At 46.2% G+C, this 72,089-nt stretch overlaps 2 long non-coding RNA genes across 4 annotated transcripts; one reads left to right on the top strand and one right to left on the bottom strand.

The window, feature by feature from the left end:
- Positions 1 to 18,641: 18,641 nt before the first annotated feature.
- LOC142575147 (uncharacterized) lies at positions 18,642 to 25,334 on the bottom strand. 3 transcript variants are annotated; one of them, XR_012826596.1, is made up of 3 exons: positions 24,779 to 25,334; positions 22,872 to 22,959; positions 18,642 to 19,161 (listed from the first exon to the last, which is right to left on the bottom strand). It is a non-coding gene; the product is annotated as an uncharacterized LOC142575147 (long non-coding RNA). The 3 variants fall into 3 exon arrangements; XR_012826597.1 differs by having other exon boundaries at positions 18,642 to 19,164; XR_012826595.1 differs by having other exon boundaries at positions 18,642 to 19,164; positions 22,799 to 22,959.
- A 6,517-nt stretch (positions 25,335 to 31,851) lies between these two features.
- On the top strand, positions 31,852 to 33,818 carry LOC142569697 (uncharacterized). The gene is made up of 2 exons (XR_012825651.1): positions 31,852 to 32,303; positions 33,051 to 33,818. It is a non-coding gene; the product is annotated as an uncharacterized LOC142569697 (long non-coding RNA).
- Positions 33,819 to 72,089: the final 38,271 nt, after the last annotated feature.

Here is a 72,089-nt window from a genome sequence, read left to right on the forward strand (position 1 = left end):
ATTTGGATGGGCGCGAAATGCAGAAAGCTTGTTTACAGTGCATTGGGGTCACCCTAAAGAAGATCCCACGGGCGTCAAACTTAATGTGGAGTTCCCGACTGAGGCCTGCGAAAACTTTGGCACGAAAACCACTGGAACTGAATTAAACAAAGTGTCCTTTACATGTGGTGCGGTTTTAGGGCAATATATGGAAGAATTAGGCCCCCGTTACGGTGTTGGTTGGTGGCAAAGATAGGCTGCAGGACCGCCGTGCACTGGATGCCGCTGATAAGTTAGACCTGGGGTCCTTGCTGCTCAATTTATTCTGAGTACGACGGAGTCTCGCTATGTGATCGATGCCTAGAGACTTGACAGGAATTACAGAGGTTTGCAGGTACATCGATTTTGTTTCCTCCTGTTCGAACCTATAGTCCTGTTCAGTGGTATGCATGGCTCTTCCTGCGTTTCAGCGGGCCTGTGTAGCGTTGTGTACTAAACTTTATGCTTCTTATTTTCCTGGAATGCTACTCTGCGCGTGTACCTAGTTGATCTATTGCTTCATTTGTAAGCAACATGGCTCCTTGATATGTGTTGATGCTGTAAGGGGTGCATCTCACAAACTAGCATGATTTATTCTAAAGTAGTTGCTTTAGGCTTTGTGGAATATTGTGGCCGATTCGTCCACTGGGGAATTTGTAGCTCTTACACCATCCAAGTGTGTCCTTGTATGCAGCTATGTGTCACTTTCTCCGCCTTGCACTGATGCGTTAGAGTACATAAGAAGCGCGATGCGTGATGCCCTAATCGTGGATAATATGCTCGTGCCCAGTACGTTTGCTTGAGTTCCCCTTGTAGATAGCATATGTGAAAGACTTAAGGAAACGGCGCAAATTCCGCCAATGAAGCAAATTTAGCAAAGTTAGGTAGCATAAATAATTGGATTTATTGGTAATCTAAATAAAACGCCGCAGTACGACACAGTTGGACAAGTGCGTGGCAGGAATCTCGACGCGACCATTTCAGTAAAAATGGGCTTCACTGCATTCTATGCAGGTTTGCAGTGCTAAGAAAAGTTACATTGAACTACTTGAACGGATATCCTGTAATGTCCCTCTATTTTCTCAATACAAACCATTGTGGTCGGCTGCGGTACGCTTTAATGCCTTTGCATTCTTAGGCTACTTCACCGACTTTCCCGGATCTATCTATCTATCTATCTATCTATCTATCTATCTATCTATCTATCTATCTATCTATCTATCTATCTATCTATCTATCTATCTATCTATCTATCTATCTATCTATCTATCTATCTATCTATCTATCTATCTATCTATCTAACTTACTAACAGTTTTCCCGCCCCCTGGGGTCACTGTGTAGTCCGAGGTCCAGTGCTAAAGAGGAAGCTCCAGCTCAGGTGCTCCCATCTAAATACATGTAAAAGCACAATGCGTTTTTCTCGGCAACCACTGCACCAAATTTGACGAGATTTGTTGCGTTTAAAAGAAAACCTTAAAATGTAGTGACTGCCTGTTTTGAATTTTTGATTTAGGTCCTCCATGTTTTATTAAAAATTGGCAAAAATGAAAAATTTTCAAGAAACGAAACTATCAAGTTTACAACTCTGTACCTCAGAAACGAAAAACGATGATACAATTCTGTGAATTGCACCTAATAGTACATCTGAAGCGGACAAAACTGATGTGCTGTACATTAATCTCAAAAAATTTAGTAATATGGAAATACAACTTTTGCAGAACCTTTGTAAACAACGTAACAAAATCACGTAAGATATAAAATGACATATCGAATTTGTCCGCTTTCAGTGGTCTAATGGATGCCTTTGCAGAACTGCGATATCTGTTTTTGATGCAGAGTTATTGATTTGGCAACTTCGTCCTTGTATATTTTTTGAACTTCCGCATTTTTGAAAATTCTTTTAACAAAATTCAGGAACGTAATCGAAATTCCGCTTGCAACAGTCGCTAGAATTTAACTTTCTCTCTCTATTGCAACAAATGTAATTAATATTCATCCAGGGGTTATCTCAGAAAAACGTTTGTGCGTTTTACATGTATTTGAATAGGCCGCGTGGGAGTTGGGCCCGAGCTAAAGCTTCCTCTTAACGTACGTGCTGAATGAACAACATTCGAAACCAACCGTCGTACCGCTGCCAACAGGCCATTGCTGCGAGAGGCGGCGGGAGCCTAATGAGGAGGAAGTCTCCGTCCGCAAGCAGCACTACGAGCTTGAATAGAATCTGCCAAATAAGCCTATTTCACAATTGTCAAAAAATTTCTGCTTTACCCTGATTTACATTTTTCTTTAACGTTTTCTTTCCGTCCAATGCGTTTAACCACTGGCTTCTTCAATGAATGAATGAATGAATGAATGAATGAATGAATGAATGAATGAATGAATGAATGAACTTTTATTTATACCCAAAGGGCCCGGTCTGAGCCCGGTCCCGGCGCGCAGGCCGAGGGGGAATCAGGGACTGCCCCGCAGACTAAGGACTAGAGACGTTGCTTATTCACGGCCTCAGCCGCCAGGCGGATGGCTTGATCTTGGACGTTGGGGTCTTCGCTCCGCAGCCGAGACCTCCCAGGCTTCTCTACTATCTAAGTTTTGGCTGATCCCTGGGTAACCGGCACATTCCCAGATTATGTGGTCTATAGCGTACGCCTCTCGCCGCAATCTTTGCTTTTGGCTCCACTTCCGTCCCCTGTCTGCGTAAGATAGACCCAAAATGGGCAGATGTAATTACCAGCTTGCAATCGCCTTCTATATACGTGCTTCGTTGTATGAGAGAGACCGATCCGGAGGTGCGAGTTCATCCTTTCAAGTTTGTAATGTTCAGTGATTTCATGATATGTGATTACACTATGTTTCATTACCGCGCGTTCGGGCTGTTCCGCAGCCGCCCGGTGATAACTCGGGCAAGCTCGTGTGCAGCCTCATCCCCTGGGACAGATCCATGTGCGGGTATCCAAATAATGCATATTTTTCTATTATTTGGGTTACCGAGGGTTATGCGTCCAGCTTCCTCCGATATTCTTCCTTTACAAAAATTCCAAATAGCTGTGTTGAAGTTGAAGTTGAATTTATTTTCATCAGTAGTACAAACAGTAGTACAAACAGGTGTATAAGTGCACAGTCGGTGCTCCGGAAGTACAAACTGTCGGAGGAACCTGCTAAACAGGAAACAAATGGGTGTTAGTACGATTGTGGCAACAGTAGCAGGCTACATCACCGAAAGGTTGGGCTTGTCAGCAAAAAACAAAAAAATGCATAAAAAGAATTATGTTGGAAGAATTATTATGTTAGCCTGTGTATCAGTGCAAGCGAGCGATATTGCGACTTCTTCTGCCGTACTTGCATCTCTAGTGCGTGATGAGGCCGTGATTTTGGGTATTCTGTCACCGTCTACGACAGCCGAGACTGCAGCCCCATGTCTACTGCACGCTGCGTCGCCATTGGCTATCTCATCAGCTCTTTTATCTTTCATCCTTCTTATTATGCTTTTAGCTCAGTTCTCCCTACGTTCTTTGTTGTCTGTGGGGTGCATATTTCTCGGTAATGGCGCAATCAATAAATGTTTCCTTGTGTCGGAAAGAATGTCTGTTTTTTCATGCTGGCTCTGTCACTCCGGAGGCAATTCCATCCAAGGATGGTCCTTCCAGTCTGTGACTGGCTGAGTCGTTCTAGCTGCGCAATTCGGACTGCCTGTGTTAATTCTTCATATGTGTTGTTCATGCCCATCCTGTGTAGCACCTCAGTTGATGTGGTTATGGCAAGGCCTAGTGCCCGTTCAGTACATGTTTTTATTACTGTGTCGAGTCTGTCATGCTCCGCTTTCTTGATGTTGAGAAAGCCGGTTGCGTAACAGATGCGGTTTATCATATAGGCTTGTGTAATCTTTAGGAGGCTCCTCTCCTTCAGGCCGTGGATTTTGAGCGACACCCTTCTAAGGATTCCCGTTACCTGTGCAGCATAGCTTTCTAGCTTCGTGATTGTGTTCGTGTTCTGTCCGTTCGAGTGCATAAACATGCCTGATATCCTAACTTTCTCGACCCCAGGGACGAGGAATACTTCTAGCAATATACCGTGGTCTGGTTTTGCCTGAGGGGAATTTTTCTTCTGCCCTGTGATTTATTAATGAGTAGCTAAGATTTTTGCGGAGAGCACGACAGCCCTCTGCCCGCCTCGCATTCGACAACCGCGTGTGCCGCTGTCTGCAGTTTGTGTTCTGTTTCTGCGTCACTACCTTTTGCTTATCTAGAGATTTATATCGTCCGCATACATGCTGAACTTTTACGTAATATGGGGGGAGTCCTCAAACTGCGAAGTTGAAGAGAATAGCGGACAAGACTGACCCTTGAGTGGTGCCCTTACTCCCTAGTTTAATTGGGGGGGATTCAATGTCTTGGAATTTCATCCTGACTTCTCTGTCTGTTAGGAAGTCTCTGATGTAGTTCTTCTCGCCAACCCCGATATCCTGAAGCCCTGTGAGTATGGCTGCGTGTTGGACGTTGTCAAAGGCTTTAGTTAGGTCTAGGCCGAGGATGGCCTTTGTGTGAGTTGTCTGGGCGCTAAGTATGTCCTATTTGAGCCTGAGCATGACGTCCTGCATGCTGAGGTCCGACCTAAACTCTACGATCTTGTGTGGCCAAAGGTTTTCCTGCTCAATATATCTAGTGAGCCTCGTCTACACTACGTGCTACATAACTTTGCCCACGCACGAATTTAGCGATATGGGCCTCAAATTCTCTAGTTGTGGTGATCTACCCTGTTTGGGCATGAGGAGCACGTCCGCTTTCTTCCACGCTTGTGGGAGGCGTCAGGTTCCCATACCTCGCAGATACTTCTTGCTAGCGCTGCTATGGAGCTTTCGTGTTTGCTACCCCGTCCGGTCCCGGGGCCGACTAGGAATTTAGACCGTTTAATTCGGCCCGAAACTCAGCCGCCGTGATAGGCGTGTCCAGCTCCGTGTTGGGACTGCCCGTGTATTCACGCAGTATCTCGGTATCTATTTGTCCTATGTACAACCAAATTAGTTTGTCAATCAGCAGTTTGTCTTTTCAATTGAAGGTGTGTTTCGATTTTATTTGGTTTATGTTTGCCTGCGTTTTTGATTTGCCGTGGTCAAGTAGGTGCCTAAGGATGTTCCATGTTTTGGAGAGGCTCATGACCTTGTTCATTTCGTCGGATCTGCTACATCAATTTTGCTCGTTTAATTTTATGGCGTATTTCTCTATCTCCTTGTTGTGTCTGGCCAATTCCCTCATAACGTTTACGTTCCATATTTCGGCCTTTAATTTCTTTTCTGAGTCCCTTTATCTTTTCGACATGTTTATCAGTTTGATATCTATGTTTGGTGGTGCGTCCTCGTCTTCTATGGTGGTGGATGCGCTATTCGCGAGTTTTTCCAGCTGTCCCGTCCATTCATGAATGTCGGTAATGCTTCCGGAGCGTATAGCTTCCCTGATTTGTCTAAATTTGTCCCACTCCGTAATATTGGGCTTCTTACCTTGTCTGGTCTTGACACCCTTGCCTAGCGTGAGCGAAATAATTTAGCGGTGACTGCCCAGGTTTTGCTCCGTGTTTCTCCAATTACCTGCTCCAGCGTTTCGGCTAAGACTGAGATGAGGGACTGTTTGCCTAGTAATACTACTGCCCATTCGGGTGGGCATCACATAGGCCAAATTACCGAAAAACACATAGCCATAGCGATCCAGGAGACCATAAAAGACCCGGCCAAACTTTCGGGATATGAAAGCTTCGGCAGCGATGGAGGAGAAAAATCCAGGGTAGCCACGTTCATTAAAAGAAACATTGCGGCTATACACCACGAAATCACATCTAGGGACTGTGACGCGATACTAACTGTAATTATTACGCAACCCTCATTAGAAACAAGATAGTCACCATAGCACACAAAGGAATTGAGGACACGAAAATCGAACACAAAATAACTGAGATAATACCCAAAAAGAAGCACAAAGCTAAAAGCAAATTTATAGTTAATCTATACAGTCCCCCAAGGCAGAAAGACGGCGACTTCGGCAAATTCTTTGCAGAAGCAAACAAGCTAGCCAAGTCAAACACCCTAATAATTGCGGGGGATTTCAATGCTAAAAGCCCGAGCTGGGGATACCAGAAAATCGAAAAGAAGGGGCAGCAAATATGCACTGCGGCAGAAATCATAGGCTGCGACCTCTTAACGAACGGAAATCAGTCAACGTGCCAGGGTAATAGCGTTAGCCCAGACACCTGCCCAGATCTAACATTTGTTAAAGGAGCAAAGCAAGCCGAGTGGGAGAAACTGCTGGAGAACTTAGGCAGCGATCATTATGTACTGAAAACCACAATCGAAGCGGAGAGCGTAAAAAGAAAAATCGGCACAGCCCATATCACAGATTCGGACGCCTTCCGTAAGCACAGCGAACAACTAAAAAGAGAAGTCACCTCGATAGAGGAATGGAGCCAACAACTAAAACAGGTACAAGAACTCCACACAGAGGAAATAGATAGAACAGAACAAACACCAGAGGTGGAACGGCGGCTACTCGGGCAGTGGGAGGCCAGACGCGGGCTCACAAAACGCTGGAAAAGACAGCATCTAAACAGGAAACTCAAGAAGAAGATAGCAGAGATCACAAAGAAGGCGGAAGAGTACGCAACACAGCTGGCAAAGCAAGGGTGGCAGCAGTTCTGCAGCTCACTGAACGGCACGCTCAGCACAGCCAAGACGTGGCGCATACTAAAAGCCCTCATGAACCCTACCAAAACGAAAACAGAAGGCGGCAAAGCAATTCAGAAACTGGCTCACCAGCACGAATGCTCCGACGATGAACTACTGGAGGCAGTGCGTGTAAAATGTTACGGCAAGGACAATCCCAAAGGCAACGACGGGGAGTATCCGGGGACAGAGAATACCGACATGGACAGACCTATTACAAGAGAGGAAGTTTACGCGGCAATTAGAGCGACAACCAGAAACACAGCCGCGGGCTTCGACAAGATCAGAAACTCCGTATTACGCAACCTCAGCGACGAGGCGATAGATCAGCTCACAGCATACCTCAACACACTGTGGGCAGAGGGCACGATACCGAAGGAATGGAAGCACGCTGTCGTGGTGGTGATACCTAAACCCGGCAAAAAGCTTCATATTGAAAACCTGAGGCCCATCTCCCTCCATCTCGTGCCTCGGTAAACTCTACGAAAGAATAGCCACCAGAAGAATCCAACACCATCTGGAGGACAAGGAGCTATACCCGCACAGCATGTTTAGGCTTCCGGGCGAACCTGTCAACACAGGACGTCCTACGACAGATAAAAGAAGAAATCATAAACAGGTCACCCACAGCAGGCGAAAACGCTATCATGGCCCTAGATATCAAAGGGGCCTTCGACAACGTTAGCGACGAAGCCATCATGGAAGGACTGAACAACGCCAACGACGGCAAGCGAATCCATGACTACGTGAGGGCCTTTCTGACCAAACGCACGGCAACGGTGGGATCGGGGGATCTGCGAAGTGACGTCTTTACCACCCCACGCAAAGGCATGCCGCAGGGCTCCGTGATCTCACCAATACTCTTCAACATCGGAATGATCGGACTGGCTCGAAGACTCAGCAAGGTTGATGGCATCCAGCATGCAATATATGCTTCCGAAATCGTGGTCTGGGTCAATCAAGGCTCCCTAGGACAGAAGCAAGAAAAACTGCAGGAAGCGGCCAAGTGCGTGGAAGAATATGTCAAAGAAAGGGGCCTGGCGTGATCCACCGAAAAATCAGAAATCCTAAGAGTGGGAAGAAACCCCACCAATGAAGAACTAATAGTAAAACTAGAGGGAAAAAACATACCTGAAAGGGGCATGATCTGCATCCTAGGTATGTGGATTCAAGGAAGCAAGAAATGCAGCCACACAATCAGCTTACTTGAAAAATCGACAGAACAAGTAAGCCGAATGATAACGAGGGTATCTCAAAGAAGAAGCGGAATGAGAGAAGGAGACACAATCAAGCTGGTCAGAAGCCTGGTGGTCAGCAGAGTCACGTACTCCCTCCCGTACCACAAAATGACCAAGCACGAAAAAGAAAAGGCGGAAACACTACTAAGGAAAGCGTATAAGACGGCGCTACATCTGGCAAGAAACACGCCCAACGATAAATTGTTACAGATGGGCCTAAGCAACACCTTCGAAGAACTCGCGGAAGCGCAGCTCAATGCACAGATCGCCAGGCTCCAGCAGACTGCCACCGGCCGCAAGCTCCTAAAAAGAATGGGGCATAACACAGACGGAATAGAGGATCGGGCAGCTAGCATCCCAGACAGCGTTTGCCAGACACTGGAGATTAGCCCGCTACCGAGAAACATGGACCCAAATCTCCACGCCGCCAGAAGGCAGGCACGAGCAGATTACGTCGAACGAAACCTAGCCACACTTGAGTACACTAGTGTACACAGACGCGGCCGTATACCCATGGGACCGCAACACTAGAATGTTTACACTCACTGCAGCAGTAGTAAACCACACGGGAGAACCAATTAGCTGCGCGACCCTGAGACACTGCACGGTAACGGAGGAGGAAGAAGTCGCCTTAGCTCTAGCGGCGGCTGAAGGTTACCGCAGGAACAAATGTCTGATAATTCTAACAGACTCCAAAGCAACATGCAGGAACTACATACAAGGCAGAGTTAGTAAGGAAGCACTGAGAATCCTCCTCGAAACAGAGCTTCCTAAAAAAACATAAAACATAGGATCTTTTGGATACCGGCACACACCGGGATAGAGGGCAACTCAAGGGTGGACAGCCTAGTTCGCGAACTCACGCACCGAGCAGGGCAGTCGGAAACCCTAGAGGCCCCCTTAACGGTGGAGCCGGCGTATGCAGAAATACTTAGTCCCTACAGAGGAAGGATACTTAAATACCCCCACCCCACACATCACTCACACAACACGAGGCAGTTAGCTGGCGAAGACTGCAAGCAGGCACGTTCCTCAACCTGCACACACTACACAAAATGTTCCCTACCCAGTAAAGGGATACATGACCGTGGTGCGGGGCAACCCGTAGGTTGTACCACATCACGTGAGAATGCAAGCGTTATTTCGCATTCCATAAAGTAAATAACCCAAGTGCGGAACAATGGGAGGGTCTGCTCACCAGCAGCGAGCTCGCAGCCCAACGGGCAATTGTGCAGCACGCCTTCGAAGCAACAAGTCTCAGCGGTGCCCTGGAATAGGGGCGCCGACCTTGTGAAGCGGTCAGGACTCAAGACATGAAGACACCGGCCCACCGCCAATCTCTCTGAGATATAGAGCAGTAAAGTTTTTCCATTCCATTCCATACAGGGAGAAAGGACCGGAGAAACTTATTCCTCCTGAATGTCTATAGTACACCGAAACAAAGAAAGTCATATTCTTACCCTTATTTCGCAAAGCCCTCAAAGCAGGCGGCCAGAATCCTCTGATGATATTAGGGGACTTCAATGCGGCTCATAAGGAGGGGGGGGGCATGATAGGCAGGATCCCAAAGCCAGACAGCAATGGGAAGACATACAAACGCTCGCCCGGCTTCTTGAACAATCTCCCGTAGTGGGTAAAAGGAGGTCGTCTTCCAGTATGACCGCAAGCATCCCTTGAAGCTCCTGTACATCATGGGCAACCAGCCTTAACGCCTTGCATCTGACGAAGGACAGGCGAGAGCTCAATTTTCACCACGAGAACGTCACACGGCAGGCTCCGCGTACCGCTACCTTATTGACGAAATGACTGGACTCGCTAAGTACAGGATAAGTGGACGCGCCCGGGACTCCCCAGTGGTCTATGGTGTGCAGCCGGCTTGGCCACCGAGGATCGTCAGGACATGATGATCCGATTGGGACCTTAGCAGAACTTGGCAATCATCAGCACAGCCCAGTCACACGTGGCCGACGCATTGTACAAGGTGAGAGAGCTGAACCTTGGTTAGCGGGTCTATCCCATTACAACATATTGACACGTGTACTTATCTTTATTGGACGAGCACGTTTCGCCGCCTAACAAATGTAATCGCACAGCGCCGGACGCGCCTGCATGTATCCGAAGTTTCTGGAAAGTTATCGATGCTTCTACCCTGCTTTCTGTTGTCGCCGAACCTTGTGTTACCTGATTTCATCGCGTGACGCGAATGGTGTAGAACTTTGTGGAAGGCACGCGGGTCCGAACGATTTCTCTTGAACATTCAACGACTGCTGTATAAAAGCCGACGCGCTTGACCCGCTGATCAGATTTTCGATGTACGCTGACCGTGTTCGCCGCTATCGTTGTGCTATAAGTGTAGCTTGTTTTGTGGGCACAGGTTCGCCCAATAAAAGTTAGTTTTGTCGTTCACAGTATTGCTACTGTGTTATTCAACCTCACCCCCACGTGACATCTGGTGGAGCTGCTTTACGTTCATGTACCGGACGCCCCCGACAAGCCGTAAACCAAGCCCGTACAACAAAGACAACACCAGCGCCGTCCCAGAACATCGAGCAAGCCACCGGCTACAGCAACTGCCCCCGGAACACGGAATTCTACCAGAGACGACCAAGAAGATCGTCAGAGAAGTTCGTCCAGAGACTTCCAAGAAGACAGCCCGAATGGCAGCCGGAGCAGCCCCAATAGTTCTGCAGCAGCCCAGGGTGCCACGGACGTTCCGCGGTTCCACATTTGAGGACCCGGAAAGCTGCCTGGAGATGTATGAGAGGGTCGCTACGTTTACCAGTTGGGACAGCGACGACAAGCTGCGGCATGTCTATTTCGCATTGGAAGACGCCACCAGGACCTGGTTCGAGAATCGAGAAGCCACTATAACGACGTGGGACCTGTTCCGAAGCGGCTTCTTGCAAACGTTTACAAGCGTCGTGCGAAAAGAGCAAGCCCAAGCACTACTAGAAACCAGAGTGCAGCTGCCAAACGAGACGATTGCGATCTTCACGGAGGAGATGGCCCGCCTTTTCCGGCAGGCCGACCCGGAAATGTCGGAGGAGAAAAAAGTCCGCTTCCTGATGCGGGGCGTCAAGCAAAAACTTTTCGCCGGACTTATTCGTAACCCGCCAAAGACCGTAGCTGAGTTTTCTGCAGAGGCATCGACGATCGAGAAAACTCTGGAGATGCGCACTCGGCAATATAACCGCGAGGGGCTCACGCCGCAGTACGCCATCCAAGGACTGGGTTCCGACGACCTGCAAGAGACCATCAGGGCCATTGTGCGCGAAGAACTACGCAAGGTCCTGCCTTCGTCACAGCCTCAAGTGATTTCGATTGCCGACGCCGTGCGTGCGGAGCTCCAACAGCAACTCGGAGTAGCCCCTGAATCGCCGCAGCCTCAGCCGCAAGCGATGACATATGCCGCTGCAGCCCGTCGTCACGTTCCCCCTCCGCGCCCACGGCCGGGCCCAGTGGCGACACAGTTCCGTCGTCCACCACCATCCCCGCCGCCAGCACGCCAACCCGTCAACCCACGCGGCATTCCAAAGAAAACTGACGTTTGGCGAGCCCCCGACCACCGCCCGCTCTGCTACCACTGCGGACAAGCCGCCCATGTGTACCGCCGATGCCTATACCGGGAGATGGGACTGCGAGGTTTTGCCGTTAACGCGCCGCGGCCACAGATTGGCGAACGACCTCGCGATATTGCCGACTACCTCGCCGCCACTCAATGGAGCCCTCGACGACCTTCCCGTTCGCCGTCACCAGGCCGCTACCTGTCGCCGCAGCGCCGACCATACACTGACCCAGTCCCGGGCCGGTCCGTCAGCCCATATCCGGAAAATTAAAAGCAGTAACCGATGGAGGTGCGGTTGCTGTTCGTCGAACTGACGAAGATCCTCCGCCGCCGACGAAGACGACGAAGAGACCATCTAGACGACATAATAACGACACGCCACCGTCCCAACGAAATCAGGAAGCCAAGACTACACCGACGAAAGACGACTTGACGACGTGACGTTCCAACTTCAGTTCAACACGACGCAGCCGTCATCTGACGCCAGGACCTAACTGTAACGCAAGACAAAGAACCACAAACCTCGACGTGCTTCTCGTCGGCCACGCAGTCAGCGCCTTAGTAGACACAGGAGCCGATTACTCCGTCATGAGTGGACCTATCGCCGCCCAGTTGAGGAAAGTTAAGACTGCATGGGACGGCCCTCAAATTCTGACCGCTGGAGGACACCTGATTATGCAGACTGGGATCTGCACGGCAAGAATTACTGTTCATGACTGGACTTACCCTGCCACCTTCGTTATCCTCTTATCCTCCAACAGTGTTCACGAGACGTCATTCTCGGCATGGACTTCCTGAATCAACATGGCGCAGTAATCGACCTGAAGTCGAAATCGATAATGCTGTCGCAAGATCAAGCGATACCGCCGGAGAGCTGTCGTAGTCACCACGCCTTGGGTGTGCTCGAAGATCAAGTGAGCGTCCCACCGCGCTCCAGCATTATTTTTTCCGTCGGCACCGAAACACCCGCTGACGTAGATGGCGTCATCGAGGGCGAACAACATCTACTGCTCGACCGTGAAATTTGCGTCGCAAGAGGGATCGCTCGACTCCACGGAGGGCAAGTGGAAGTTATGCTAACCAACTTCAGCCAAGAGTTCAAGCACATCAACAAGGGCACGACAATCGAATACATCGACGAAATTGTGGAAACCAGCAATGCCTTTCTCCTCTCGGATTCAGCCGCATCTACTCTGATGAGCATAGTCCCCGAACCATACTTCGACGTGAATCCAAATCTTCCTATGAGGAAGCAGCAACAGATCAGAAGTCTTCTCCGACGATACAAAGACTGCTTTTCGACGTCATCGAGGATTCGACAAACACCAGTTGCAAAGCATCGCATAATAACGGAAGAGTGCGCTCGACCACTCCGCCAGAGCCCTTACCGAGTTTCGACGCGAGAACGTGAAGCTATTAGGCAACACACACACACACACACACACACACACACACACACACACACACACACACACACACACACACACACACACACACACACACACACACACACACACACACATATATATATACACATATATATATATATATATATATATATATATATATATATATATATATATATATATATATATATATATATATATATATATATCATCATCAGCCTGGTTACGCCCACTGCAGGGCAAAGGCCTCTCCCATACTTCTCCAACAACCCCGGTCATGTACTAATTGTGGCCATGCCATGCCTGCAAACTTCTTAATCTCATCCGCCCACCTAACTTTCTGCCGCCCCCTGCTACGCTTCCCTTCCCTTGGGATGCAGTCCGTAACCCTTAATGACCATCGGTTATCTTCCCTCCTCATTACATGTCCTGCCCATGCCCATTTCTTTTTCTTGATTTCAACTAAGATGTCATTAACTCGCGTTTGTTCCCTCACCAAATCTGCTCTTTTCTTATCCCTTAACGTTACACCTATCATTCTTCTTTCCATAGCTCGTTGCGCCGTCCTCAATTTGAGTAGAACCCTTTTCGTAATCCTCCAGGTTTCTGCCCCGTAGGTGAGTACTGGTAAGACACAGCTATTATATACTTTTCTCATGAGGGATAATGGCAACCTGCTGTTCATGATCTGATAATGCCTGCCGAACGCACCCCAGCCCATTCTTATTCTTCTGGTTATTTCCGTCTCATGATCCGGATCCGCCGTCACTACCTGCCCTAAGTAGATGTATTCCCTTACGACTTCCAGTGCCTCGCTGCCTATTGTAAATTGCTGTTCTCTTCCGAGACTGTTAAGCATTACTTTAGTTTTCTGCAGATTAATTTTTAGACCCACTCTTCTGCTTTGCCTCTCCAGGTCAGTGAGCATGCATAGCAATTGGTCCCCTGAGTTACTAAGCAAGGCAATATCATCAGCGAATCGCAAGTTACTAAGGTATTCTCCATTAACTTTTATCCCCAATTCTTCCCAATCCAGGTCTCCGAATACCTCCTGTAAACACGCCGTGAATAGCATTGGAGATATCGTATCTCCCTGCCTACATATATATATATATATATATATATATATATATATATATATATATATATATATATATATATATATATATATATATATATATATATAAAGCCTACCTATGTCCACTGCAGGACGAAGGCCTCTCCCTGCGATCTCCAATTACCCCTGTCCTGCGCCAACCGATTCGAAATCGCACCCGCAAATTTCCTAATTTTCTCACTCCATCTATTCTTCTGCCATCCTCTACTGCGCTTCCCTTCTCTTGGTGCCCATTCTGTTACCCTAATGGTCCAACGGTTATCTAATGGGCGCATTACATGACCTGCCCAGCGCCATTTTTTTTCTTAATGTCTATTAGAATATCGTCTATATTCTCTGATCCAAACTGCTCTCTTTCTGTCTCTTCATGTTATGCCTAGCAATCTTCGTTCCATCGCTCTCTGCGCGGTCCTTAACTTGTTCTCAAGCTTCTTTGTGAATCATCAAGTCTCTGCGCCGTATGTCACCACCGGTAAAATGCATTGTTTGTATACTTTCGTTTTCAATGATAACGGTAAGCTCCCATTCAGGGGCTCACGATGTCTGCCGTACGCGATCCAACCCATATTTATTCTTCTGTGAATTTCCTTCACATGGTCTGGGTTCCCTGTGATTAGTTGACCTAGGTAAACATACTGTTCCACAGACTCTAGAGGCTGACTTGCGATCTTGAACTCTTGTTCGCTTGTCAGGTTATTTATAATTTTCTGTGTACCTGCATATTAATCTTCAGTCCCACTCTTACACTCTCGCTGTTAACGTCCTGAATCATTTGTTGTAACTCGCCTGCATTGTTGCTGAATAGAACAATGTCATCGGCAAACCGAAGGTTGTTGAGGTATTCGCTGTCGATCTTTACTCCTAAGCCTTCCCAGTTTAATAGCTTGAATACTTCTTCTAAGCACGCAGTGAATAGCATTGGAGAGATTGTGTCTCCTTGTCGGACCCATTTCTTTATAGGTACCTTTCTACTTTTCTTGTGCAGAATTGAGGTGGCTGTGAGGCTGTGAGTACAGATCGCTCACGTAAATACCGTCGAAAATCTACGGTATTTACGTAAGCGATCTGTACTCCTTGATTGCGCAATACGTCTATGACTGCTGGTATCTCTACTGAATCAAATGCTTTTTCGTAACCTATGAAAGCCATATAGAGAGGTTTATTGTACTTTGGTGATTTCTCGATAACCTGGTTAATGACATGGATGTGATCCATTGCAGGGTAACCTTTCCTGAAGCCAGCCTGCTCCCTTGGTTAAGTAAATACCAGGGTTGTCCTTATTCTATTGGAGATTATTTTGGTAAATATTTTAGGTAATACTGGGAGTAAGCTGATTGGCCTATAATTTTTTGGTTCTTTAACGTCGCCCTTGTAGATTAGTATAATGTTTGCATTCTTCCAGTTTTCTGGGACCCTTGCAATCGATAGAGATTGCGGCTGGTGGCTGGCGGAAAACTGGCGGCTGTCTACACTTCGTATAGAGAGCCGCCAGTTTTCCTAGCATTATATATCCTCCATATTTGATTAAATCGACTGTTATTCCATCCTATCCTACCGATTTTCCCCGTTTCATGCCTTGCAAGGCCTTTCTGACTTCATCTCTAGTTATAGGAGCAGTTTCAGTATACTGTTCATTATTGTTTTGAATAGAGCGCTCCTGTGTCTGGGTACTGTAAAGGTCAGTATAGAATTCTTCCGCTGCTTTTACTATATTTTCGAGATTGCTGATGATATTACCCTGCTTATCTTTTAGTGCATACATCTTGGTTTGTCCTTTTCGTTCTCACTGATTTCAGGCTGCATCCATTTCTTACGGCTTCTTCAGTCTTTCTCACTTTATAGTTTGGAATATCACTTATTTTCGCCTTGTTGATCAGTTTTGACAGTTCCGCGAATTCTATCTTATCTCTTAAGTTGGACACTTTCATTCTTTGTCGTTTCTTCATTAGGTCTTTTGTTATTTGCGAGAGCTTGCCTACTGGTTGCTTTGGTGCCTTGCCTCCCACTTCAATTGCTGCCTCTGAAGCCAGCCTCGCTACGGTTTCATTCAATACCTCTATGTCATCATCATCTCTCTGTTCTAAGGCTGCATATTTGTTTGCAAGTACCAGCCTAAATTTGTCTGCTTTGACCGTACTGCCTCTAAGTTGACTTGTTCTTTCTTGACCAATTTTACTCTTTCTCTGTATAAATTGAGGCGCATATATATATATATATATATATATATATATATATATATATATATATATATATATATATATATATATATATATAAGCGAATCTCATCCGGGATTCGGTATAGTTAGGGCAACATTTAGGCTGAGGACGCACGTTCCCGAAAATATAAAGAAAACGATGCTTTATTCCCTGCGTTTATGTATATACACTGAATGATATGCAACTAGGGCGCCGTATTTCCCCTTTGTCGCAGGGAGACCGGGTGCACCCGCCGTGGTTGCTCAGTGGCTATGATGTTGGGCTGCGGAGCACTAGGTCGCGGGATCGAATGCCGGCCACTGTGGCCGCATTTCGATGGCGGCGAACTGCGAAAACACCCGTGTACCTAGATTTAGGTGCACGTTAAAGAACCCCAGGTGGTCGAAATTTCCGGAGTCCTGCACTACGGCGTGCCTCATTATCAGAAAGTGGTTCTGGCATGTAAAACCCCATAATTGAAGACCGGGCGCACGGCGCGTGCGATTTAAAACCAAATGAACAGCTTAATAAGCAGTGCCGTGTTCCAATGACTTCTCTTCCGCGCTTTTGTTCACCCTTTGTTTTGACTACATGCAGTTTTGGACAGCGGCAGACACTGTACTTCTAGCACAGCCACGAACAAATTGCTTGTCGCGACTTCAACACATATTTGAAGTGCTTACAGCTTTATATAAACGTGGCAGCAAACTGAAAAAGGCAGAACGTCACCTGCCTCTCGTGGGTGTCTTGTGCCTACAGGCTCGGGCGGCAACCTTCCGCTACATTGTAAGCAATACGGATGCACTTCCATCTTCAGCAACATGTCAGTCAGGGGGAATGCCACCTCGCAGCAGGAAAGACAGTTGAGAGAAGTTTGTCGCATTTCTAAACTTGGACACGAAAAGTGTGTAAGCGCGACATCGGTGGTCCTAACCAAGTGAGAGCTTCAATATTTTTAACAGTGTTGCTGTGTATTGATAATGTCATTGCTGTTATGTTGTGCATTGTGCAAGTTCAGCGCGGCTAGGGGAAACTGTTTGCAAGAACAAAGATCAGTTGTTTGTCCTTCTCTCGCCTTGTCTACCTTCACCTCTCGACTTTCTCTTTTTTCAAGTTTGATGGCATTCTGCGACTACATCCACGTAGCAACTAGCCGAACAAACCACTTTGACGTCTAACTAATCACCAAGAATTACCAAGCAACTATACGTTATTTTTATAGCATAGACACACACTGTTGACCCTGTTTCTGTGCAAAGCACGCTGACCGTGGAATCACTCCCCCATCCCAAGTGTAATTCGTGTTAATTGCACTCTCAAGTGTTAATCACCTACCCGTCTCAAGTGTTCCTAGAATTATATATCATTTATGATGCCTGCAACCAGTGATATTAAAGATCCTTAAAACTTAAAAATTATCACTCCGTATTCAAATATCCACTCCAGCTTAAGGTTAAGGAGGAGAATGGTGTATTTCCAATGGCACATCAACAATGCGTCTCCCAGATGCGCCTTGTATTATGATTTTAAAAAAAACTTTGCAAATTTCGACACTTATTACAATCTTATAGGATTAGTTTGTCTGTGATGACTCATCAACGTGAGTATATATGTACCATCTTCTGGGGAAACTCAACATCGACTGTGGTGGCGCACGCTGTAAGAAACCGCAACCTTCAATGCACACTGAACCGGTCCCGTTTTGCACACATCCTGTCCTTTCGGGAGGCGTATTCTGCGGGCCAAGTACGACAACCCAACGTGGTTTTGCTTTTCGGCGCCACCAGATTTATTGTCAACCTGCCTATGTCCTACAAGAAACTGACTTAGTCTTGTCATCTCTAAAGCATTTTTTTTTCTTTCGGAGGGACGAAATTCTGCTAGTCTTGTTTTCGTGTGATCTTACATGTTACTGTAATCGGTGAGACATGTCTGTTTTTTTTTCTTTTGCTATGGCCTGGCTGTTCTCTTTCTACAGGAAGACACCATACTATGCCGTTGGTTTAATTGAGTCCGTGTGGTCTATCATCTTCCTTCACGTTTTCCATCTCTTAGGGCACACTGTAAAAAAAATTTGCCTTACTTTTCTGAAAATTTGCTGGTAATTTGTGACCAAACACTCTTCCGTAAATTAAGAACGGTTATTTCCGTAGAACGGACAACTGTAAAAGAGAGACCGTAATACAAGATACGAGTGCTTCTGTATCTAGAAAACGGAAGACTGTATTCTGGATCTGTACTATAACCGTTAAAGTACGGTGCTTCTCGTATTCAGAAGACGGAACACACTGTATGCTGAATTTGTACTATAACCGTTAAAATGCAGGTGCTTGCCATATTCAGAAAACGAAAGACTTAGTATGCTAAATCTGTACTATATTCATTAAAGTACAGGTGCTTCCCGTATTTCATCTTGCAGAGCATATCCATTGTTCGAAGAATGTGCCATTGGGGATAAAATTGCCCAGGACGTGCGAGAGTCGACCAAATTTTATGGTGCACTATTTGCCGGGATCAGCCGTGCTACCATCTGCGTTCGGAATGTGCATACGTGACCCACTGTTTTCAGCGGTCTTGAACAGAAATGCAATTTGGTCAACGCTCGCACTTCCAGGGTACTTTTGTCCACGATAGTACATCTCCTTTAATGCAAATATCATGAAGGCAGCTCATAGCCAAAGCAGCAGGTCACCATTGAGAAAATTGTCTTGCCAACACACTGACATGGCTGCAGAGATAAAACACTTTGCATTTTGTGATATGAATGCACTGCATAGCATATATACAAAAAGGTGCAACATTCCAGTCCTCAAGTTCTTAGATCACAGAAGCAACTTTATTTTCTTCACTCACTCATCTTGCACTTCTTCCTGGTGAAAGTTGTTTTTGACTCCAAACGCTTGCAAGGATAAACTTGCTGCTGTTAGGAGAAACAAATAGTATTCGTGAATATCCATCCTAAAGAAAGCGGCAAAAAAGTATAATCACAGAACACGACAAAGCAGTAACTTCTGTGTGAGAAAAACATGTAAGTAGACCAACATTGTTGGAACAAGGGATGTTGCTGTAGCCAACATTTCGACATAGGTGCTTGTCATTAGGGTAGCAAATGTTTTCCTTGGCTGTGTTGTTTGGCCTCCTTGGCCTCATTGGCGGAGAAGAAACTGGTGCATATAGAGGTCAAGAGAAGCCAAAGTGTTAAAATAAAGGAAGGAAGGGTGTGCTTAGCAGTGGTGATTGTGATGGAGCGGGTATGAGCACTGCTGTCAGTACTTGCTAAGGGTAGGGGTGACCAAAACAGAAAACGATGTACACATGTAAGCAGTCATTAATCCAGTAGACATAATCTTCCCAGAAGACAAAATAGGCATCAAGATAAACAGTTTGCACTTTTGGAAAAGGAAAGCGAAGAATTAAGGAAAATAAATTTTGTATCAAGATGCATCTGGTTAAGATCAATGTAAATGGTAAATGAAGGCACATTATGAATATATATTTTGTTGAAAGCCGATGAAGAAAAGATATATTTACCAAATATTAAAAAATAGGGACATTAAAATTAAACTGGGTATGACCATAAAACAGTAAAGAACAGGCTGTGGAAAAAAATGGGATGGACAATATGATAACCAGGTGCAAGATTTCAAAACGTCGAGCGCTCTTTATATTCATGCTGCTGTTGACGGCTTCAAGTTTCTGTCTTCCTGTGGAACCTTTGTCTTACTTGAACAAGGAAATGGGTCATTTTTTAAACAAGTCAGTTCAAATGCAGTTCAAAGCTTCAGCATTATTAGAATGAAAGAATATATTGTGGTCAGTTCTCCAGGGTGTGCTTTCATTCACCAGTTATTTCCACCGGCATAAGCTCAAAATTTAATGGTTTAAATGGACCTTAGCTCCTGGCAAACCATTAGCTGGTCTTTTTTTCAACACAGATGCCTGCACATTATATGTGTTGGCAGGAGTGCTAGCGAACTACATTATACTTGTTGCCACAACCAAAGTGAAACTTGGTAACAGTGATTGAAAAAAAAAACCAGCATTCCACAATATTGATTCAAGTCGTCTGGAAAAGTTGATTAAGTTAATGTACACCCCCCACCCCACCAGACACAATTATACACCACACGGACTCTCATGTTGTCAACCATGCTATTATAACACTAGGCATCAAGTAGGAGAATTAGGGGATAAGAGGGCACAATGCTTTTTGTTAGAACATCAAATGTGCTTTACATAAATGCTACATTCCAACTAACAAAGGAGCAGCCGATACTGACCAATGCATACGAAAGCTGATGACATTCTGTGCAGCAGAATGTTGACGATGAGGTGTTATGCGCACAAGTGCATTCTTTCACACAAAATGACATCCTGCAGTCAAACCTTGTGCCAACATTGGAGTTTGAAAACCACAGTGGAAAGCAAAGAGTGCTAAATTTGTTGAAAATTACTAAAAATTATTCGATTATTCATTATCGTTACTGTTCGTTAAAGATTCACAGATTGTTCCCTACGGGTGCTGTAAACAGGCACCCTGCTTTTACAGTCGTAGCAACAATGATCTGTGGCACAGACAAGAATAAATGCTCATGAAGTTTATGCAAGAGTACACCCTACAAATTACACCACATTTCACATTCCAATGTGGTAGAAGAGGAAGACGAAAAAAAACTACTTTCTGGTGGAGGATGCATACCCCAGAATAGAAGAAACAAGTGTACCCTAACCATTGCTGCTGCCGATGCCTGTGCACTAGCAGTTACATATAATATGGCAGTTACAATTGTTTTTCCACAAGCACTGCAAGCTGCTGCCAGTTGACCAGTACACAGCTGTAATAAATTTAGGGCAAGTTAAAGCTCTCTAATGGATTTATCTCATATGACACAATTGGAATGCAATATTCTGCAAATCAGTGAAGAGCGATGTGCCATCCCATACAATGAAAGACCTTTGAAGAATCTGAATCACCACCTGCACTCTTAGGCAGTTACACCCTTTGGAGTGCCCCTTCTGCCACACAACAATAATCGTTATCTGCCTTGATGCGTTTCCTTTCTTGAAAACACCACGCCCGCTACTTTCCTGTCGGGAATGCTATCATGCTGATAACGCGCATGCCATTTGTTACTGGAAAGTACAGGGCTCGCAGCGTTAAAGAAAGAAAACGCATCAAGGCAGATGACGATTATCGTTGTGTGGCAGAAGGGGCACTCCAAAGGGTGTAACTTTGCCTAAGAGTATGGGCAGTGACGAGGTAAAAGAGTGTGTTCTGTGTAAAGTAGTGCACCTGTATAACCTAAAGCTGTGGATAATGCATTTAGTATCAGCTGTGAAGGTTTCTAATTTTAATTGCACACAGTAAAAACCTCCATGCAGTTTTGCAAAACGCAAACTCCCTGCTTTTTGTTGTTCAAAGGTAATGGACACATAGGGCCATAACATGTACATTATGGGTTTCGTTCCCAAACAATCAAAGTGAATAGCACTACCCTAAGTGTTATGTGATTTCTGTCTAACATTTTCTGTCAAAAATTGTTAGTGTCAAATGCTGCGATCAGCAGAGAAACGGATTTCTGGAGCAATATATAGTATTAAGTACTGTGATCTCAGTTGTTTCACTGCTGTTTAAGCATTATCGGGTCTTAAAGTAAAAAATGAGGAATAAATACATGCATATTTTACGTTACAACCCTCATGAGATATTTAGTAGTCTGGATTATAAAGGATTCCAGATTTACAACGCAGGACAGATTTTATTCCACTGAAACAATGGCACCATGCCAATGATTCTGCATTTGCTGCTATATTTATTTGTATTTAGTTCAGTTGGAATGTGTTTGTATTGTCTGCGATATCTCTTCACATGTTTTAGATTGACTGTTTTCTAAATTTAGGCAAATTCATATTCGCAAATAACCTTGCATGACACCAAGAACTTGCTTAGCAGGAGTATTTCTAACATTTGCAACATATGAGGCTCTTGAATGCATATCTAAGCCTGGGGTGCACGTCGCCCCCTAATCTCATCAGCAAGTTTCGGGAACTCATCTACGAGGTTTCTTATGATGAATGTAAAGTAGCTTGAACGGGAGAAATGGGGAAATTAAACAGGTCAATTATGCAGCATAAGAATGATGTCAGCAAGAAGCAAGCTTCAAGAAGCACTGTCACTCAATGTGCATAGACTATCAAACGCAAGAATTATTTGGGATGATTTAAAATTCTGGCATTGGAACAAAATGTCCTTTAATCTATAAATAAACTCTGATTATTCACTCTACTACCACTACCTTCACCAGAAACATTCATAATCATTATCCTATCTATGCCACATCATCCTAGCTAATATTCAAGGCTTCATAAGCTGCTTTTTTTACTGCTAATTCTCCGTGGGAAAGAGGTGTCCGTATGAAGACCATATCATATACTTATTAGCCGTTTTTTGATAAATGATAAGGGAAAAACTTCACACCAAAAATGCATTGACCTTGAGCAAGTTCTACGTTTGAAGCTGTTGATTCTCTTTTCCCTTTGCCATAATGACCCACCTGGTTAGCTAAGTATACAGAAAAGCTGCAGGAGAAAGGTAGGGGTGCCAATTAGACTTGTGCCCCAGGGGACCTTTTCACGGTCACTGGAGGAACTGCCTGTGGCCGCGGCATCTTCCTTGAGGGCCATGGCCATGTCTAAGAAACCTTGTCTCCACAGGCTGCATAAAGAAGGATAATTTTCTGAGCTAAGTCTTTTTCTTAAAAGAGCCCATTTAAGTTGTATTCGTGGCTTTGCACCACAAAAGTGACACATGACTGGCCACTAAAGACACTTTATGTGTATTCGCAGGCCTATTCCTTGGAAAAACACTTTCACGTAGCACACAATGAGTAACAGTAACAAAAAAGTGTATCAGGAGGCTTTCATATTGCTCTACAACTTTTCATTCACACATTTCATTTAATTATTTGACATATTTATTAACTAATTAAGAATTACGTAATTAGGAAGAATGCAAAATATAATCACAATATCTCCAAGCGACGGCAAACAACATTACCTTCATTTTGTCCAGTTACATCGCATTTACATATTTCTAAATCTTGGTGCACGATAGTTAAGACACCCTGTAGATCAAAATACAATATTACAATTTTCATAATCATCTCTTGCGTGTTATTGGCGGCTATGGCTGCTTCAAGCTATTCTTTCAGTACGGTACAAGCACTTTTGAAGTGAAATTGTTTTGCATCGAGAGCGTGTAATCTAGAAAATCAAGCAAAAGGTCAAGTTCTGTTCACTATTCAGATGTTTAACTAAGAAGCTGCAGGAAAAGGAAACAAGACACAACACCTAATAAACAATGCAAAATTTGAAAATTTAAACTGAACAAGAAACCAGTTTTTGAAACCACAGAAAAAAGCCAGCAGCTTACGTCGAATACACCCTTGCTATGTACTCCAAGTGAAGTTGTTACCGCAATGCTTGGGCACCATATGAACGTAACAATCAACAACTTTGAGCAGAATATTAACACCACTAAATGAACTGGCCTTTAAAGATTCTTGATCTGAAATCCTCAACGACTTGTTCTGGCGTTTAATCTGTCGAGCTCAATCTGTATTCTCTAAACCTGGCTCTTGGCCATAATTCCTCTGAACGCAACATCAGCTCAAACCTCAAGATAGGGTTGACCTGTAAATAACGTGGATAATGCATGGCAAACATCATGAACAGTCTTACATGTTAACCAGAGGGTTGACTCATGCAGCCATGAAATTGTGATGCAGACAGGATATATTGAAGCTGGTTTTGTGAAGTGTTTCATGCTTCCAAGGCTTCTTCTCCAGTTGTGAAAGCTGTCTCCACTAGCTAAATAAGCGATGAGAATAAAAACAGAACTTCAACATGCTCACAATACGTTGGCCATTTGCAAGTAAACAGCAGCCTTCTTGGGCGCCCACGTTGCTTGGTGAAAATCTACTATGCCACAGTAATTGCGTTACCCAGTACGAGCCACTTTAATATGCAATGTGTTCAGAGCCCTTTCCCTCTGTTTTTCTGCTTTGGAAACAGTTTACCATGTGTTCAGTAGGCGTCGAGAAAGGGGACAGAAAACACTGTGCACCACTGATTTCTAATATGTTTTGCTGGATGCAGCACACCACACCGGATGCAGGTGAAGCCAGTGGAAATGCTGTGTCATGCAGGCGCTTGTCCTGGAAGCAGGGCATATGGTGGACTAACTAGTGCGTGCGATCAGATAATATTGCTGCCCAAAAACTTTTCTTTGTGGTTTTTCACATTTTAGGAGGTCTCTACATGTCTGGTAAGCGCTCTTATGACAATCTGAACCCGTATACGATAGTGTTCTCTTATATCAAGTTTTTTCTCATTTACCAGTCTTTCCATTGCACGCCACTTATGTTAGTGACACTGTAGACACTGCAATGCAAAAATTCTGGACACCACGAAACACTGCTTGGGTAGTTTATGGCACATCAGGCAGGCATGTTAGGGGAAGAAATGCCATGCACCCGTGCAAACGAAGTGCTGCTGCAAAGTCGTGAAGCACCAACTTCCGGGACAAGGTTGGCTTCAGTCGAGGGTGCTCGATGTGCTGTCCATCCCCTGCAGTAGAGATCAGTGGTGTGGACCCTTTTATACTGGCAGTCTTTTCTGGTCGGAACCTTGGCAACAGCTTCCACCATACTTTTTTGAACCTGCAACATGTGCAGAGAAAGTCACGTCACTGTGCATTGATTGTATGGCTTTATTGTTCTACACATTCCATCAAATCATTAAAAAATACAGTTCGCACATTTTTACTACTGTATATAGACAGTCTAGTTGCTAGACACGCGAAACATTACCATCCCTCTGACAGAATGCAACAATAGAAGCGTACACTGTAAAGCTACACTAAAATTTAAATTGATGTGACACCGTATGAGCATACAGTATGCTTACTGTATGCTCTAGCCCTGTGTCAAGTAAAAGTTAATTGTCAATCATTTATGGTGTATTTCTACTTATTCTGGGTCATCAAACTGTACAATCAATGTTCCAAGTTTACACATTGTTGGCTTTTGATTGCCTATGTGATCCGTTTCCTACTTACACATGCAGTGATCCCACTGTAATAAGGAAAATGAGTTGGAAAAAGAAATGCCGTGATAATCTTCCACATTTGCTGAGGGCAGGAGCAATTGCCAATAGCATGTGGTTGAAGCTACATAAATACTCAGTTTTCACACAGCTTAAATGTTCAGCAAGTAATAAAGAGGTATGCTGTGCCCCTCTGCATGACCAATAAAATCTGACTACTTGATACTGCACTAAGGCTGCTGCATGGTACTGTTCGGCAGTTCGGCTTTGGTTTTCCGATATACAGAACTGTTTAGGCATCAGTAGTTTACTTTGCGATAAAATGGAGCTTGAAGCACTGGTCATTTGCACATAAATAATGAGACAGCAAATATAACACAAGGATAGGAATATGGGTCTTTTGGAAAAAGTACATACACATTATGATTAGAATGTGATGGGATGCCACAATGAAACAGAAAGCAACGCATAGAAGTGGACGGCACTTCCATGCCACCAAGGTTATTGGACAGACAGTACTTCAGAAGTGCCCGCAACACAATGTGTTGGCGGGCTAGTTGGTGTGAATTCATAAATACTTTGTTAAGCGCAAAACAATGGACACAAGAAAGACGACCAGCACAAAGCGCTACTCTAAACTGACATCACTTTATTGCGTCACCCCTTTATAGAAAGTAGAATCTAGAAGAACATGCGCAGTGAGCACCATGTGCAGGAACCACCAACAACCGATCACAAGAGCGCACTCATGCGACGGGATCCAAAAAACCATATCGAGCACTGCACATGGTTAAAGAAGGCACACTAATGCACTGTGACCCCAATGACTGTATGTAGAAAGCTTCCGATAACTCTCGGGCGGTGGTATCACAGCACTTTTTCAATATCGTAGTATCACGAAACATGGCTTTGCACTTCCATATTTTACAATGTTGAGCCAAATGAGAACCTGTGCCTGCTGGTATGGATTGCTTATGTTCGCAACCTGGAGGCTTACTAAAAGGGTTCTACTCAAATTGAGGACGACACAACGAGCTATGGAAAGAAGAATGATAGGTGTAACGTTAAGGGATTAGAAAAGAGCAGATTGGGTGAGGGAACAAACGCGAGTTAATGACATCTTAGTTGAAATCAAGAAAAAGAAATGGGCATGGGCAGGACATGTAATGAGGAGGGAAGATAACCGATGGTCATTAAGGGTTACGGACTGGATCCCAAGGGAAGGGAAGCGTAGCAGGGGGCGGCAGAAAGTTAGGTGGGCGGATGAGATTAAGAAGTTTGCAGGGACGACATGGCCACAATTAGTACATGACCGGGGTTGTTGGAGAAGTATGGGAGAGGCCTTTGCCCTGCAGTGGGCGTAACCAGGCTGATGATGATGATGATGATGATGATGATGTTCGCAATGTTTTGTGATACTACGATTTTGAAAAAGAGCCGTGATCCCACCGCCAGAGAGTTATCGGAAGCTTTCTTCATACAGTCATTGGGGTCACAGTGCATTAGCGTGCTTTCTTTAACCTTGCACAGTGCTCAATATGTTTTTTTTTTGGATTCCTGCGGCAACGCAAACCAGCTCGGAGACGCCGATGGGAGCCCCGGGAAGAGTTTTCTTTTCTCTGTAAGGAGATCGAGTCCCTGGAATGGGTTCACCCCGAGATAGGGACGGTGGCTCCGTAGAGCAGTGCGGCTCTTGCGCTGTCCGGTGCGCTCCTGTCGGCCCTTGAAAATCCGAGTGAGGGAGTGTGATTTTCGTGCCGGACCGTACCCACATCCGCAGCAGGTCTCCAAGGTGAACAGCCTCTAGTCGATAGACCAAGGTAGGTAAGGGAAGTCGGCAAAACGGATCCGTAACCTTGGGAAAAGGATTGGCTCTGACCCATGACATGTTCTATCAGGCAAACCACAACATTTCTGAGAGAGTTGGTTTAATGGTAGCCTTCATGCAGCGGTCTGCCGAGAGGTCGCCCTCATCTCGGTGGCAGCACCGTAGACCAAGGCCCACGGGAATCATCGCGCCAAGCAATTTTAGGGCTATTTCGAATGCTCCTTCTCACGTAGTTCTAATCCCGATAGAAACGTCCATGTGGATTGTACATTGAGTGCGCAGGCTTTCTTCACCTTCTTCAGCGGGCATGTTGAAACTTGTTAAATGTTTTTCATGCACGGCACAACACCGAACACGAAGAGAACACATGCGACACTGCCCTCACCTCGTGTGGACGTGTTCTTATTGTGGCAGCCTTGTTTTATTGACTGTAATCAGGAGCGGAAGCACAGACGTTTTGTATGTAACTGGATGTTTGGCACTGGCAAGTTGTTTCTGCTTCGTAGAACGTGGAAAATCACGGTTGGGTGACATTTGCTCTAGTGAACGCTTCTATCTTAGTGACAATTTTTGACCAGTGACCAGTGACCAGGAGCCAAATGCATCTTATACGATTAGGCGTTAAACAAAACATTAATTAATAAAAGAGAAATAGTTTCATATTTCTTATTCGTTATCTGAGTGTTTAGTAGTTCAAGTAATTATGGGAAAGAAGAAATATTGCAGACGAGAATAAATAAACCGCGAAGAAATTTTTAGACAGAGTGATGCCAATATTCTGATTCAGTGCAAAATCTTAATGTTCCAGCGTAAATCGCCACACGAGAGGCTTCCCAAGTCATGTCGGTCGTGGATCGGCAGACGCAGCGACCGCGCCACTCTTCACTCCAGCTTCAGCAAGCAAGACGACGGTTCACAGGTCGCGGAACGAGCTCGCAGCTGGCATAGCGTGCCATCCCGGGCGATCTCCACTCCAGCCCCGTGTTGTCGAAGCCTCCGCCAACCACCTGACCATCGCAGAAGCACCGCGCTGTCCTAGCCCCTGTTCCACTGGTGGCACTTGGCGCAAGGGCGACGCATCTCGCTTCGAGTGCACCCACAGCTTTTGCGTGGCTCGCTCCGCTCGTGCCTTCGGGAATCCCGCCGCCATCGCCTTCGCCGCGCTGCCCTGTCCCACGGCGAGCACCGCGAGATCTTCAACATACGTGCAGGGAGTTCCCGTTACGCGAGGCCGAGCACTCCACCGCTACTCTGACTGTGGCGAAGCAAGATATTCTGCTACTTTTCAAGCAGTACAAGGGCGTCCGGGCTGTTCGTTCGGACGTTATAGGCTTTCATAAAATCGGCCCTGGAATCCCCGAGCTGGAATCCTGGCTGGCCTCGGGCAATTTTTCGGTTGACGCGCCTGGAGACAATTCAAGGGATGACGCAGCTCTCCGTTGGCGCGGACATTTCTGAGTTGTTTTTTTCCGCAGAGATCTGCTGAAACTCGCACGGCGCTTTTACCTAATTACCGCGAGATTTTCCATTTCTTCTGTTTCGTAAAAATATATTTTCTCCTATGCGATGTTTGTAGTTGGCCTGAATATTTAGTTTTTGGGGGGTATCGTTACTGCATTGTCGGAATTTGCGGATTCCTTGACATAACAGGCATGAGCAGGCATATCTCTACTTCATCTCAGCAGCGAACAAAGCTAGCTTACAGTGAACAAAGCCATTACAAGGACAAGAGGGGACACATGAACCGCGGTGAGCTTTGTCTCCTGTTGGCTCGGTGTTGTCGTCTGTTTATCGTCCGATTCGTGCGGGAAGTCAAGATGTAAGAACTCGCTAATATAGCCACACCCTTCAGTTTGAGTACTCTTTACCTGATTATAGGTATACCATGCGACACCATAGTTTCTGCCTTTATCTGTTGTTTAGTTTTTAGTCACGACGTCTCATATCTCACACTTTAGGAAATAGCGCAGATGGTCAGATGATTAAGATGGTTAGTCAGCCTGCAATGTTTTCTGAAGCTAGATTGATTAGACTTACTAAAAACTAATGAAGCAACAGGAGAGCAGAAAATTAAGAAAATAAATTTATGCATTGACTCACACCTCTAGGCGAATTACGTACGTGTATATATACACATATTCACTCTTTCTAAAAAGAAGAAAGTTCGAGTAGACGGGCGTGCTTTTCAACAGGCAGGATTCATTACAGGCGTCGTCCTCTGTATAAAAGTAGAAAGGTGTGCGAGTTGATATACATTCATAATGGGAACAGCGCGAACAAGACGACGACGGAAAGAAACGTCCTGTGTCCTTTCACTCCGTCGTCGTCTTGTTCGCGCTGTACCCATTATCAATCGTGCTCTGGTTCACGAAGAGAGTGAATAGAAGCCGTTCAACGCTTGGCATTCTCACAAGATGTCTTGCGCCGCCACGGAGGCTTACCGGCTATGGTATTGCGCTGCTAAGCACGAGGTCGGGGGATGAAATACCGCCGGTGCCGGCAGCATTTCGATGGGCGCCAAGTGCAAAAAGCTTATTTCCCGTGCATTGGGGTCACCACAAATATCCCATGGGCGTCGAACTTAATCCGTAGCCCGCGAATGAAGCGTGCCTCCTAATGAAAGCGTGGTTTTGGCACGAAAACGCCTGGAATTGAAATAAACAAAATGTCCTTTATATGTGGTGCGGTTTTAAGGCAACATATGGAACCTTTGGGCCACCGTTACGGTGTTGGTTGGTGGTAAAGATAGGCGGCAGGCCAACCGTGCACTGGTATTTAAATATCTAATACAACTTAAGGTTAAGGAGGAGACTGGTGTACTTCGAACGCCACAATAACGAAATGTCTCACAGATGCGCGATGTGGTATAATTTCTTTTGTAATTTGTTTCCAAGCTTCAACACTTCGTAAACTTTCATAGGGTGACTTGGTCTGTGGTGTAGTCATCCTATGAGACGTTTTAGTGGCCATCTGTTAGAGCTGAACGTCGACTTTGTGGGCGCACGCTCTAATAAACCGCAATATTCAATTCAATTGCAGCACCCGCAACCTTCAATGCAGATTGACACCTGTGCCGTTTTACGTACATCTTATCCTTTAGAGTGTCGTACTCTGCAGACTAACACGACCACCCGGAGGGGTTTTGGTTTTCGACGCCACCAGACTCCATGGCCTACAAGAAACTTACCTAGTTTGCCATCTCCGAAGCATATTTTTTTTCCTTCGGGGGGATGAAGTTCTACTAATGTTGATTTCGTGTGATTTCACATTTTACTGTAATCGGTGTGACCTGCCCGGCTTTTTTTTTCTTCTTCTCCTGCATGGCTGTTCGGTCCATACTGGGACACTCCACACTTTGCTGTTGTTTTACTTTAGTCCGTGCGGCCTTATCGTCTTGCTATTTCTCTCGTTTCGTTTTGTTTTCCTACACTGATAGCGCACACCGACTGCGACGGATCGCCAAGATCCGTATGGTGTTCGGGGAAATTGCAATTACTCCTAAAACAAGTGAACATTCCCATCATGAAATGAATCAAAATCACCTTGGACGACCTTAAAAATCTACAATATTTAAGGCCTAACCAACTATAATTAAGACTTAAGAGGAAGCTTTAGCTCGAGTGCTCCTATCTAAATACATGTAAAAGGAGAATTCGTTTTTCTCGGCAACCACTGCACCAAATTTGACGAGGTTTGTTGCATTTAAAAGAAAAACTTAAAATCTAGCGACTGTTGGTTTCGAATTTTTGAGTTAGGTCGTCAATCTTTTATTAAAAATTGGCGAAAATCAAAAATTTTCGAAAAACGAAACTATCAAGTTTACAACTCTATAACTCAACCACTAAAGATTATAACACAATTCTGTGAATTGCATATAAAGGTACATCCATAGCGGACAAAATTGATATGTTACACATGAATACAAAAAAATTTGATCATAGGGAAATACAACTTTTGTAAAACCGTTGTAACCAACGTAACAAATTCTTGTAAGATGTAAAATGACATATTGAATTTGTCCGCTTTGAATGATCTAATGGATGCCGTTTACAGAACCACGATATCAGTTCTTGATGCATAGCTATCAATTTGTAAACTTCGTGCTTCTATTTTTTTCAAACGGTCAAATATTTGAAAATCGTTTTAGGAAAATTCAAGCCCTAAATCGAAATTCCGCTTCCAACAGTCACTAGAATTTAACTTTCTCTTTCAAATGCAGCAAATTTCATCAAAATCGGTCCAGGGGTTATCTCATAAAAACGTTTTTGCGTTTTACATGTATTTGAAAAGGCCGCGTCGGAGTTGGGCAACTATAATTTTCCCCTGAACATCTTTTTTTGTTTTGTCGTTTTGAAATTGCTTTTATATTCCTTCCTTCCTAAAGTGTAAAAAGGCATTCTGCGCCTCTCGCTGGCTGTGGCCAACCTGCTCCCTCAACATTTCCACGTCACTGCAAGGTACGTATGTTTCCTCATCGAATAATAATAATAATAATAATAATAATAATAATAATAATAATAATAATAATAATAATAATAATAATAATAATAATAATAATAATAATAATAATGATAATAATAATAATAAGAAGAAGAAGAAAAAGAAGAACCTGGAGTTTTGAGAAGATATTTGCTCGCATAAGTTCTTTGCGCTTGAGTAGAAGAAAAAGAAGAACGCAGCCTGCCTCGTGCATTGCGCACCCGTTTACATTCTGTGCAAGCTACTAGGCTCTTTCGTCCCGCAGTGCTTCATCTAAATAATCCGCCGAGAATTCTAGGAAGCGGCCAGCGGGAACTCCTTCTATACCGCCGAGCTATACTCTTGCGACACCTCCTGCCAATCATGATTCAACGCCCTCAATCCGAAGCCACGACTTCGCACCGGGATACAAAGACGACTGGCCACGGATTTCGCCGCGCTGCTCAACAAGACGACGGCTGTGGCCGCGTTCAGGGATCACCGACCGTGTGCGCACACGGCGATCCTCGGTCTCAACTTTCTCGTGAGTGGACAAAACGCGGCAGGCATCCCGGCGGGGTCTTTCCTTCCGGCGGCTGCCTCGTGTCGGCGTTCCATTGGTCCGGACACGCTTGCCCGCACGCCTTTGTCCACGGAACTGAAGACAGGTGAATATTATCACGTGTCCTATCAGCCATATCATTTCTGAGAGAGACAGTTTAAAGGTATCCTTTATGCAGCGCTCTGGCGAGAGGTAGCCCTCATGTCAATGGCACCGCACACCAATGCCCCTTAGAATCCTCGCGCGAAACAATTTTAGCCCTATTTCGAATACACCTTCTCACGTAGTGGTAATCCCAATCGAAACGTGCGTGTCCATTATACTTTGGGTGCGCAGGCTCCTGAAGCCTGTTCATGGACGTGTTGAAACATGTTTAAATGTTTTTCATGCGCAGCCGAAGGCCAAATACAAAGAGAACACATTCGACACTGCACTCACCTCGTGTGGACGTATTCTTATTGTGGCAGCCTTGTTTTATTGACTGTAGTCAACAGCGGAACGAAGCGAAGACATTTTGTTTGTAACTTGATGTTTGGCACAGGCAGGTTGTTTTTGCTTCCTAGAACGTCGAAAATCACGGTTGGGTGACATTTGCTCTAGTGAGCACGTCTAGCGTTATGACAATTCTTGTGTAAGCGCCCAGGGGCCAAATGCATCTGATTCGATTAGACCTTTAATAAACATAATTAAAATATAGAAATATAATAATTGATTACTCGTTTTTTGAGTGTTTAGTATTGAAAGTAATTATCCGAAAGAAATATATTATAGAAGAGAAGAACCTAACTGTCAAGAACGTTCTAACAACAGTGACACAAATATTGTTATTCAGTTCAAAATATTCATGTTTCAGGGGGAATCACACGAGAAGAGGCCTCCCAAGTCGTGTCGGTCGTGGATCGGCAGACGCAGCGACCGCGTCGCTTCTCACTCCAGCTTCAGCAATCCAGACAATGGTTCACAAGGAGCGGAACGAGCTCGCAGCTGGCACAGCATGTCATCCAGGGCGATCTCCACACCAGCCCCGTGTTGTCGAAGCCTCCGGCCACCGCCTGACCATCGCAGGAGCACCGTGCAGTCCTAGCCCCTGTTCCACTGGTGGGACTCGGCGCAAGGGCGACGTGTCTCGCTTCGAGTGCACCCACAGCGTTTGCGTGGCTGGCTTCGCTCGTGGCGCCGAGAAACCCGCCATCATCGCCTTCGACGCGCTGCCTTTTCCCACGGCGAGCACCGCGAGATCTTCAACATACGTGCGGGGCGTTCCAGTTCACAGAGGCCGGTCACTCTACTGCTGTTATGTCTGTGGCGGAGCAATTTTCAGAGATACTCTCGTACTTTTCAAGCAGTACGAGGACGTCCGGGCTGTTCATTAGGACGTTATAGGCTTCCATGAAATCGGCTCTGCAATCGCTGAGCTGGAGTCTTCGGTGCCCTCGGGCGATCTTTACGATGAGGCGCCTCGTGAGAATTCGACGGATGGCGCAGCTCTCCGTTGACGCGGACATTTCCGTGTTGCTTTTTTCCGTAAAGATCTGCTGAAACTCGTACGGCGCTTTTACCTAACTATCGCGAGATTTTTCCGTTTTTCCTGTTTTGTGAAAATATATTTTCACCTATGCGATGTTTGTAGTTGGCTTGAATATTTACTTTTTGGGGGCGTCGTTCTTGCATTGTCGGAATTTGCGGATACCTTATTATTATAACAGCCATGAGCTGGCATATCCTGACATCATATATGCCTAGCTTACAATGAACAAAGCCATTAAAAGGAGGAGAGCGGACACATGAACCGCTGTGAGCTTTGTCTCCTCTTCGCTCTGTCTTTGTTTATGGTCCGCTACCTACGGGAAGTCAAGATGTTATAACTTGCTGCTATAGCTACGCCCTTCAGTTTTATTACTCTTTACCTGATTATGGGTAAGCCATGCGACTTCATAGTTTCTGCCTTTATCTGTTGTTTACTTTTCAGTTAGGACGTCTTATATCTCTCACTTCAGGAAGTAGTGCTGACTGTACACTTTTAAGATGGTCAGTCAGGCTGCAATGTTTTCTGAAGCTAGACTGAATAGACTTCCTAAAAATTAATGCAGCAACAGGAGAGCAAAAAATTGGGAAAATAAATTTAGGCATTGCCTCAGACCTCTAGGCGAATTACGTACGTGTATATACACACATAGTTGCTCTTTATAAAACGAAGAAAGTTCGAGTAGACAGGCATGCTTTTCAACATGCAACATTCTTTGCAGGCATCGACCTCTGGTTCACGAAGAACGAGAATAGAAGCCATTCAACGCTTGGCATTCTCACAAATTCTCCTGCGCCGCCGCGGAGTCTTACTGGCTATGGTATTGCGCTGCTAAGCACGAGGGTGCGGGATGAAACACCACCGGCGGGGGAAGCATTTTGATGGGCGCGAAATGCAGAAAGCTTGTTTACAGTGCATTGGGGTCACCCTAAAGAAGATCCCACGGGCGTCAAACTTAATGTGGAGTTCCCGACTGAGGCCTGCGAAAACTTTGGCACGAAAGCCACTGGAACTGAATTAAACAAAGTGTCCTTTACATGTGGTGCGGTTTTAGGGCAATATATGGAAGAATTACGCCCCGTTTCGGTGTTGGTTGGTGGCAAACATAGGCTGCAAGCCCGCTGTGCACTGATTGCCACTGATAAGTTAGACCTGGGGTCCTTGCTGCTCAATTTATTCTGAGTGCGACGGAGTCTCGCTATGTGATCGATGCCTGGAGACTTGACAGGAATTATAGAGGTTTGCAGGTACATCGATTTTGTTTCCTCCTGTTCGAACCTACAGTCGTGTTCAGTGGTATGCATGGCTCTTCCTGTGTTTCAACTGGTCTGCGTAGCGTTGTGTCCTAAACTTGATGCTTCTTATTTTCCTGGAATGCTACTCTGCGCGTGTACCTAGTTGATCTATTGCTTCATTTGTAAGCAACATGGCTCCTTGATATGTGTTGATGCTGTAGGGGGTGCATCTCACAAACTAGCATGATTTATTCTAAAGTAGTTGCTTTAGGCTTTGTGGAATATTGTGCCCGATTCGTCCACTGGGGACTTTGTAGCTCTTACACCATCCAAGTGTGTCCTTGTATGCAGCTATGTGTCACTTTCTCCGTCTTGCACTGATGCGTTAGAGTACATAAGAAGCGCGATGCGTGATGCCCTAATCGTGGATAATATGCTCGTGCCCAGTACGTTTGCTTGAGTTCCCCTTGTAGATAGCATATGTGAAAGACTTAAGGAAACGGCGCAAATTCCGCCAATGAAGCAAATTTAGCAAAGTTAGGTAGCATAAATAATTGGATTTATTGGTAATCTAAATAAAAGGCCGCAGTATACGACACAGTTGGACAAGTGCGTGGCAGGAATCTCGACGCGACCATTTCAGTAAAAATGGGGTTCACTGATTCTATGCAGCTTTGTAGTGCTAAGAAAAGTTACATTGAAGTACTTGAACGGATAGCCTGTAATGTCCCTCTATTTTCTGAATACAAACCATTGTGGTCTGCTGCGGTACGCCTAAATGCGTTAGCATTATTAGGATACTTCGCCGACATTTTCCGGATCTATCTATCTATCTATCTATCTATCTATCTATCTATCTATCTATCTATCTATCTATCTATCTATCTATCTATCTATCTATCTATCTATCTATCTATCTATCTATCTATCTATCTATCTATTTATCTATCCATCATCTATCTATCTATCTATCTATCTATCTATCTATCTATCTATCTATCTATCTATCTATCTATCTATCTATCTATCTATCTATCTATCTATCTATCTAACTAACTAACTAACTAACTAACTAACTAACTAATTTACTAACCGTCTTCCCGCCCCCTGGGGTCACTGTGTAGTCCGAGGTCCAGTGCTTAAGAGGAAGCTTCAGCTCGGGTCCTCCTATCTAAATACATGTAAAAGCAGAATGCGTTTTTCTGAGCAACCACTGCACCAAATTCGACGAGGTTTGTTGCGTTTAAAAGAAAACTGAAAATGTAGTGACTGCTGGTTTTGAATTTTTAATTTACGTCCTCCATGTTTTATTAAAAATTGGCAAAATAAAAAATTTTCAAGCAACGAAGTTATCAAGCTTACAACTCTGTAACTGTAACAATTCTGTGAATTGCATCTAATAGTACATCTGAAGCGGACAAAATTGATGTGTTATACATGAATCTCAAAAAATTTTGTAATATGGAAATACAGCTTTTGCAGAACCTTTGTAAACAACGTAACAAAATCACGTAAGATATAAAATGACATATCGAATTTGTCCGCTTTCAATGGTCTAATGGATGCCTTTACAGAACTGCGATATCTGTTTTTGATGCAGAGTTATTGATTTGGCAACTTCGTCGTTCTATATTTTATGAACTTCCGCATTTTTGAACATTCTTTTAACAAAATTCAGGACCTTAATCGAAATTCCGCTTCCAACAGTCCCTAGAATTTAATTTTCTCTCTCTATTGCAACAAATGTAATTAAGGTTCATCCAGGGGTTATCTCAGAAAAGCGTTTGTGCGTTTTACATGTATTTGAATAGGCCGCGTAGGAGTTGGGCCCGAGCTAAAGGTTCCTCTTAACGTACGTGCTGAATGAACAAGATTCGAAACCAACCGTCGTACCACTGCAAACAGGCCATTGCTGCAAGAGGCGGCGGGAGCCTAATGAGGAGGAAGTCTCCGTCCGCAAGCAGCACTACGAGCTTGAATAGAATCTGTGAAAAAAGCCTATTTCACAATTGCCAAAAAATTTCTGCTTTACCCTGATTTACATTTTTCTTTAATGTTTTCTTTCCGTCCAGTGCATTTAACCACTGGCTTCTTCAATGAATGAATGAATGAATGAATGAATGAATGAATGAATGAACTTTTATTTCTACCCAAAGGGGGATGTCTAAGCCCGACCCCGGCGCGCAGGCCGAGGGGGAATCAGGGACTGCCCCGCAGACTAAGGACTAGAGACGTTGCTTATTCACGGCCTCAGCCGCCAGGCGGATGGCTTGATCTTGGACGTTGGGGTCTTCGCTCCGCAGCCGAGACCTCCCAGGCTTCTCTACTATCTATGTTTTGGCTGATCCCTGGGTAACCGGCACATTCCCAGATTATGTGGTCTATAGCGTACCCCTCTCGCCGCAATCTTTGTATTTGGCTCCATTTTCGTCCCCTGTCTGCGTAAGATAGACCCAAAATGGGCCGATGTAATTACCGGCTTGCAATCGCCTTCTATATACGTGCCTCGTTGTATAAGAGAGACCGATCCGGAGGTGGGAGGTTTCTACTTTCAAGTTTGTAATTTTCAGTGATTTCATGATATGTGATTGCACTATGCTTCATTACCGCGCGTTCGGGCTGTTCCGCAGCCGTCCACTGATAACTCAGGCAAGCTCGTGTGCAGCCTCATCCCCTGGGACAGATCCGTGTGCGGGTATCCATATAATGCGTATTTTTCTATTAATTGGGTTACCGAGGGGTATGCGTCCAGCTTCCTCCGATATTCTTCCTTTACAAAAATTCCAAATAGCTGTGTTGAAGTTGAAGTTGAATTTATTTTCATCAGTATAGTACAAACAGTAGTACAAACAGGTGTATAAGTGCACAGTCGGTGCTCCCGAAGTAAAAACTGTCGTGGGAAACTCCTAAACAGGAAACAAATGGGTGTTAGTACGATTGTGGCAACAGTAGCAGGCTACATCACCCAAAGGTTTGGCTTGTCAGCAAAAAACAAAAAAATGCATAAAAGGAATTATGTTGGAAGAATTATTATGTTAGCCTGTGTATCAGTGCAAGCGAGCGATATTGCGACTTCTTCAGCCGTACTTGCATCTCTAGTGCGTGATGAGGCCGTGATATTGGGTATTCTGTCACCGTCTACGACCGCCGAGACTGCAGCCCCATGTCTATCGCACGCTGCGTCGCCATTGGCTATCTCATCAGCTCTTTTATCTTTCATCCTTCTTATTATGGTTTTAGCTCAGTGCTCCCTGCGTTCTTTGTTGTCTGTGGGGTGCATATTTCTCGGTAATGGCGGAATCAATAAATGTTTCCTTGTGTCGGAAAGAATGTTTTTTCATGCTGGCTCTGTCACTCCGGAGGCCAATCAATCCTTGTCCTCCCGGTCTATGACTGGCTGAGTCGCTCTAGCTGCGCTATTCGGACTGCCCGTGTTAAATCTTGATATGTGTTCATACCCATCCTGTGTAGCACCTCCGTTGATGTGGTTATGGCGAGGCCTAGTGCCCATTCAGTACATTTTTTTTATTACCATGTCGAGTTTGTCACGCTCCGCTTTCTTGATGTTGAGAAAGCGGGTTGCGTAACAGATGCGGCTTATCATATAGGCTTGTGTAATCTTTAGGAGGCTTCTCTCCTTCAGGCCGTGGATTTTGAGCGACACCCTTCTAAAGACCCCCGTTACATACGCAGCATAGCTTTCTAGCTTCGTGATTGTGTTCGTGTTCTGTCCATTCGAGTGCATAAACATGCCTGATATCCTAACTTTCTCGACCCCAGGGACGAGGAATACTTCTAGCACTATACCGTGGTCTGGTTTTGCCTGAGGGGAATTTTTCTTCTGCCCTGTGATTTATTAATGAGTAGCTAAGATTTTTGCGGAGAGCACGACAGCCCTCTGCCCGCCTCGCATTCGACAACCGCGTGTGCCGCTGTCTGCAGTTTGTGTTCTGTTTCTGCGTCACTACCTTTTGCTTATCTAGAGATTTATATCGTCCGCATACATGCTGAACTTCTACGTAATGTGGGGGGAGTCCTCAAACTGCGAAGTTGAAGAGAATAGCGGACAAGACTGACCCTTGAGTGGTGTCCTTACTCCCTAGTTTAATTGTTGGGGATTCAATGTCTTAGAATTTCATCCTGACTTCTCTGTCTGTTAGGAAGTCTCTGATGTAGTTATATGTTTTCTCGCCAACCCCGATCTCCTGAAGCCCTGTGAGTATGGCTGCGTGTTGGACGTTGTCAAAGGCTTTAGTTAGCTCTAGGCCGAGGATGGCCTTTATGTGAGTTGTCTGGGCGCTAAGTATGTCGTATTTGAGCCTGAGCATTACGACCGGCGTGCTGAGGCCCGGCCTAAACTCTACCATATCGTGTGGCCAAAGGTTTTGCTGCTCCATGTATCTAGTGAGCCTCGTCTGCACTACGTGCTCCATAACTTTGCCCACACACGAATTTAGCGATATGGGCCTCAAATTCTCTAGTTGTGGTGATCTACCCTGTTTGGGTATGAGGACCATGTCCGCTTTCTTCCACGCTTGTGGGAGGCGTCAGGTTCCAACACTTCGCCGATATTTCTTGCTAGCGCTGCTATGGAGTTTTCGTCTAGATTCCTGAGGAGCCTGTTTGCTACCCCGTCCGGTCCCGGGGCCGACTAGGAATTTAGACCGATTAATTCGGCCCGAAACTCAGCCGCCGTGATAGGCGTGTCAAGCTCCGTGTTGGGACTGCCCGTGTATTCACGTAGTATCTCGGTATCTATTTGTCCTATGTACAATGAAATTAATTTGTCAATCGGTAGTTTGGCTTTTCGATTGAAGCTGTGTTTCGATTTGATTTGGTTTATGTTTGCCTGCGTTTTTTAATTGCCGCGGTCAAGTAGGTGCCTAAGGATGTTTCATGTTTTGGAGAGGCTCATGACCTTGTTCATTTCGTCGCATCTGCTATATCACTTTTGCTCGTTTAATTTTATGGCGTATGTCTCTATCTCCTTGTTGTGTCTGGCCAATTCCCTCATAACGTTTACGTTCCATCTTTGGGCCTTTAATTTCTTTTCTAGGTCCCTTTATCTTTTCGACATGTTTATCAGTTCGATATCTATGTTTGGTGGTGCGTCCTCGTCTTCTATGGTGGTGGATGCGCTATTCGCGAGTTTTTCTAGCTGTCCCGTCCATTCATGAATGTCGGTAATGCTTCCGGAGCGTATAGCTTCCCTCATTTGTCTAAATTTGTTCCACTCCGTAATATTGGGCTTCTTACCTTATCTGGTCTTGACACCCTTGCCTAGCGTGAGCGAAATATTTGAGCGGTGACTGCCCAGGTTTTGCTCCGTGTTTCTCCAATTACCTGCTCCAGTGTTTCGGCTAAGACTGAGATGCGGAACTGTGTGCCTAGTAATACTACTGCCCATTCGGGTGGGCATCGCATAGACGAAATTACCGAAAAACACATAGCCATAGCGATCCAGGAGACCATAAAAAACCCGGCCAAACTGTCTTGATATCAAAGCTTGGGCAGCGATGGAGTAGAAAAATCCAGGGTAGCCACGTTCGTTAAAAGAAACACCGTGGGGTGTGGACGCCTGGTTTCTCTGCTCCATCGACTACGGTGCGTCCAGCCGCGCCCACTCACCTGCGATACTACAAATCGTCGCGTTCCTCGCAAGCTGACACGAACCTTGTATGCCGTGAGTTTATTTTTTGCTGCTCCCCGCGCCTCCACAGCTCTGAAGCCGTTCCAACGCGGCTGCGCCTGCCGGGGCCATAGCTGCCTTGGCATGTTTCTACACATAAACCAAGAGCGCCAAGCGACCAGCTCTTCCGAGGCCCATGTCCTAAACGGGCGTGCAAGGGGCCAATTCACCGCTCTGTTTCGATGGAGCATTTGCCTGGCGCAACGTCATTTTCCAACGAGCACGAGACGCAATCGGCGACGGAGAACGCCGCCGCGCGTCCCTCGGCAACAACGAAGACACACGTGGGGGATACGACGGGACTGGCCGCCAATCCCATCGTCGCCAATTTTCCCTCCCAACAACGAGAGGTGTTGGAGGATTGGAGTGTTGGAAAGGATGGAGGAAGATGCTGCCCCGAACATTTACGACGACAAAACTGACGACGACGCAGGTGGCTGTTGGAAGACAGGCATACGTAAGCAACGCGTCCGTCAAACGCAGGCTAAGACGCAACCCTCCGAGAACATCTTGGGCATTCCGGACGCCTCTCAGCTCACCGTACGCAAGCGCAGTCTGAATGAGAACCTGCCTCGACTACCATTGTGCGACAAAAAGATAATTCTGCGGCCTCTATGGAGTGCTCTATGGAGTACAGCCGGCTTGACCAGCGAGGATCGTCAGGACATGATATTCCGATTGCGACCTCAGCAGAACTTTGCAATCATCAGCACACCCCAGTCACACGTGGCCGATGCATTGTACAAGGTGAGAGAGCTGAACCTTGGTTAGCGGGTCTATCCCATCACAACATATTTTGCGGCTCCAGAGAGCTCATGCAAGGGAATTGTTCATGGTCTTTTGCCCGGTACACCGTCGTCCAAGCTAGTGGATGTACTTTTGGCTCCTGGAACTGAAATACTTCAAGCACGAATGATGGGACAGACCAACGTTGCGTTAGTAACATTTGAAGGACTTAAAGTCCCTCGCTACGTGCGTTTCCATGGTGCAGAATTCCGTTGCTACCCCCATTGCCCACGCCAACTGGCTTGCAAAATATGTCACAAGCTCGACCATTGGGCTGATTACTGTCCTACGCCGCACGTGGTAATTTGCGCGACGTGCGGGACTGACAACCCCACCCCGTCACACCCGTGCACCTCACACTGCAGATCCTGTGACGGCAACCACCCTACAACGGATCCAAACAGCCCGCGGCGTGCTAGGCAGACACTGAATAAGCCTTGGGTGCAGAAAGCTCTCGAGAAAGAGCAGCGTGAACTCCAACCTTACAGCCACCTGACCACAACCACTGATCAGGCGGAGACCCGAACGTCGCGCGCCCCAACGAAGGAGACCGGACAAGTACGGTGGGAGACCCGTTCGAGATCCCGTCGCAATGTCCAGACCCGCTCCAACTCTCGGTCTAGATCCCCCGAGGCATCGGTGCGCTTCCCGGAGAAGCGCCCTCCTTCGCCATCTTCCCAACAACTCTCCAAGAAGGCCCTGCAGGCCAGCGCCCCAGCCAAGGTGACCCTGGCCCCTTGAGGGGTGCAGTGTACCACGGAGAAGAAAACAGCAACAGAAGCGCCTCGGGGCGTAGGTCGGGCGGAGGGTCCTCCACAGCTTGGTCCGCCCCGGGAAGTCTCTCCCTACCCCTTCCCCTATCACGAATTCGTTATCAACCCCCGATCCCCTTACAGAAATAGCCAGTCTACGTCGTGACATGGAGGTGCGCTGTGAACGCCTGCAAAAACAAATGAACGCGCTGGAAGCAGACATAAGCATTAGTATGCGCGCGGCCCTGGACACGATAGAACGCCAATGGAGGACCTTCGAATAGGGATTACGGAGCAAGTCAAATCATCTATAGAGTGCACTTTCGCACGCATGCAAGTTCCTGAGCTTAGCGGTTACAACTGGAGCGGGCTTTCCGACCAAGGCTCTTTGCCGCAACCTTCAAATGAGGGCACCCGGCGCCCGCATCCATATATGCACGACCTCCTGCTTCTTCTCGCGATGATGATGGCGCTGCGTAACCCGGAGCCCCTAGTGGTGTGGCAGTGGAATCGTAGGGGATTCTGTCAGAAACGAGGTTCCCTACAGCAGTATATCGCCACATCCACGAACTCTCCCGATGTTGTCCTCTTGCAGGAACTCAATTTCACCCCTTCTTTATCCGGCTACAGCACGCTCTCGGGTGTCTCTCCTCTTGTGGGAGCCTTAGTTTCGAAACATGTTACATGTCGCATGCATACGACTAGCATTGACATCCCTCACCAAATAGTCGAAATAATTACGCAAGGTAAGCTCAGCGAAAGTCTGTTTATACTCAATGTATACAGTTGCCCCCGTTCGCGTACGTACTGTTTTCGGCACCTACTAACAGAATTTCGTGGTTTTGGACGGATGTGTGAGGTGGCCGGCGACTTTAACGCTCCGCATACTCCATGGGGTTACGTTAAATCGCAGGCAAAAGGGACACGCTTATGGAATGTCATCTGTAACATGCGATAAACACTGCGTACCGACCCAGAACACCTTGGTAGTGGCCACTACATTGTGGCGACCACCTTGTCATTACGCGGTGCGCGCAGGCCCGAGCGAAATGTGCGTATAACGGATTGGGCGAAATTCAGGGAACGCCGCCAGGACCCACCTGAGGGCCAGAGGTACAAACGCTGGCTTGACTCTTTCACACAAGATCTAGAGGCCACGACGTGCACACTGAGTACCACAACCGAGACACCAGACATAGACCCGCATTTACTTCATCTTTAGAACGCCTGCAGGGGCCGACATGACAATGGACACGACAACGCCTCAACCGCAAACTTCGGAAACGTATAGATCGAATTACACGGGAATCCCAGGAGTATGCAGAGACCCTTATGAGGAATAACTGGTGAGAATTTTGCGATCGCATCTCAGGCACACTGAGCACAGGAAAAACGTGGCCGATTCTTCGCTCACTCACAGACCCCACCGCAACAAAGGAAAAAAAAAACATTTCAACAGCCGCACATCCTAATAAACGAGTACAAGGACGATGTCTCGACACTCCTCAGGGAGCTAGAGAAGCATTTCATACCCACAGGCCCGCCGCCGCAGTACACTGACTATCCTCATTTAAGCGAGGCCAACGAATTACTCGATGCAGACATCACATCTGAGGAGGTGCGAGTGGTCTTACAACACCTACGCCGCAACACGGCACCGGGAGCCGACCGCATCCGATTAGCCACCCTTCGTAACCTCAGTGACGCGGATATTAACCACCTCGCCCATATCTTCAATGATTGCTGGCGCAAAGGCACGCTTCCACACGCATGGCGACACGCCGACATTACACTGATCCCCAAACCGGGCAAACCTGTCAAGGTTGACAACTTGCGGCCCATCTCTCTAACATCCTGCATTAGCACGCTCATGGAGCATGTACTCTTGCGGCGTCTGCAGCCCTTCCTCGAAGAAAAATCATTCTTTTCTCAGTCTCAATTCGGATATCGATCTCATCGGTCTGCCAAAGATGTGCTTTTACAATTGCAGGAGGAAGTCATAGGACCTCCGTAATGCCCCCAAACGAGAGCACTCATCGCCTTAGACCTAAAAGGGGCATTCCGTAATGTTTAGCATGACCTCATTCTTCGCAATATTGCACATTCGCACTGTAGAAGTCGTACGTACAACTGTATCCGCGCCTTTCTTCGAGATCGCACAGCCACCGTAGGAATGGGACCACATCGATCCAGTACGATTCGCCTTGTAGGACGTGGGACACCCTAGGGCTCGGTTCTTTCCCCTACTCTATTCAATATTGTGCTTGCAGGGCTCCCACGGTTACTCGATCAGATCCCTGATGTCGCCCACGCTATTTATGCGGACGACATAACTATCTGGTCGACACGGGGTTCCGACGGAGCCATCCAGGACCAACTGCAGCAAGCAGTCGACACAGTCTCAGAGTACGCGAGAAAATGCGGCTTAAGATGTGCTCCGCAAAAGTCGGAGCTCATAATCATTCGCCCTCGCAGCCGTTCCACTACTCCCCCTATCATTGTGCACTTGAATGGCATACCCATACCATAGGTTAATCGTGCTCGCATCCTCGGCCTACACGTCCAAGCGGATGACAGGTCTAACTATACTGTTGCCCCTCTATTTAGACAGATTGAGCAAATCCTGGCCATGATCCGGAGGGTCTCCAACAGGTGCTTGGGCCTTAGAGAAGAGGACCTGTTGCGCTTGGTGGAGGCATGCGTGATCAGCTGACTTACATACCATCTCAGCGGTTGACCCAAGCGCAACAACTTCGCATAGACGCAATGATTCGCAAAGCGACGACGCTGGCCCATGGCCTCCCGAACTATACTTCCACACGCCATCCCCTTAACTTAGGGACACATAACACACTAGGCGAGCTGCTAGAGGCACATTGGGTCAGCCATCGCCAGCGCCTCCTACTCCTACTACTCCTACTACTCCTACTACTCCTACTCCTACTACTACTCCTACTCCTACTCCTACTGGTTGCCGTCTTCTCACACGGCTAGGATAATCTGTCCCACCCCTTGAGTCTGAAACCCGTCCAACGATCTTGTCGTCAGCGATACTCCAAGCACTATGTATTCATCCATTGCCACGTAATATGCACCCCAAGCATGACAAAGGGCGGCGCAAAGCCCGTGTACGATACCTTAGCCGCATGCTTGCAAACGTCCCGGAAACACATTTTATACACGGATACATCACGCAGTCAAGAGGGCGATACATTGGTAGTTTTGGATGGCACCGAATTCCTAATAGACTCTGCTGAAATGCACGGAACAAATGCCGCTTACGGAGAAATTCTCGGTGTTGCTCTTGCGATTCGATACGTCATCCGTGTTCATCATCCGTCATCCGTGTATACTGATGGACTCGCAACAGGCATGCCGGGCGTTCCTATCAGGACATTCCATCCCGAAAGCGGCACACCAAATTCTCGAACAGATCTCGCAACATGCACGAACCACACCGCCCCGTATCCACTTACTTTCGACCCCTTGTCATACCTTGCTGCCGGGTAACAAACACGCTCATGCGGTTGCCCGAGAAATTTCCCTCCGGGCGGCTCGGCATGGTGAGGCAACTAGTTCAGGGTGGGGAGATCCCTTGCTTCGTTGCAAAGTCATCCTACGTCATTATACACGCATTCGTAGCAACCACGCCGCACCACCGCCGTCCTCGCGAGAGGAAGCAGTGGCGTTAGGCCAGTTACAAACCACAACTTTTCCAAATCTTGTCTCTCTCAATAAATTCTACCCACACTATTATGCAGATCGTTGCCCTGACTCTGGCAGCTCGCCCACAATCTTCCACGTCACGATTGAGTGAACTGCAAATCTCTTTCCTCCATTGCCAACTCTCATTTACCCCCTACGCAACAAAGAGTTGTGCGACGATGCCCTCCGCGACGGACTTCCCGAGGTCCCCCGAACTGTGATACAACGGGCTCGAAACATCACCGGAATCATCTTAGGGACCCTAGACTGAGGGTTTCTGTCACGTTGCTCTCTCGGTTCAAATATTAATAATAAAGATGTTTTGCTCTCTCTCGGCAGGGACAGGAGACCTCGCGTTCTCGGAAACGTCGACCGACCACCTCACACTGATCAACGGTTGTGATCTCGTTGTGCACAGAATGAAGCTCAAGTCAAGGTGCGGTGGCGTCGCTGTGTACAATAACATTGTCAGGCGCCGTTTGGCAGTCGAATCCGTTACGCGACATTTGTTGCCCTACGTTGACGATACGCTAGCGTACAGCAGCGTAGGAGGCATCTCCATGGGTCACGTAACTTACAACCGATAAAACATCGCCGTGGCCGCTTTTCACGTTTATCCCAGGGCCATATAAAAGATTGTGCAGCGATTCACGCTGTGCACCTGATAGCTTACATGAAGACTGCGTTCATACCTTCGTGCGACAACGGTCTGGAAGGAGACATGCCGCTCGCTAGCTGCGGGGTCTTTACCATCAACCTATTGGAGCTCCAAAACGCGTCATTTCCGCCGTACACGAAGGAGGCGTTTTGAGCTGAGCGGGCCTCTTTCGGCATTGTTCCCACCGCAAGACCTGAGATGTGCTCGATCACACCTTTGTCCGCGAAATCATAAACACGAGACCTCACACGCGTGCATCGTACTTCTCTGTCCAGCACCCTATGCTAGCGTGAACGAAGCTCGCGAATCCAGGGAAAATTGGCGGTTGTCTGCGTTTGAATATTTTCACAAGTTTCTTTCACGCTCGGAAAAAAGAGGTGTGTAGCCCGCATTTAGCAACAGAAACCTGTATCGGGAGTTTTTCATGTGGCTCTACAATTTTCTTGTTGGCAGCTTTCATCTCATTATATTATTCGATAGCTTGAATAATATCTAAGATTGTGGAATTAGGTGTAATGCAAGAAATAATCCGAGCATGTGGCATTTGCATATTTTTAAATTTTGGTGCATGATAGTTGGGACAAGATGTATATACAGATATCAGGTTACGCCGACATGCGCATTCTGTGCTTCTTAGATTAGCTATGTGAATTCTAGCACGTGTTGCACGCATTGTGTTTCTGTTACTGTTTCCTTCCTTTTTCTCTAAGCAAAAATAAGTAGCCTTACACATAAAATAAAAAAAAGATGATTCTCTAAGTTCATTTGAGTAAAAAATAAACAATTGCGGCATGTTCAGTGTTGACTCTAGGAAGCTCGATAAATTTTAAGCAAATGCAAAGAGCATCACGAAGGCCGCGGTGAACAGCTAAATGGTGAAGAGTACGCAAGCGTCTATCGGCGCGCAGTTTTAGAAGCTTGTGGAATGCTGTGCGTCGTTCCCAGTGGCCAACGCCTTAGAAGAGATCGAATTGAATTCATGTGTTTTGCATTCCAAAATCACGATTTAATTATGATGCACGCAGTAGTGCAGCAGTCCTGATTGATTTTGGCAGCCAGTGGATATTTAACGTGCCCACAATGCACACATTGAAGAGATCCATCAGGCGTTCTCTCTGAAAGATTTCAACATCAATCGTGTCTTGAAACTTCCGCACAGCTAATACCGGAACTTTCAGTACGTCGTGCATACAGTCGCCTCTGCCTTTTCCACAACATTTACCACAACCCGGTAAAAAAAGAAAAACTTCTTACTCCTCCTTCCTACTTTTCATCCCGCAGCGATCACCTCCATAAAGTTTTCGTGCCATCTTGTCGCACGAACGCGTACTATTACTCTTTTTTACCTCGCACCTGCAATGACTGGAACCACCTCCCCGCATCGGTCGCTACTATTATAGACCCACCGAGGTTCAAGACTGCTGTTTTCCATGCCATCTAACAAATATTTTATTCATTGATCTGCATTCTTTTTCTGTGTATATGTACCACTCCTTTCTGTAGCGCCTACGGGCCTTGAAAGTATTTAAAATAAATAAATAAATAAATTGCAGGCTCTTCTGCTTGAAATGATGCTTCGAAATAAAGGTAGTAGCATCTTTCAGCTGCGAACTCTAAATAATGCCGCCAGTCGCAAATAAAATACCAATGGCTACGTGCTTGCGTAGGCGGCGTTAACTTCATCGCTGTTATTATTGTGGACTTTGTTGTCATTGCTGTCATCATTGTCGGCTTATTTACCAATATTTACGGTACCACTTACCACTTACTACTATTAAGTTTCACAACAAGACCTGCCACCCTCTCGTTGATACAGGAATTCTATAGCATCAACGAGAGGGTGGCAGGTGTTGTTGTGAAACCTAATGAGAGGTACAATTTGAAATTCGTACAGGTCTACGCCCCTACATCTTGTCATGATGACCAGGAAGTGGAAACCTTCTATGAAGACGTGGAATTGGCGATGGGTAAAGTCAAAACAAAATACACTATACTGAAGGCGATTTCAATGCCAAGGTAGGCAACAAGCAGGCTGGAGACAAGTCAGTGGGGGAATATGGCATAGGTACTAGGAATAGCAGGGGAGAGCTATTAGTAGATTTGCAGAACAGAATAATATGCGGACAATGAATACCTTCTTCCACAAGCGGGATAGACGAAAATGGACGCGGAGGAGGCTGAATTGCGAGATTAGAAATGAAATAGACCTTATACTGTGCGCTAACCCTGGCATCATACAAGATGTGGACGTGCTCGGGAAGGTACGCTGCAGTGACCATAGGATGGTAAGAACTCGAATTAGCCTAGTCTTGAGGAGGGAACGGAAGAAACTGGTACATAAGAAGCCGATCAATGAGTTAGCGGTAAGAGGGAACACAGAGGAATTCCGGATCAAGCTACAGAACAGGTATGCGGCTTTAACTCAGAAAGAGGACCTTAGTGTTGAAGCAATGAACGACAATCTTACGGGCATCATTAAGGAGTGTGCAAGAGAAGTCGGTGGTAACTCCGTAAGACAGGATGCCTGTAAGATATCGCAGGAGACGTAAGATCTGATCAAGAAACGCAAATGTTTTAAAGCCTCTAACCCTACAGCTAGAATAGAACTGGCAGAACTTTCGAAGTTAATCAACAAGCGTAAGACAGCTGACATAAGGAACTATAATGTGGATAGAATTGAACATGCTCTCAGGAAGGGAGGAAGCCTAAAACCAGTGAAGAAGAAACTAGAAATTGGCAATAATCTGATGTACGCGTTAACAGACAATACCGGCAATATCATTACTAATATGGATGAGATAGTTCAAGTGGCTGAGGAGTTCTATAGAGATTTATACAGTAACAGTGGCACCCACGACGATAATGGAAAAGCGAATAGTCTAGAGGAACTTGAAATCCCACAAGTAACGCCGGAAGAAGTAAAGAAAGCCTTGGAAGCTATGCAAAGGGGAAAGGCAGCTGGGGAGGGTCAAGTAACAGCAGATTTGTTGAAAGATGGTGGGCAGATTGTTTTAGAAAAACTGGCCGCCCTGTATACGCAATGCCTCATGACCTCGAGCGTAACGGAATCTTGGAAGAACGCTAACATAATCCTAATCCATAAGAAAGGGGACGCCAAGGATTTGAAAAATTATAGACCGATCAGCTTAGTGTCCGTTGCCTAAAATATAGTTACTAAGGTAATCGCAAATAGAATCACGAACACCTTAGACTACTGCCAATCAAAAGACCAGGCAGGATTCCGTAAAGGCTACTCAACAATATACCATATTAACACTATCAATCAGGTGATAGAGAAATGTGCGGAATATAACCAATGGTTATATATAGCTTTCATTGATTACGAGAAAGCGTTTGATACTGTCGAAACCTCAGCAGTCATGGAGGCATTACGGAATCAGGGTGTAGAAGAGCCATATGTAAAAACACTGAAAGATATCTATAGCGGCTCCACAGCCACTGTAGTCCTCCATAAAGAAAGCAACAAAATACCAATATAGAAAGGCGTCGGGCAGGGAGATATGATCTCTCCTATGCTATTCACAGCGTATTTACAGGAGGTATTCAGAGACCTGGATTGGGAAGAATTCGGGATAAGAGTTAATGGAGAATACCTTAGTAACTTGAGATTCGCTGATGATATTGCCTTGCTTAGTAACTCATGGGGCCAATTGCAATGCATGCTCACAGACCTGGACAGGCAAAGCAGAAGGGTGGGTCTAAAAATTAATCTGCAGAAAACTAAAGTAATGTTTAACAGTCTCGGAAGAGAACAGCAGTTTACGATAGGTAGCGAGGCACTGGAAGTGTTAAGGGAATACATCTACTTAGGGCAGGTAGTGACCGCGGATCCGGATCATGAGGCTGAAATAATCAGACGAATAAGAATGGGCTGGGGTGCGTTTGGGAGGCACTCTCAGATCATGAACAGCAGGTTGTCAGTATCCCTCAAGAGAAAAGAGTATAACAGCTCTGTGTTACCAGTACTCACGAACGGGGAAGAAACCTGGAGGCTTACGAAAAGGGTTCTACTTAACTTGAGGACGACGCAACGAGCTATGGAAAGAAGAATGATAGCTGTGACGTTAAGGGATAAGAAAAGAGCAGATTGGGCGAGGGAACAAACTCGAGTTAATGACATCTCAGTTGAAATCAAGAAAAAGAAATGGGCATGGGCAGGACATGTAATGAGGAGGGAAGATAACCGATGGTAATTAAGGGTTACCGACTGGATTCCATGGGACGGGAAGCGTAGGAGCGGGCGGCAGAAGGTTACGTGGGCGGATGAGATTAAGAAGTTCGCAGGGGCGACATGGCCACAACAGGTACATGACCGGGGTAGTTGGAGAAGTATGGGAGAGGCCTTTGCCCTGCAGTGGGCGTAACCAGGCTGATGATGATGATGGTGATGATGATGATGATTATGACGGTACCACTGATGGTTTCCTTTTTTGCGCCTCTGAAAAACGCTCTTGAAAAAAAATTGTGAGCCATTGCAGTTTGTAAAGGTGGTGACCAGCGAAGCTGTTAAGCACACGACACGGAGGTGACACATAATTTTGAACAAAGGTACGAACTCATTTATTAATCTTGATGGATGGTCACTGTCACGAAAGGTACGCACAGTCATTTATGGTCTTGATTGGTGGTCATTATTTCACTCGCAACTACAATCACATTCTTTGATAATGTCACATCGATGCACGTACGGCGCTGGATGGTCGGTCGGGCCGGATTGGTGTGGCATCGCAAGGGATACATCTGCGACACGGAACGCGTAAACTGCTTCCATCTCGGTATCGACACATCCACATTGAAATCACCGTCAACGATAACAGGGGTAGTGTCATTACAGCTAATTCACGCAAAGTGACTAGCCATGAACCTTACGGGACTATGAGTCATAGCATTTGTTGCTTGCTTACGGGGATATTAGCCGTTGCTCACGGGGGTATGAACCATTGATGATGACAGTTTTCGACATGCTGTTCTGTATTTTGCAAGCGTGATTAGAAAGAATTTAAGCACTGTTCGCATCCCTTTGCTCAGTGCTTGTAATCACTGCAGCCTTACGGGCTATGGGCCATTGCATCTGTTTTGCTTGCCTACAAGAGCATTAATGCTCACGGGGGTATGAGCCATTGATGCTGATAGTTTTTGTTCGCGGAGAACAAAAATGCACGGAACCCTAGCCATAGACAGCTTCGCTGTGAAAAGTTCGTAAAAACTTATATTGACGGGTACAGATACGAATCAGGCTATACAATACCTATCTACAAACTGTTCGCTAGCTTCAAAACTTGTGACTTAGCAATTGTTACCTTTACTAAGAATACTGTGAATGCGGCGGTTTGGTCTAATCCGTATTATGTTGGGATGTTCAGTGGCGATCCTAGTGCGACATTTGGATGAACTGGAGTGTATTTCGATATATTGGACTAAGAGTGATGCGTTATCTCGTGGCGCACATATGTATACATATGCTACGTTACACATATCTATGTTCATAAGGTACGGTAGAACGCTGGCCTAGTTGATTTGATTAGTGTGACATATTTGCGGTACTGAGAAAAAAAGCGAACGCGCAACACGAAGACAGGAGGAGCACTGAAGTGCTTCCCAGCGCCGCTAGTGTCCGTGGTTCTTCATGTTGCGTGATACCGATTTTTGAAGTGGTAAGTTTGTTCCAATCTTTAATTGTTCAGCTACCCACATACATAGGTGCTCAGCTGTAATGCCTGTGTTCCCCAGAAAACGGCTATAAATACACATAAAACCGTCCTCAAAGGCATGTTACGTGATAACCCGACGATTGTGCACAGGATTGTCGTTATCGCTGCGCTTCTTATTTTTCGTTTTTTTTTGTTTTTTTTTACCTGGGTAGTAATTACTATTACCTGCACCGTTGCTACTTCCGGTTACTGAGATTTTAAAGAAGTTTGTCACAAGCAGTGCCTAAATTACGGTTATTGAGATTTCAAAGAAGTTTGTGACATGCCGTCGGCAACTTTCGATTAGTCCCGGAACCAAGCATTGTTCAAAGAGTCTTCAGTTTCAGTTGTAGATTATCAAGGAGCTGATTGCCGTGCATTGAGAGAACCGACGGTGGCAACGAGCCCGATTAAAAATAATCGAGAAGAATAACGAAATAAACTTACGCTCTGAAAAAGTGCGCAACTTAGAAATTACCACGTTTGTACTGATATGTTAAGTGAAGTCCAGTGGAACATCACTCTATGAAGGAGAAATACACTATTTGCGCCACTCTGCGATACATTCAACATTGTGCTGTTCAGTTTTGTCAACAACGTCAAAACTGCTGAATTAGTGAATGAAAAGATGTTAAACAAGAATATTGTCTTTTCTTTGTTATATTTTGTTATGCCTAGATTCAGCAAAAGTGGACATGACATGGGCATGAATTTTTTATATATATATATATATATATATATATATATATATATATATATATATATATATATATATATATATATATATATATATATATATATTTGATCGTCTGGCAAAATATTGCGAGCTGGACATGAATCTCCGACTGGCTTATGGCTACTTATCGTATACTAATTGTATTCAAATAGAGTAGCTATTTTAATTTTCTAAATATGCGATATTTATTCCTTAACATAGAGGCCACTCTCATTGGACAGTCAGCCTTCTTCCCTTTGCGCCTCGTGTCGGGCCATGTCATGCAGAAAAATCACGAGTCCTAATGCGAGTAATTAACAGCAGCACAAGAAGTTTACAGTCACTTAAGCTTACGCTAAAGAGTATGAATGCAGAAGCCGGCGCCCTCTCGAGTTATTGCTTAAAATGCGTTGTTACTTCCTGTTACCTGTTTTCTCCGATCAGAGGTCGTGTGTTCGAGCGCCCTAATTAAGGGTTCCCTAAATACCGGCGCCTTAAAGGGAAGCTGAAGAGTCTGTCGAATTCAATAAGACGCTCATATACGGATGCGGGAACCTTTTAAACCATGAAGGTAAAATTTCGGGGGGGATTTTTCACTTCGGAGTGACGCAATCGTCGGTTAAAATTGCGCTGTAGCTCCACCCCCCGTCGAGTACCGCGCGCTGCTGCTGACGCTGACGATGCGAGCGAGACCGGAAACCGCGGCGTTGTGACGTCAGCACTGGTGTTCCGCTCCTTCGCAGTCTCCGTGACCGTGCCTGACCGGGATTATTTATGCGTGCGTACCGTCCTAATCTGCTTCGCTCGACCCTACATTCCTTTGTTTGTGTGTATATAGGAGTAGTAGTTGACGTGCGCAGCATCAATTGAACTCGTAGGCCGATCATGCCGGCGTTCTGTGCAGCCTACGCTTGCACGAACACCAGTGGCCGCGACGATGTTCCGATGTTTCATTAGTTCCTGCAAGACAAGAAGCTTTAAGATAAGTGGGAGGCTGCTGTGAAGCGAAACAACTTCAAGCGCTCAAGAACAACAGTGTTGTGCTCTAAGCACTTCCGTGACGATTACTACCGGAGTTTATAAATAATGCGTGCGTTGGGTTCTTTTAAAAAATAATTAGCACGCTGAACGGAAGGTGCATGTTTATCCCCCACCCTTGACGCAGGTTTCATCGCCAAGCGCCGCGTATTTTCTATTCGCACGTGTGTTGTGAAACAGCCTGCATGCAGCTACCATAACGCAGTGCAGGCGTAAAGTTTGCATGTGTTGGAAAGCCTTCACGCCAGGACGCTGCGCTCCCCCTTCTCTCGCACACATAAGAAACCGACCATCTCACGTAGCCGACGGAATTCGCCGGTTACGAGTAGCGTGCGGATGGCGCGCTGATGAAGGTTCTATACTACACGTGCTACAACAGCCGGTAAACTTTTCCCGCGTTTAAACCGTCTGTGTAGATTGCCGACAGCTTTGGGGCAGCGCACAAATGCCGAAGATCGAATCACCGACGAGGAGGCATGCAGGAACATAATACTACAGTTGTTTTCCCGGAAACGTACTCACTGGAACGTTGAATGCAGCTTAGCAAAAACTTACTTGCCAAAGAACATTTCCAACACAAGGAGATGCTAACACTTCGTCTTCGTTCGCGTGGAAAGCAGCGCTTGCACCAGCATTTTTTGCTTCTTGGAGAGGCCGCCTCTTCGCAATCGGCTCGTACATGTAGGGAGTAATGTATAAACCCCTTACACGCGATCTTGCACGCGACAGCGACAGCGCGACAAGCGAGGCGATGACTGTCGCGTTCACTCGTCGCCTGCAAGCCGAACTCCACGCGAGCGACGGCTTTGAGCGACGATTTCCCGGTATGAGGGCAGCAATATACGCGCCCAAACTAGCGTGACGCATGCTTTATCAATTTAAGTTGATGTATTTTACTGAAGAAGGAGCATAAAATATATCTGAAGGTCTTTCACTAGGTTCTTATTCTTGCACGTGTAAAATTCAATAGTTTGCTCGTTCCGTGCGACAAACAGTAGTATTTGAGTTATGTACATGCAATTTCGGCTTCGCACTATTGGCTAGTTGCTCAAAGCACTTCCGGGTGACGAGCGACGAGTTCTCGATTTCTAGAAACGAGCGATCGAGCGACAACACCGAGCGATTTGTTCAAGCGACGGCCTGTTTTGTCGCTTGAAGCCGTCGCCCGTCACCGTCGCGCGCAAGATCACTCTCGTAGAGTTTGGACGTAACGCCGAACTCCTCAGAGAAACGCAACCTCTCGAAATTTTCATGACTGTCTCAGCAAAACACCACCAAACTACCTGGCACCGTGCTTCGTGTGTAGCGGCATCAGTCGGTCCGAACGAACACCATTGTTGACGTCACGAGGCACCCGACCAATCACAGGCTGAAACGAGGCGCGCGAGCTAGGCGTGTCTGCTGCTGCACTTTTCCTCGAAATAAAATATGTTCGTGCTTTCTTTCGCTCAATTTCGATGCGATATTCGAATTCAGAGGGTTGAAAACCACGGAGTACTGCTCTTCACTCATTTTTTCTGGAAAAGCCTTCAGTTCCCTTTAATTAACATTGCCCTAATTAACACCAAAGGTCGTGGGAACATCCCCTTACATTTGCGCCATTGAATTTTTATGCCGGTAAATTTTGCGGGTGGTTAAATTTTCAATTCATGAGCCATCTAAGGCTTCTGCCTTAAAAACAGGGAGCGCTAAAAACACATTTTTCTTGCGTCTCTGATTTTGCGTCTTTCTTCGTTCCACTTCATTGTGCTGTCGTTAAATATGAACGGATTTATTCTTGCCCACTTTCTATTTTAATAAATCTAATTTTTATGTCGTGCGTGTTCGAGGTTGGTTCGGTTTGGTTTCGTGCCTGGGGTTATGGCTCAACCCACTACGGGGGTTCGGTCACGAATGGGGTCGCGGTAGGTAAAAAAGAGAATACCTAAATAGTGTTTTGTAATTGAAGAATGAGGTAATGAATGAATACCAATCGTTAATACGAATTTTCATGCTTTATTATTCTAAAATTCTAAGTTAATATTTTTGTGTTGATATTCATAAAAATAAAACGATAAAATTAACATCGCACTCTGTTTGTTTCACTTCGAAAATTAAATATGGCATCATGTACTTTCCTTTTGCTTCGAGCGCAGCAATTCACCGGCGCATCAATTCGGTTCGTCGTCATTTTGGTTTAGTACGCTTGTTGGGCGCAGCGGGTCTAGAACGGGTCAACCTCGCGTCACGTGATGCAGCCCCGACACAGCGTGCCACGAGCAAGGCGGGACCCCGAAATCGCGCGAGGTACGATCCAGCCACCGGCCCAGCTCGGCTCCAGTGATTGCGCCCAGCATCGCGTACAAACCCAGAGGCGGTCCAGCTCCGCGGCAGATGATGCCGATTGACCTGAGGCGACGGCGACGCTCCAGCGTCTACGTAAGGCACTTCCCTCACTCTCAGTTATGTTGGCGACTTCGGTAAAGAAGAGCTCTTTCCGACGCTGCGTTGTCTAACCGTGGGTGTATGTCGCTGTGCTGCTGAGTCCAAGTTCGAGGGTGTGACTCTCTTCTTAGATAGCCGCATTTCGATGGTGGCTGTATTGCTATTTTGCTAGACGCAGATGAGATTGTTGCGAAATTGGATCTAGAGGCTCAAGTTCAAAGTAGCGTCCGCATACATTGCAAGGATAAGAAAAAAGGAATTACACGGAACACATGCTCCTTGTAACCACGAGGAAGTGCTGTGTTAAATGATTCCGCAGTCAATATTTAAGCAAGCTGTGAACCGGGGACCCAAATGCACATCATTCTGCGTGAAGGAAGGCACTGTGTACTAAGCGCAGGCAAATCTAAAAAACGTAATAATGTAGCGTAGTCGCCTTTATACCGTATTCGTATTGGAAGTTTAGCTGATAGTACCTGAAAGGTAGCCGCGGCGGGTGCGCCGACCTCGATATACGCCACTGCAGGGCACGGCCAAAACCAGAACTATTCCATTTATAGTCATGCTATCTTTGTGTTTTACCATTCACGTACATCTCGTGTATGGGGGTAGCTTGCGCCTGGTCAGTATATTAGGACACTTATATAAACAAATGCACTTACGATCTTGCTTTGGGAAGTGACTTTGACATATTCAGTAAAGAAATCAGTGCTTCTGACGCACCGAAATTACGGTTCTCAATTATGTGACACCGAAGTGGCACTTACAACGTGTCCTCTAGTGTGCGATAGTGTACCTGGGAGGGGTGTAGGCAACGTTCTGAAGTGCCAAGACACGCTGCGTAAGTTCAATTACATCTGCATGGTTATCTCGCCTGATTTCCTGACTCCAGCGCAAGCTTCTGTCCAAACGCCTGAGTACCGTGAAACACTCTACGAATCAGACAAGATGTAGGTTGTGATGATACGGCCGCATTGCCACCAGTTCCAGGACAGCCAACATATTTTTCGACAAACTGTACACGCGTGAACTTTCTCAAAAGTGAGATGAATACTTTTGAGTTACTGTTCGAATAAAGCTGACCAATGATTATTCTTGAAATAAGCAAATGGTAGATAGCGGAGAGCTAGTGCATTCGTCTGACATTTTCGCTTACGCTAGTCATCGCCAGGCTTCTTTGTTAAGAAACAAGCGACATCTGTGTAGGCCTTTAAAAGAGAGCTCCTTAGTCATAGCCCGTGCGTGTGCATCTGGTTCCTCGGTACTAAAACACGTACCAGAAAAACGACATGTGCTCGCTGTGGAACGTGAGAAGTAGGCGAGTACAAACCAGTCGGGTGTTTGTCCCCAGGCTTGCAAGATGATATCATGGAGAGGCCACCTGCGAGAGTACCCCGTGTGCCTGGTTGCCAGCTGTCCCGGTCAGTGGCCGTCGGTGAACCAGTTGGTTTCCAACCTCCGCTGCCTCCGGATCATCCGGAGCCATCCCCGGGTGGACCTCAGAAAGTCGCGCGCAACCAGCACGACCGACAGCGGCTTCCTGCTTTCGGAGCGGACCCCGTGCATCAAATCCGTGTGGGTTGCCAACATCGAGCTGCGCAAAGGATGGCTGGCCGCAGCTTGCCCGAACAGACGCGTAGTACCTGCATCGTTCAACTCGAAGCGCAGGCGCTCGCTCATGCAAATCCACTGGCTGCTGATGGGCTACCGCTCTATGGACATCATGCAGCTGTGCGAGTCACACATGTCTCTAAATCAGTTTCTGTTCCGCTACGAGTTCCAATTGATCCGAAAACTGCGGCGCGCCAAGCTCTACCACCTGCTGGACGAGTACCCGCCAAGAAATATGACTGACTTGCTCCCCTCCTCGGAGACGACGTTCGACATGCTGAAGACTGGGAGCGTGCGCTTCTCGAGCGTTGGCGTCCGCAAGCTAAGAGAACTGCTCGAAAGGTGCGAGGCCATGCGCGTGCTCGTCTTCCTTGAGAACAGGAGCGACGTGTCTGATGCTGAGGTGTGGATGCGCTGCAGCGCCACTCAATGTGGTCAGCGCAAGATCCACGCGGGCGAGCTGTTTAAGGTGGTGGACTGCTGCTATGTGCTGTCCGAAGTGGTATCGCGTAGCGCTGTCATCCAGAAGCTCGTCGTGAGCCGCTGTGCGCCAGGGACGGATAGTACGCTCCACGAGTTCGTGGCGCTCAAGGGTTCTTGGGGCATCGAAGATCGGTTCGAGCAACTCGGAACGTTCGAGATGCAGGACTCCGAGCAAAACGACGTTAACCTCCGAGACCTACGCAGAGTGCTGAGATTCAGCGCGAACGTGAAGACACCGAAAGTCACATGCACCGCCGCATCCTCTGGCCTCCAATTGTCTTTTGCGCCTGATATTTCGCACAATTGCATGCTCACCGAAATTTATATCAGCGGTTATATGGTGCACGTTCACATTTTGAGAAGGAGGGCGATCGAGGAAAATGTGACGCTGAAGAAGCTGTCACTCAGCCAGGCATGTCTTAGCGGCGATTACGGCCTGCGGCTGGCAGATGCCATTTCGGTCAACTGGACGCTTGAGCTGCCGAGTCCCGGCCCGGTAACGCAGCCGGGACTGGAACATTCTGGGGTGGAAGCCGAGGAACGAGACCTGAAAATCAGGATAGAGTTCAATGGCTGCCACGCTGTGGCCGACGTCCCGATCGATTTTCTGCGGTGGAACACCAACATCTCTCACGTCATATTGGAACCGCCCGCTTTTCTGGCCTGGTCTAAGTACCAACAACTGAATTGCGGATTCTACTATGGCACTGCCAACATCTCGAGCCTCGTGGTTCGGGTGGGCCCTGTGATCGACCGTTACGTGGCTGTCCTACCGCCCACCATATTTGCCAGCTGGCACTACCCTCGGGACACACAGCTGGCCTCCGCCACGCAGAGTTCTCAGGCCCGGACGAAGCGCGGAGTTATCGACAAGAGCCGCAGCCTCTGCTCCCTCATCTTCGGCGGCTGGACGTTCGATTACCAAGCGGCGACCGCCTTAAGTGGCATGCTGCGCAGGAGTAACACCCTGAACCATGTCACGTTCGACGCGGTGTTGCCGTAATCCGCCGTGTTCCTGACGGAGGGGCGGCGAGGCCTAGAAACAAATTACACGCTCTTCGCCGTCAGCGACTGCGAGCAGCGCATCCCCGCGCGGAACATGTTCGGGACGCGCAACGCTGTTCGTGTTGCACCTTCTTCAGTGGCGGCCCCGCCACTGAAGAAGGTGTTCGAGAGCCGGTCGTCACTTTTTAACCTGTCCGGACTGGCTGGCCCGATTGAAGCAGAAGCGGCTGAGGCAATAACTAGGTCACAATGATACCCGACACGCACTCCCTGGCCCTCGCTGGCATCGCGAGGGACAAACTTGAGATTTACGTTGACTGTATAAAGATAAAAGGCCATAGGAAAGCGTTGATGAAATGCCGAAGACAGACAGGACTGCTATCGTGGGACTTTGCGTCGCCTGGGTGTGATTGCATTGTGCAGCGAACACGATGACAGTACATCATGGCTAGTCGTTGGAATAGTGCTGCAGATACCGAAACTGCAGAATGAGCTGTACACTAAGAGAAAAGCTTCGACTTTTACGGCCATATTCATAGTTATTTTGGCACAATGACTAGCAAGTGATAAACAAACGGTTCTTGCATGTCAAGTTCGAGTTCTGGTGCTGAAGATTCCATAGCTTATACTGAGTGTCGCTTTTGTCAGTAACATTTTTACTCTCAATGCCTTTTCAGGCTAAGCTTCATGTGAACGGCACATAAAGTTCGTGTTGTTTTTTTTATTTATTTATTTATTGATACTGCAATCCCACTTTGGGGATTTTGGCAGGAGGGTACAAATGTTGAAAAGATTACAAAAAAAAAGGCAACCGACAATTTATATTGCCAAGTCTGAGAACATTAGTACGGCATAATGGTTGCCGCGAGGGGCTTTTTTTTTTACTCTCTCGGGAACATCACAATATAAATTCTTTTCATTCAATTGGCGTACTTAATTTAGGTCTTAGCGCGTGTTTACTTGCGCCTTACGTGCGAGAACTATTTTGTTGCGCCAATAAAGAAAAGTGTGACTGACAGTTATGGCGGTGTCGTGATGAGAGCTGCCAAGATTAATATGAATTTCTGAAGGGTAATAAAATCACTCGCAATAAAGAGCTAAGTCGAAACAAAATTCGGCAACATGTTGCAGTCCTGTAACCTGTGAAGGCGAAAGCCTGTTGCACATAGTTATAGGATTGGAGGGGTCAGACTTCTTACGTTACATAACGAGCTCCAGTGTGTAGTAAACGTACGGCGCTGTACGGCGACTTGTTTAACGTCACATGCGAGGATCTAATGAGCTACCATAAGGTTCTTTCTTTCCTTGTTCTTTCCTTCTTCCTTTCTTTCGTTCTTTCGTTGTTTGTTTCGTTCCTTCGTTCATTCTTTCATTCGTTCCTTCATTCATATCTAGCCATTGAATATGTGCTTGCGTACGGCGGTATGAGCCCTTCGTAACGATGATATTTTCTGCATCATGTTTGTTTGTTTTTTTTCTTTCTTTCATGGTATTTATTATAGTTGCATTCAACCAGACGTTCACCAGTTCTGCATAGTCAGAGAATGGAGGGCGCAATGACAATCACACACAGAAAAGGCAGCGTTCATACTGTGAGTAGAAACGTTCGTGTCACTTTAGAAGGGTGGCAAGGATAAGCACCTCACCAAAATAGGGTACCAGTCCGGTTGTACACCGAGTCCATCATAAACCTGCTTTAGGTGTAGTGTCGTTTGGATGAAATTTGCCCTTGAGGGTACAACCGTTTCGGCGTTTCGGTCCATCATTCGCGTTTTCCACAAACTGTACATTCCCGCGACAAAAAAATATCGAAAGGTGCACTATTATCACAGGTTGGCAGCAGGTATCGCACAGTATGAGCGTTAATCTCAAAGTCTTTCTTTAAAGTCCGTTGGAGGACATCCCAAAATAGGATGGCGTCGGTGCAGCTAATAAAACAATGTTCAATTGTCTCTGGTACATCACAAAGGCAACAGTTAACAGAAGAGACAAAGATACCCTTTTTTTGTAGCCATGTTTTAACCGGTATGGTTTCACTATGAACTTTATAAAAGAATGTTTTGCAGCAAGGGGATAAATACATTTTGCGAACTCGCTTTAGCACATCGTGGCCTGGCAATTTAATGTATATTGATCAGTAAATTGGAGGCGGAAATAGCATGGATAGTAAGTCGTTGTACAACGTTTTGCGGGACACAGAATACAAGTATTCAGTGGAAAACCGAACTGTCAGGAAACGAACCGCCAAGTAAACTTCTTGCATGAACCCCCACAAGTATAAGCGCGAAGAAAAGCTTGAAGAAACAACTAAATCAGGTAACGCATTAACAAGTGTGACTTGCATGTATGAACGAATTACAGGATGGGAAGTATCGCGAAAATAGAAGAAACGAGACACTATTTGCCGCACATAAAGATGTACTAAGCCCAGCCCACCTTCACTAACAGGCCTAAAAATATTGTCTCGCCTCATGGGCTCAAAAGTTGAAGACCATACGAAGGTTGCAAAGATACGGTGAAAGCGTTGGATGTATAGCCTAGCACAATGGATAACTTGCAATACATAGAAAATTTTTGTTGCCAAGAACTTATTGCAGGCTTCGGCTTTCCCAAAAATAGAAAGTCGTTGTGGAACGAATGTCTGGGCGTAACTTTGCAGGGCCGAAACCCGTTCTTTCCAATAGTGTGCGCTTAATTTATATGCGTCTAGCGGCACGCCAAGATACTTTGGCGGGACATCAGTCCACTTAACGCCTGCAAACTGTTCTGGTGTATAGCACCATGAGACAAACCATAAGCCTAAACTTTTTGAGGAATTCATTCGCGCTCCTGGTACGCTGCCAAATTCTTCTATTTTCGATACTGCTTTTTCAACACTGGACTTATCCGTGCAGAAGAACGCTAGATCGTCTGCACAAGCTAAGACTGTTTGTTGCATCACTGGAATACATGCCTCTTATTTCGGGTATGAGCCAAAGAAGGAGCCACTTAAAGCTTTTGCCTTAAAAATATTTTTGAATGGGACCATACCAACAAGACGTAGCTGCAAGGATTTATACAGAACTCGCTACACAAAAGGGCTATAGCGGGAACTGGTTCCTTGTCAACTTGCTGTCCATTGGTAGTATAAGCGTGGTGCGTGTAGGTTTCGGTATATCCAGGCCCAGAGAATAGCGTCGTCGACGGTGTCGTTTCCGAGGTAAGAGTAAATACGTTCGCCCACATAATAGCTACGTTAATCTACGTCTGTGGCTATCTAAAACTTGTTATTGCTGACCACGTAGTCCTTTGTTAGCAGGGAAATTCATGGCGACAGTCGCAGGCATGGTGCCACCAGATGTGAAGACAGGACTTTGAACAAGCTTAAGTGGAGGCTCCGGCGCCCTTACACCATGGAAGCTGGTGTGGATGAGCAGCGAAGCTTGAAAATTGCAGCATCGAAGACAGCGAGAAAGACAGAATCTAGAGAAGAGCAGCAATGTTGACTGCATAACATTTTAAACGCTCCAAGGTGAACTGCTTTCGTGGATCTTTGCGGGATTCAGCAAGATATTTGTTTAGTAGGGCAAGTCGTTCATTGGTAGCAGCCCAACGAACATAAGCTACCAGTTCATCAATAATTCGCATGTGTGCATTTACGCCCGCCTACATATGTTGCTTGGGTAGTTGCTTAAGACCGGGCTTCAATTAAACAGCATATCATTACGTGATTCTCCGGCCTACCAAGTGGCATTGATTGATAGAAATAGGACCGTAATCATCAGGGATTTCAGTGGCTCTGATTTCATCTACAACAACAGCAGCATTCTTCAACTGTGAAGAGCACTCATGTACAATCTGACGTGTTCTTTTCCCGCTCTATCAAGGGTGCTCGCACCAAAACATAAAATATTACCCACAGGGAGGGCAGAGCCGCTACGGAATGAAATTATGGGGTTTTACGTGCCAAAACCACTGTCCGATTATGAGGCACGCTGTATTAGCGGACTCCGGAAATTTGGACCACCTGGGTTTCTGTAACCTGCGCCTAAATCAAGGTGCATGGGTGTTTTCGCATTTCGCTTCCATCGAAATGCGGCCGCCGTGGCCGAGATTCGATCCCACGACCTCGTGCTCAGCAGCCCAACACCATAGACATTTAGCAACCACAGCGGGTGCGCTACGGAATAACAGTTGTTATAAGTACATATTTATTTCAAGATTATACCTGCGGGAAATTTTGGCGTGCTTGGCTTTTCCTCAAACAATTTCACTCACCCACCACTAGGAATGAACATTAAATTGACGGTAAGAAAGCGGCTGGGTTGTGTGGACGTGTGCAGTCGTATAAAAATTTAATAATTGAAATGTTAGGCCTTCAAAAATATTTGATATATGTTTAGATCTAGACGGCAACCCTCAATTCTGCGATACTACGGAACGATAAGTGTGGGTCACATAAACAAGCTTATTTAGCTTTAACTTACATATATATGATTTAGTAGTGTAAGCTGTGAATTTAGAAATACGTTTATGAATAGGATTTAGGACTCTATTCCAACCTGCACATACATATGGAATGTTAATTTATTAGAAATATGCAAATTTTTAGAGCCTTTCCTGGGGCACTGCTTGTGCACAGACTTAAGCAAATATGTTTTTGTAAAGCGTGGTTGAGCAATTTAGTATATAAATATTCATGATTAATATAACCACGCTGCATCATGTTAACTTCGTGTGTGTGTGTGCGCGCGCGCGCATTTGTGTGTGTGTGCGTGTGTGTGCGTGTGTGTGTGTGAGAGAGAGAGAGAGAAAACATTTATTGTCTGTAAGGGGTGACACCGGATCTCCGGTACCGCTCGCAAGGCGTCCAGGGAGCCCGTTGTCACCCTGAGGGGCAGGGATTAGTAGACGAAGCGGTTTGCCGCTCCAGCTGCCAGACAGACAATGTTGGCCTGTGCCGCCGGGCCCTCGCTATGAAGCGCGCTCTCCCATGCTTCTTCGTCCTTGCGTAAATTATATCCCGGGGAGTAGCTGCAATCCCATAGAATATGTCTTAGCGTTCCTATTTTGTCGCAGAATCTGCAGAATTGGTCCTCGGGATTTCCTGTTTGCGTGAGGTATCTTCATCTGGGAGACGTGTGGTTCTTGACTTGCAGGCGGCGCCAGGTAACTGCCTCTGCGGACGTGAGGGACCTAGCCGGGAGTGGATATTTCCGGCGTCCTAATCTGTAGTGCTCTATGACCTCGTGGTAGGTCGCGAGCGTCTCGGCCTTAAAGTCAGGTTCAGGCAGCTGTCCGTTCCGGAGAATGAGCGCTCGGGCGAGGGCTTCGGCGGCTTGGTTTCCTGGTATGTTGGAGTGAGCGGGTGCCCAGGTTCTGGTAATCCCTCTGTCCATGTTGCCTTTCGATAATATGCTGTACGCGTTGTCAGATATTTTGCCTCTGCAGAAATTTCTTACTGTTGATTTGCTGTCGCTAATAATCACCTTCGCGTCCGTAGTAGCGTACGCTAGGGCGATCGCCGCTTCCTCCGCGGCCGTGGCATCTACTCCGCTTGTATATATCGCACCCTGTTCTACTCCGGACCCGTTGACTACCACGGAGACGGAGCTTCCGTCTCCGCCAAGGGCGGCGTCTGTGAAGGCAACTGTCTCTGGTGGCATTCTGCTTAGCTTTCTTGCCAAGTGTTTGTCTCTGTGCTGGCATCTTTCCTCTTCGTGTTGTCGGTGCATGTTTTTAGGTGTCGGTGCGACCTTGAGGGCTTTCCTAATTTTGGACTCAATGTGGAACGTCTGGCATTTGGTTCCTCTGTTCCCGTGTAGTCCTACCCAGTTTAGAATCTGCTGGCCTGTCTCGGTTAGACTCAGGCGTTCGAGTTGTGCCGTTCTCTTCGCTTCTGCTAACTCCTGCCATGTGTTATGCAGCCCCATTCCCTCTAGTGCCTCGGTTGAGGTCGAGATTGGTAGTCCCAGGGCACGTCTCGTGCATTTTTTTATTCTTACGTCTAACTTATTTCTTTCTGCTTGTTTGATGTTAAGAAATGGGTTTGAATAGCAGATCCGACTGATGAAGGCTTGGACCAGCCTTAACTTGTAGTTTTCCCTTAGCCCTCTGCCTCTGGCCGAGATTCTTCTAATGATGCTTACGACTTGGTTAGCGTGCGCGTCTAGCTTAGCTAAGTCGTGTGGTACTTTCCTGCTTTGCTTATGAGCATGCCTAGAATTCGGATCTCATCTACTTGCCGAATTTCTTTCCCGTTAAGTCTATCGAGATTCTGGGAGGAGATGCGTTGTCTGTCCTCATCCTGGGCCTGATGATTAGTAGTTCCGACTTCGTCGGGGAGCACCGCAGCCTTTTAGTTTTGGCAATGAAATATACGTTGTCGGCTGCCTGCTGGAGCCTTTCGTCGATAGACGCATCGCTGCCCTCGTTAGGCCAAACGTTCACGTCGTCTGCGTAGGCGCTCGTCTTTAGTCCTTCGATCCTTCCTAACTTGCCGCGGCAGGTCTTCCATAAATAAATAGCAAGGGTGATAGGATGGGTTCTAGCGGGGCACCCCTGCTTACTAATTTAATCTCTTCCGAGCTGCGGCTTTGCATTTGCAGAGTGCTGCTCTGTCTCTGAGAAACGATTTTACGTAGTCGAAGGTCCTCTTCCCTACGTTAACATCTGGCAGGCCGTCGAGGATGGCCGAGTGGCTGACATTATCAAACGCTTTGGTCAAGTCTATGTTCAATATTGCATTCGTATCTTTGGTCTTTCGTTTGTCTATAATATCATGTTGGAGCCTTAGCATGGTATCATGAGCGCTAAGGTGCTGTCTGAAACCTACCATGTCGTGGGGCCAGATGCTGTTTTCTTCAACGAACCGAGAAAGTCGCGTCTGAATTACCTTCTCCATTAATTTGCCTAGGCACATGGTCAGTGAAATTGGCCTGAGATTTTCTATACGCGGGATTTCACCCTTCTTAAGAATTAAAATGATGTTGGCGTGTTTCCACTCTTCAGGCACTTCCCCGGATTCCCGCACTTTGTTTAGATAAGCTGTAAGGTGAACTATAGAGTCGTCGTCCAACTTCCTTAGCATTCCGTAGGTGATCGTGTCTGGCTGTGTTCCTTTTGAAGTCAAAGCGCGCGGCTTTGACCTCTGTTACTAGAATGAATTCGTCCAGTAGCGGATTCTCCTCTCCCTGACATTCTCATATCATAGATTCCTTTAGGTCCGTCGATGAGCTTCTTCAACGGTATCTTGCCTTGATTTTCTCTATCTCGGCGTGGGTTTTGGTGTTGGTGGGATCTACGAGGTGGCGCAGCATCTCCCACTTGTTTGAACGGCTCATATTCTTATCTAGCTCGTCGCCAAGAAGTGCGTACTCTTTACGGCCGCGCGCGGTCCCACGTGCTCCATCTTGAAAATGATCGGCAGACCGCTCATACCTTTGAGTGCGCTGTGTGTTCGCCGCTCTTACGTTGAAGCGGTAGACACGAAGGTCACTTCGCTCGCTGCGGCTGCCGCGTTGCTCACACCAGCCTTCTGACAGCGAGTGTCCGCACTCATGCAGTGTGATGTGTTCGTGTTTGCTCCTGCGCGCTGACACCATATGTTTGGTAACTCAGTTATTAAACGAAGGTTTCCTAGTTTATGCGGGGCCGATAAAATTACTATCCTTACTTAGTTGTCGCAGTCGATGTTTCGCCTTGCGGGCGAAACTGCAACCTCTTTGATCTTTACACTAACGGTTATGAACATCTATAGACAATGTGATAACATTATGAGAACAGTTACGGGTAATTCCCTTTATTTTCACATTTTCTAGTTTCTCACTTGAATCGTACTATATCAGCAGACATGTGAGAAACTCCTCCTTTAAATAGAATTTCTACTTCTAATAATGCCTCTCCTGGGACAATAAATGACGCATTCCTTCATTATGGCGATGTCAGTTTGGTCTGCTGTATATATGGCACATATCATAGAGATAGATACAAGCTCAGGGCTACGTTCGACACACATGAGCAGTACTTTAACGTTCAAACAAAATTACTAATAAGTTGAAATGTGAATAAGTGAAATGTGAACTGTGAACGGCTATGGGGGAGGGGAGGGGTATAAAACAGAATGCTGCAAATTATTCAATAACAGTGACGGAAGAAGCAAATGTGACCGTCTATGTCACGATACACCCCTCGCCATAGAGTCGTCGGTAGCTCCAGCATCGGACATCTTGCGTGGGAGCAAGCATATTTCCAAACCAGTGAGGCGAAATTGACTTCATTAAGCCTTACGAGGCTCACGAGAGTAGTCGAGACGATCCCGACGCCAATACTCCGCGAAATTTGGCCACAGGCATAGTGCTTGGGCTCGTAAAATATAGCGTCCTCTTGGATGGAACGTGTGCTGAGCACGGGCCTGGCGGTGGAGCAAGGCGAGAGTGCAAATAATCTCAGTGGCGCTCCTTCACCACTGCCGATATGATGGCTTCTCGCTTATCCTTGGACGTCCAGGGAAGGCGGACACAAAGAAATCGTACATGGAGATACGTCGAGGGACTTGTCCACGGGACAACAACAGTGGTGTCTGTGAAGACACGCTGCAGCAGCTGCTTTCTCATGGGAAGCGCCCTGTGTCATTTCGACAGGAGTCAGGAGACCCGGCTGCGATGGCGAAACTGCATGGAGGACAAGTGTCGCTTGCTACATGATGCCTTCCCCCTGAAAAGTTACCATCAAGCAAGAAATCATAATGAAGTATCAGTTCACGCCTACGTAGATATTTTCTTAATTTCATGTAAAGCTGTGTGCTTTTCATGAACAATATCGTCCCGTAGAGAATTAGTTGACTACGAAGTTGAGAGATAAAAACATTTCAGTTCTGTAAACTTGGGCCCACAAATAAAAACTACTACATCGGCTATTCTGACGGTAGCGTCTGTGATTTCCGTGCATTCTATGCCAGTGTCATTCGCATATATGTAATTCGAATTTAATAATGTGAAATTTATTCTTTTAAAATTTTATAATTTGAATATGTACAGTTCTCCACAGCCATATATGTACAAATGGCAAACGCGAAATTATCGGAGCCAATATTGTCTGCGTGTACAGTGTCATAAGACAACCTTGATAACACACATGAGCTCATTCTTCGATATGTAGCTTCAGTTATGACGAGCGCTGGCAGTGTCGTAATGCGAGCAGTCGTTTCTATCGCACCTTTTCCTTAGAAGTACCATGTCAGAGAGGACAAAGTTACGTGAACATTCATGATATACCATTTATAGATACACAACCAAAGGTAGTTTATATATAATAATAGTAATATTTGGGGTTTTACGTGCGAAAACCACTTTATAATTATGAGGCACGCCGTAGTGGAGGACTCCGGAAATTTTGACCACCTGGGGTTCTTTAACGTGCACCTAAATCTAAGCACACGGGTGTTTTCGCATTTCGCCCCCATCGAAATGCGGCCGCCGTGGCTGGGATTCGATTCCGCGACCTCGTGCTCAGCAGCCCAACACCATAGCCACTGAGCAACCACGGCGGGTAGTTTTTATATATATATATATATATATATATATATATATATATATATATATATATATATATATATAGACATGACGGTACTATGGCAGCTGAAACCGACCAGCGTCGCAACAGCTGGACTGGGACGAGGTGAGGGTAGAGCAATACGCACAGTCGCCAGGCAGAAATTGTACGGAAAGCTAGAACTCCCTTTCGTTATCGCCGAGAGACTGGGTGAGAACGCGTGGCGTTTGTGGTACCCGGCTAGTGATACTGGGGGGGGGGGGGGGGCAGCGCAACAAAAACAAGTTTGTGTGCATTTGTGTTGCTTTAAGAAAATAGAGTTTCAGCAGAAGTGACGACGTGCGTTTGTTGCTTTTTTGTTTTCTCGTCTCCAATATATATATATATATATTTATATATATATATGAATTGAGGGTCTGCTGGGGTCCGGTCGCTGAAGAGGCACTTGTACGTTGAGGAGGCACGTACGAAAAAAACGATGCTTTATTCCCTACATTGCAGCGGCTGACCGGCGCTGACGACGGCCGGACCCTTGTCGAAGCGTAGGAGTTATGCATCATTTTTCTCGAACGTGCATCCTGAACCTGCGAGCACCTATGTTGAAGAAGAATAAGTTTATTTTACCACATAAGTACGCTGATATATACAAAGCGGTAGGGATGGCAGGATAAAAGCTGCATAACGGCAGCTTGACTAGCCCCACCTGCCCATGAACAACAGGCAGCAACATGGCAAGATATTCGTAGTACATACTTGTGGAAGGGTTAATATACACATATTCACAGACGCATATATATACACACATTTATACATATAAATACATACACACATGCCTATACGCATACATATATGCAAGAAAACCAGGGGGCACGACATTGCTCTGGCTATGTTCTCACACCCGTTCTACGCACAGGTCTTGGCGCTGTCCCTCCTGAAAGCTTCCTTCGGGGGCTTCGCTACGCCGGGCATTCCCTTGCCACTGGTGCGGCCTTCGACGAGCTTCATCAATGACGATGTTCCAGCTGAGTTTCACCGCTCCCAGTCAATTCCGTGCCAGCATCCAAGACTGACTGCGACATCTGCTCTCACCTGGCAACCAAAGCCTTCCAGCGTCACGCGATCCGAGGGGCGGATATATAAGCAGCACTTGTCAGCTGAGCGTCCGGGGCACGACATTGCTCTGGCTATGTTCTCACACCCGTTCTACGCACAGGTCAGTTACTTACAACCTGCTAAATGTTATCGTAGTTCTAATCGTTGTACAGTAGCGGTGTCGTGCCCCACCAACTTTCTATATGTTTTGCGAAAGTGCCTTGTAGGGTTAGTTTCTGCTATTGATGCTGTATCGGGTCTTCTGTTAATGCTCTCGGGAGATATCGAGAGTAACCCTGGCCCTAGAACCAATGCTGCACCTACAGGTTCTGACAGTGCCAAAATCACGGAAATTTTTGAAGTTGTTAAAGGCTTGGAAACGAATCAGGCGAGGTTTCTTCAAGAAATACAAGTTGTTAAAGAAGAACAAAATGTGCTGAATACGTCAGTCCAGGCCCTTCTTGGCAGGGTGAATCTTCTGGAAACTGATATGCGTTCTCTCAAACAGACTGATACGCTCAATGCAGCTTCAGCTCCGTGCGCTCTCGACGCCCTTCGTCATGATATGATGAAGCTTAGGGCGTCACTTGATAGCGAGAGCAACAGATCCAGAAGAAACAACCTTATTATTTTTGGCCTGGATGATTCAACCGATGAGACGTGGTCTGTATCGGAGGAAAAAGTACTGTCTTTCTTCGAAACGCAACTGGATGAACAGGTTACCCCAGAAAGTGTAGAGCGTGCTCATCGGCTTGGTAAATCCCAAGGAAGCAAAAACAGACCCATCATTATAAGATTTGTTAACTTCAAGGATAAGGAACGTATCCTATCTCGTGGTATCAGGCTCAAGGGTACTAACTTTGCGATCCGTGAGGATCTCAGCCCTGACGTCAGGCTTGCGCGATCTAAACTTGTAAATTATGCAAAAACATTGAATTGCTCTTTGAAACTTCGATACGATAAGCTACTCATTGATAAGAAGTGCTATGTTTATGATGGAACTCAGGATATTGTTGTTGAATTGAAAAAGTAGCAGAAGGGGCGGTACCCGAACAATAAGTCCTCAAAGCAATGTGTGCGCACGGGACGTTCCGCTCATCCAATTTCAGAGCTTACCATTTTAGTCGTGAACTGCAGAAGTGTAAAAAACAAAACTGATGAATTCGCTACTCTGACCTCTTCAGTAAAACCCCACGTGATTATAGGTACGGAGTCTTGGCTCGACGAAGCTGTTGGTAGTTCCGAAGTATTTCCACCTGGTTTTCACGTCTACCGTTCCGATCGCAATGCGCATGGTGGTGGTGTCTTTCTACTTGTTGACTCGTGCTTGCAATCATCTCCCGTGTTAATCCGAACTGATTGCCCCGAGTCAGTTTGGTGCAATATCCGATTTGAAACTGGGCAATTACTGACAGTTGGCTCCTTTTACCGTTCCCCGGCTTCCACATCTCCTGAGACCTTCACAACCCTATCCGATTTTCTTTCTACAATAAATAATGACTATATTGTTGGCGGTGATTTCAACATGCCTGACGTGAGGTGGGTTCACTATAAGCCTGTCCTTGCTAATTCTTCCGCTCTGTCTATAGCATTCCGCGAGGCAATAGTTACCAATGACATTTATCAGTTTGTTACTGAACCTACTAGGTATGGTCCGAATAGCTCTTCTATCTTAGATCTGCTTTTTTTCAAACCAGCCATTGCTTGTGTCTGATAACGCCGCAATTCCCGGTATTAGTGACCATGACTGCATTGTGGCGCATGTGCAGATTGTCCCCTTCTCATGTGCACATGATCACCCAAGGAAGGTATACTTTTTTGAGAAAGGCAATTATGTTTCATTGTCTAATGATCTTGCTATATTCCTGCAGGAATTCAGTCATTTAGCTCAGTCCGCAGATTGCAATACCCTATGGGATACATTTTCCTCAC

The sequence above is a fragment of the Dermacentor variabilis genome, chromosome 1, assembly GCF_050947875.1.
Source record: "Dermacentor variabilis isolate Ectoservices chromosome 1, ASM5094787v1, whole genome shotgun sequence".
NCBI classification, from domain to species: domain Eukaryota; kingdom Metazoa; phylum Arthropoda; class Arachnida; order Ixodida; family Ixodidae; genus Dermacentor; species Dermacentor variabilis.